General features: G+C 39.0%; 4 protein-coding genes across 4 annotated transcripts; 1 reads left to right on the top strand and 3 right to left on the bottom strand.

Moving 5' to 3' along the window:
• Positions 1-300: 300 nt before the first annotated feature.
• LOC108669270 (proton-coupled folate transporter) lies at positions 301-14,044 on the bottom strand. Its single transcript, XM_018156575.2, has 11 exons — positions 13,648-14,044; positions 10,729-10,854; positions 8,768-8,905; positions 6,544-6,640; positions 5,087-5,286; positions 4,717-4,867; positions 4,225-4,326; positions 3,531-3,677; positions 2,771-2,851; positions 2,048-2,204; positions 301-1,605 (listed from the first exon to the last, which is right to left on the bottom strand). Exons 1-11 carry the CDS (start codon positions 13,873-13,875, stop codon positions 1,563-1,565), a joined length of 1,470 nt encoding a protein of 489 aa, XP_018012064.1. The 5' UTR covers positions 13,876-14,044; the 3' UTR covers positions 301-1,562.
• A 2,682-nt stretch (positions 14,045-16,726) lies between these two features.
• LOC108669279 (aminopeptidase N) lies at positions 16,727-30,526 on the bottom strand. Its single transcript, XM_018156584.2, has 19 exons — positions 30,518-30,526; positions 28,629-28,751; positions 27,618-27,878; positions 27,172-27,383; positions 26,517-26,672; positions 26,047-26,171; positions 25,505-25,682; positions 24,647-24,827; positions 24,125-24,281; positions 23,588-23,669; positions 22,708-22,879; positions 22,164-22,305; positions 21,791-21,973; positions 20,670-20,812; positions 19,429-19,616; positions 17,795-17,965; positions 17,372-17,515; positions 17,124-17,205; positions 16,727-16,935 (listed from the first exon to the last, which is right to left on the bottom strand). The coding sequence occupies exons 2-19, from the start codon at positions 28,722-28,724 to the stop codon at positions 16,789-16,791; spliced, it is 2,820 nt and encodes a 939-aa protein (XP_018012073.1). The 5' UTR covers positions 28,725-28,751; positions 30,518-30,526; the 3' UTR covers positions 16,727-16,788.
• A 20,326-nt stretch (positions 30,527-50,852) lies between these two features.
• Positions 50,853-54,071, top strand: LOC108669273. Its single transcript, XM_018156578.2, has 5 exons — positions 50,853-51,070; positions 51,548-51,705; positions 51,896-52,116; positions 52,453-52,803; positions 53,075-54,071. The coding sequence occupies exons 1-5, from the start codon at positions 50,928-50,930 to the stop codon at positions 53,237-53,239; spliced, it is 1,038 nt and encodes a 345-aa protein (XP_018012067.1). The 5' UTR covers positions 50,853-50,927; the 3' UTR covers positions 53,240-54,071.
• Positions 53,739-60,152, bottom strand: LOC108669274 (charged multivesicular body protein 1b-2). Its single transcript, XM_018156579.2, has 4 exons — positions 60,037-60,152; positions 56,397-56,641; positions 55,869-56,089; positions 53,739-55,364 (listed from the first exon to the last, which is right to left on the bottom strand). The coding sequence occupies exons 1-4, from the start codon at positions 60,056-60,058 to the stop codon at positions 55,241-55,243; spliced, it is 612 nt and encodes a 203-aa protein (XP_018012068.1). The 5' UTR covers positions 60,059-60,152; the 3' UTR covers positions 53,739-55,240.
• Between the last annotated feature and the right edge of the window lie 796 nt (positions 60,153-60,948).

Raw genomic sequence — 60,948 nt, 5'->3', positions numbered from 1 at the left:
TGGCTGATTAGGGGATGCGGCTATTTCATATCTGATTCATCTCTAATCCGAGAGCGGCAACCAGCCCGAACGACAGCCGCGTCTAAATTTTGACAAGGTGTCGACACAGGCCTAATAAACATCTATGTAAGCTGCTGAGTATAACTTGTATATCCTCAATGACTCATAAATTGTCATATTCATGTTAATGCACTTAAATCACCGCCCAGCAAAAAAGGCAATGAAATACTTACGAAAATTTCCGTTTATTCCAAGCAGGGAACAACAATTTGTAATACACATTAATTTTTTCAGCTGGCCAAATGTTACCTAAAAATGATGATATTGAAATGTGAAAATTAAAAAATATTAACCGAATTTTGTCCCAAGAGCGTACGAAAATATTCAATCCAAAATACATAAATAAGGTGTCTACAGTAATTGATATTTAGAGCTATTTACTCCACAAAGTTGGGTCGAAATTTTAGCTTGCTCGGTAAAAGCTATCTAATCAAGTCGTACATTTCAGACTTGCAACAGTGTGTGACATGTTTTACATGAGAGCCACAAGTTCATTTGAAATTCACACAAGTCACATACCTTTAATACCAAGACTACTCCAAGACTCCTATCACAATATTGCTCTTTCTGGAGATTCTATACGAAAGTTTTTGCGACAACGGCAGTAGCAGCCGCTCTGCTGAGAAGTTGATAATATCAAGGCTGGCTGAGTGTTATCAACGGAAGTTGTTCATTCAGCAACGACTGACAGAAAAAAGTTCATAGGAAGCAGGAAAATTTCAGATAATGTCTATCAATCCATATTAAGAATTGATTGAATCTTATGTTCGGAACTACATGTCAGCAGATTCATAATTTCAAAATTTTAACGTGATTCACTCAGAATTAGAGAAAACCTTTCATTCCTAAATGAGCCTCGACCGCAGCATGACTGAATCGCAACCACCAATCGTTAAACCAAGTTTAGAGTTCCTGCTTGTCCAAAAACCTTGCTAACACCCGTTTGATTCTGATTATCCGAAAGACTTCTAAGAATGCTGATTTTCATGAAGGTTATAAAGTAGTTTGCTGTTATAACTTCATGAATAAAAAATTCCATCTTATTCTGCACCTTCAGAGGGAACAATAATTCTAAATTATATTACAAAGTTATTAAATACCAAAAAATGCATTGTCACCATATATTTAAATAACATGCAATATGTTTCGTCTTCTTAATTAAGCCCTACACTGGTTATAAGTTGAGTTTCTCGACTGCCAATCACCGACTAAAATAAAAATTATAGAGTGAGCACGTTTCAATCAATGGAATAAAGTTCCATCGTGATAATTTCAGTTTAATTGCAAAAATATTGCTCAAATCAGTCGTTAGTTTCCGTCCAATTATTAAATTTGAAGCATGTAAATCAATTCAATCCAATTGCCTTACGAATTCCGAGATCCCAATTTCTCCAGTACATTTAAAATTTTTTGGCGATGACGCAGTTCAAATTTGAAAGCGGGATTGCATGATTATTCGATTCTGCCAGCCGATATCGGTTATATGCAGCAGCGTCATCGCTCTAGGTCTCAGGCCTTGCGAGATCCACGGACTTCAACAACCACCTGTAATTATTAAAGAAATTACACCATGAAACCTCAAAGTTGATAGTGATAGATATACCAGCAAACTGTAAAATCTTATATTTTAAACGTTTATTAAATTTCGAACGCGAAGGGTGGTTGAAAACGCTCGAATAACGTAATTTCTTGAGATTTTATGCTATCTTCGAGAAATTATTGCTATCTATGAATCATGCAACTAAGAATATAAATATGAAAGATTAATTTCAAATTTATCAAAAATAAAGATAATATAGCAACAAGTGACTCAAATACTAGCAGAAATTCGATGAAAGATTTCATGAAAGATAATTCGATGAAAGATTTAATTAAACTCCTGATGAGTGAAACTAAATTCTTACACGAAAGTTCAAATATATGTACCAAGTTATTGAATGTTGCACTGACCAAGAATAAAATTCGTTCAGCTGTGAATATAACTTACCCAAAAAGCAAAATCATAACCAAATAAACTCCTGTCGAGAAGAAATTGTAGTAGCCAGGATGGAGCGTATTAGTTGCGTTGTAGAGGGCGCGGTAAATGGGCGCACTGAGGAAAGGAACTAGGGACTCGCAGGCTGCCATCACAGCGAACACTGAGCCTGCGTGGAGAACAACATGGTAAGGAAAGGAACAAGTAACCCGCAGGCTGCCATCACAGCGAACACAGCTTGTGCGGATAAAAATGTAAAGATGACGATGAAACAGACCTATTCAACATTCTGGTTTTATGTTAAATAAAACACCGTAAGTGTGAATTAGTGGAAGGTTTTTGAAAGGTTGTTCTAAGCGAAACGAATGAGCGTGGTAGTTTTTAGAATCTCATTTGTTCATCATTCACATAATGTGAACGCACAAATTTCTAATGTTAATTGATGCTTGTTCTGAATATTTGCCAGTATTCAAGCCAATTTCCATCGAACTATTTTTTTTCCTACCCATCAATTCTTGTAAAGATTTGTCTTGTTGCTTCCGTTTAAAATTTTTCATTCCCGTGTTTAACGATAATGTCAACAATCATAGTTTATGATTTTTTTTACGGTGCACCGTGCACTTCTGTCCAGACTCGGCGCACTGATGACTAACGGTGCACATGAGGTACGCACCGATGACTAACGGTGCACAAGAGGTACGCACCGATGACTAACGGTGCACAAGAGGTACGCACCGATGTCTGCAGGGGCAAGCTTGGAGAGACAGGAGCGCACAGCCACGGGAGCCAGCACAGAGAAGCATCCGACCACTGAACCTGTGCCACAGAGAGGCTCCCATTAGGCTTAGAACAAATGTTCAACATTATAATGTAAGGTTAACTGAACCAACTTAAAGATTATTAACTGCAAGATATAAAGGATATGTCCTGAGGAATTGCATTCTAAATAACACGTGCATTGCATGCATTTTTTTCATAACTTGTCTTACGTTTTACACGATACCATTTTATTCTTTTGATTTTGTTAAACATACTTTATGCTAAATTTTACGGATAACAGGTCATGAGATGAATGCAAGTCACGATATTCCTTCGAATGCATGTCACGAGTTTCTCACAAATAAAAGTTTCGAGTTTACCTCGAATAAAAGTCACGGGTGTCCCTCAAATATAAGCCACAATATTCCTCTAAAATTCCTCTGTCAAATCGAGTTTACAAATAAATTTCATATTAAAATGTGAACATATTCAAACTAAAGACATAAAAGTCGAACAACTGCTTCAATGAATGTTTTTTATCAAATAAACTTTTTTAGTTTATAAAAAAATGTTACATAAATAATTATAAAATATAAATAGTTATAATTATAAAATAAACATTTTTTAGTTTATAAAAAATTGTAATTCAAAACTGAAAACTTAGGAACATTGGCTAATTCGGCAACCGACAAAAGCTTTGTGAAGTCCACTCGACATTTTATGAGTGAGATGCTACCGAGGTAAAGAAGCCAAGCTTCACTGGCGCTGTTGATGGTAGCATAGCTGAGACTCGCGGCCATGCGAGACACAGAGCCCGCGACTCCCACGAGCTGGTCCGGCAACGTGCAAACTAGCGTCACCAGCGGCACCAGTACAAACCCACCTGAGAGACGCAATCCGTTTACATTGTAACTCTGAAACCAATCGATACATTTAATTTTATTAAAAATAAAAGTGAATTGTATAGTTTTAAAAAATGTATTTCAATTTCTTACGTCTAAATTTTGAGAATTGTAATTCATATTACAATTATAACTATAATAATGAAATTAATTATTCACAATTCATATTACATAATTGTCAATTTCTATGAAAAGTTTGCCTGTTTTAAATTTTTACTGATATCTAGAAGTCAAGCTCACTTTTGTTGAATGAGCTTGTGTTCCGTAGAATTAAATGATCAACAAGAGCGTACTAGGGCTTAAAATCTTACAGTTATTAGTGAGAATCTTAAAATTTTATATTTTCCACATCAGAGATAATGCCATATTAGTATGAAGTTACATTTTTATTGATCAGCTAGTTTTCATCGTACAAAAATTTTTCGATTCACAATTTGAATAAAATTTTGGATTCAAAATCGCAGCAACGAATCACAAGGAGGAATTGTGAACATTTTAAGTTGACGAGTGAATTTGGTATAAGCTAACCCACGACCGAGAGGAAGGAGGTGCCGGAGCTCCAGTAGCTGTACTGGGCGCTCGTCCAATCCACGGCTCGCAGCACGAACAGATACCTCACGTTCATGGCTCCTGGGGGGGGAGACCTTAGTATTATATACAATTTATACGATGTCCTAATAACTGTTAATAATAATAAGCCTTTCTTTTCAGTACTAGTAGATAGATTTAGTAGATAGATTCGATTTCCTTGAAAGGAGGATTCTTGGGATTAAATCATAACAGTAGTCCTGAAAGTGGAAATCTTTTCAAAATAACGACCGAGGATACATGCAATACTACCTACAATGGCGGGAATTGATCGGAGAACGGAGCCAAGATATACCAGGATACAAGTCAAAAATAATATAACTATTCTATACAAATGATGCGGTCGTTTCCTTATATTTCGATATGAAGTTTCATCTGCCTGAAGCCGTTATGACTCACCTCACCTGACTCATCTCACCTGACTCATCTCACCTGACGAGGCAAGCGAGTCGAGCATCATGATGAGTATCAGGACGAGGATGAGGGACCGCGCATTGTCCGGACGCTTGCGCATGACGGCCGAGACGCTCAGGCTAATGTACTCTGTTTCGCATGCAACGCAGCATTTCCCTTGGCTCCCTTGCTGAGAAATTGAGGCCCAATAAGAATGACTCGCAAAATTATTTATTATATTAATTGAGACAGAATAAGAATGACTCGCGAAATTATTTCCTCAATTTACTCACTTGCGCGAATAAAATATACCTATTAACAATGCCTTTTACGATTGAAGCGATGCTTTCCTTACGAAATATATACAGTTTGTTTCTTATTTATAGTTAATTGTTCAATCGCGTCTCACCGTTATTTCCATCTTATTGGGAGATTCATTTCGAAGCCGGAAGAAAACGTATGCAGCTGCGAGAATATAAAGGACGATGGCAGATCCGAAGACTCCAGCGTAGCCGGCGACATCTTTGACCAAAGGCGTAACTGCCAGGCCGATTGACTGGCCGAAGTACCAAAAGGTATCCAAATAACCCATGCGGAAAGTTCTTCTTTCTATAACGTGACCAAGATACGGTAAAATTAGTCGTTTTTACCAAATTTACACGGCCAATTTAAATGATAATTTATTTTTTGCTTGTACGACGGTTATCAATTATTATTATTATTTTATTATTATTCTACGAAGCAGTTATCGTGGCGTGTGGTTCAAGCGAACTTCGAAGTCACTTTACACATAAGTTTAATTAGCAACCGAAAAATAAGCAGACACGAGAAAGGATGAGAACGGGTGAAAATGACTAAGCACTTGATTCATAGGCTCTACGAAGTAGTTCCGTCTTTAGGCGTCGACGAAACGCCTTGAACAACGAAGGAGCCGATGTTACGGAAGCCGGCAGACTGTTGTTCCAGGTTCTGGCGGCGGCGACCGGGAATGCCCTGTCGTCGACGGTAGATAGACTTGTAAATGGAACGACACGGTCCGCTGTTGATGACTACGCAATCGTCTTCTAGGAAGCAGATCCGACACGCGCTGCGCACCTTCAGAGAGATGAGGAGGCGCCAGACCGTGAAGGCATCGGACTGTCAAAACAGCGACCTTGAACTGCGTGCGCTGCTGCATGCGCAATATCAGCCAATCAGGTCAGAACAAGCGCCACCACGCGGTCCTCGAGGACCGTCCTTGAAATTCAGCGGCTGACGTATTCGTCGCAGAGCACCGAAACAAGCAGTGGTGACTTTGGCAATGTTATTGTTCATAGAAATTCCGAATAATGCAGAATTCCCAGGTTGAGAACCGAGGACGCAGGCATGACGAACTTGTTGCACACGTTAACGCCAACGGAAGCTGATACTGGCGCCGAGCTAATGCAAAGCAAATAAAATCGGGTTGTTGATGTATTGACCTGGAGCCGGTTGGAGCGCCTCCAGTCTGAGACGGCGTCCATGCAGGCAGACATCCGGTCCTGCAGCGCTGCAGCATCAGCCGGTGCACAATAACCATAAATTTTGATGTCGTCGACGAACAAACGGGATTCAAACTATGTGAATCAATTCTGTGCAACACGTCGACAGTATATAACAGAAAAAAGATCGGGCCGAGAACTGATCCCTGTGGTATGCCGCAAGTGACCAAAGATGGCGTATAGGAAGAGTTCCTGCGTCGAACGTATTGGAGTCTATATTGCTGACGTAGGACTCGAACCACCGCTAAACCGTACAGCTTGAACCAGTACGTGTGCCGCCTCCAGCAATTAAAATACTGGCTCGTTAAAAAATTGTTAAATTGATATAACAATTTGAACTCCTTACTTCGGCCGGTGGTGTCGGCAGTGTGGGCGAACGCGAGCATGAGCAGACCGTAAGTGCCTCCTGAGAGCGCGTAGGGCACCGAGCACAGCAGCATCATCTGGACGATGATGGCAGTAGCGGTGAGGACACGATCGACATCAATTTACCTGAACTACAATGATGCTCGCAAAACTTGTCTGTCCTTAAAAAGGACAGTGTAGAGAAAGGAAGAATGGTATGCATGTTGTTATTCTATGTTATTTCATGATTTTTACAAACAATTTTCTATCCTACTTCTACTTCTTCAAATTAACTAGCAATTATATTAAAGGTACCTAATATCTGCGACTCAGTATTGAGAGCTGTATTAGCTGACGTTCTCGTAGAAGCGTGCTGAAGTTTTGCAGCCTTGTACTGGGATAGTTTAATTACGAAGATTAGGTTAGCAGAAGTCGGCACCTACAAAGGTACGTCCATAAATAGGAAAGTAGGATAGTGTTATAATGTAGATGAAATTCGAGACAAGTGTTCAATAATTAGTACATTGAGTGGCATCAGACCTCTACACTAAAGGCTGTGCTCTTGTGAAATAATTGAAATTCATGTTAAAATTTAATTATGTTTGCCGCTAAGGAACCCAAAAATACCAAAATGCTCTATTTATCCTCAGCACTCAAGGTGGACAATACGAGTGACCGGGTGTGCAAATCCATAATAAACAACATATCAGGCGATTACTGTTATATTTGGTTAGATTACAAGTGATGAAATCGTGAGGCAGCTCAGAATCAGAATGGAAATGAATTGTCTCTTATGTCATTAGGCTTTAATTTTCAGCACAACATAAAATTCAGATAGTTTCATATAGATATTAAAATTGGCTTTATTGTACATTGGAATTTTGAACCAGTCTTTACTTGATTTACCTGGGCCTTTGTTCAGAAGTTTCATTGTAGCATGAGAGACGATTTGGTTCATGGATTATAAGTATTCCGAAAAATTTTGCTGTTTAATTTCTTAAGGAGCCTGGAGGTAAGATTTTATATTCTACCAAAGCTTCAAATTCTGCAAATGCTAATCAGTGCTTCGTCCATGTTTGGCATGTAAGCATGCGACACATATCAGTGAATTACATAAGGCGGGTTTCCAGACTTCGAGTCCAAGTTACCTACGCCGATATTTCACTTTCAAACCGTGCAAGGCAATAATTTATTGTGGGACATTTGATCATTAGCGAATTTAATTTTACACGAGTGCCCATATTCATTAAGGTGGGTTACATGGCTTCAATAGGCAATAAGGTGGGCTACTTCAATTCAATTCAACGAATTTATCTTCAATTCAGCAAGTGAGTTGTAACTGAAGCTCGTAGTCTGTAAGAAGATCTTATCGAGGGAGTCATTTGTGTTCTCTGTTCACCTATACTGCATCTTATGTAATCACTGAAATAAATCCAATGCGCGTTGGAAATTATAGCAGGAGTAATTAAGGACAGCATGGATACGAGTTAAATCATGAGGACAAAAGATAAATTTTGGATTGCAGAATTAATGTAATGCAGTAAGAAAAAACATAATTCAATCGTATGTGTTTATAAGTTAAGGTTATTTTATAAAGTAGCAACAGACTCGAGATATTCCGTTACACGCGAGAAACCAAACTTTACGTCAAACCGCAAAACAAGTTATTCAATGGTATAAACAAATAATAAATTAATATACAATTTATAGAACAAATAATCTAATATAACAATGCAGAAATCAAAGGGGATATTGATTGAAAATTTAGGTTTATCCACTAGTCTTGCTGTTAAAAAAAATGTTGCCTTACATCTTATTTGGTCATTCAAGCTACTGAACTTTGATACGTTTATTAATATTCCTTTGATTTGACCCATTATGAAACATCCTCATATCATGACTCCAATTCCAAACAATAATTAGCCATGCTGGCAAAGGGCACGGCCCGACAGCGGTATAATTTATACAACGAAAGACTTTAATTTTACTAAAGGACTCACTTATATCTCACAGCGACAGTTTCACAAGACTCGTCTGTAATATTAGTTAACGACTTTAACTCAATTTCCCAAAGAATAAAAGTTGTTGACTTTTTAGCGCACTTTCTCATTTATGGAAAAAAGGTATTTTACATATCTCATTTATATTATATGCATTAAGGTACTATATAAATAAATGTATTCTAAAAATATTTATTATTGTGACTTGCGAGACAGAAAGAATACCTCCAGAGGCCACTGCGGGCAGAAGGAGTTGACCAGCATGAGGCCAGACTCTCCCATCAGCATCAGCAGACACAGCATCAGCGGCCCTCGTCGCCCGACTCTGTCACTCCAGGGGCCCATGAACAGCACCACTGCGAACTGGACGCAGGTGTTTTCTTTACTCCACAAACTGTCACTCCACGGACCCATGAACAGCACCACTGCGAACTGAACGCAGGTGTTCTCTTTACTCCACAAACTGTCACTCCACGGACCCATGAACAGCACCACTGCGAACTGAACGCAGGTGTTCTCTTTACTCCACAAACTGTCACTCCACGAACCCATGAACAGCACCACTGCGAACTGAACGTAGGTGTTCTCTGTACTTCACAAATGAGTTTGCTCGTCTACTACCTACTTATTGTCTATTAATGAAGTCTATCACCCGCATCATTCGCGTCTTTGGACCAAGATAAATATTAGAAAGTTTAATGAACACAATAAAGTCTAACAGATAATTTATTATTACATATACACATATATGTATATATTATTTTATGTCATTTGAATTCACAGAGCTGCTTATGTAAGTAAATTAAAAATCTACATTTGCACTAATGAATATAGTTTTTTATTGTATATAATGTTCGTTTTAAAATTTTGAGCACCAAATTTATACTATTTTGATTAAACTAGTCAGCCTAACTTGCTCGATGCCTTAACGTTTATCAAATATTGAATTGCCTCATTATTGTCACGTGCTCAGTTGCTGTATTAGTCTCTCGCACTTTTTTACTAAATTAAATTATTCATATTTACATAGTTGTAACTATTTATAACTATGCAGGATTTATAATAAGATTTTTTGCAGCAATTTTCGCGTTAAGTTGATCTCATCATGATAATTTGGTATGTCAATTATTAGTGTTAGATATAATGGATAATCAATCGTATCAAGCCAAGATTTGTTAAAAAATCTACCCAATCTTTAATCGATGACTTTAATAGAATAATAATATTTGTGATACATTTTATTATTAAATATCTCCTTGCCACACATTAATTGCATTAGAAAAATTAAACACGATCTACGTCGGTAAAAATAATGTTATGCTGTATATAAAGGAAAAATTGTGTAATCGTGATGACATGAAATGAAAATTCTCACATAGGTGTTGAGAATTATTTGAGGCGTGGAATTCTTTTACGGCCGATTTAACAAATTTAAACGGCAACAAAAAGAATTTTGCGATGAGAATATGGAATCTGTCCATTGATCTAATATGAGAAAAAAGAATTTTGCAAAAAGAGAATTGAATTGAAAAAAGAATTGAAAAAGAAGAAGAATTGGCAGTTTATTTGCCCCACTGGCATACATATTTTTGAGTAAAAATTGATTTATAAACCTACTAGCATGCAAGAAGACAATTAAGACTTCTTATATAGTTATAGCTAGATCGATAACAATCGATAAGAAACCAATTCAAGACGAAACTTAATAATGAAAGCTGTTCATCAAGACGCAATTTCACATCGGAAGCTGCTCATCAAGACGCAACTTCACAATGGAGGCTGCAAATTAATACGCAAGTTTACAATGAAGGCTGCTAATCAAGACACAAATTAACAATAAAGGCCGCTAGTCAAGACACAACGGAGGCTGCAAATCAAGACGCAACTTCACAATAGAGGATACAAACCAAGACAAAACTTAACAATGAAGGCTGCTCTTTTATTAAACAAATTTACATTAGATGCTGCTCATCAAGAAGCAAATATACAATATGGAAGCTGCTCTTTGATTAAGACACCACTGAACAAAGGAGGATTTCCATCAGGCACGTGAGAGATGGTTGCATGGGCTCTTGTATGTCAAGGTGTTCGGAACTCCTGCTATAAGTCTCGGCGCAACACGAAAACAAATATATTTCTTTAAAAAGTTCTACGAATGTTGGCCTATGAAACGTGATAATGAATACCTTGATGGCAGTCTCGAAAATGTTCCTCCACATGAGAAACTCGGAGACCTGGTCGTGGATGACTTCATCGGTGTAGTCGTAGGAGTTCAGGTCGTTGCAGACGGTGGGCGTCAGATCGTGGTTCACCTGCCACAGATATCAATCAGTTCCTACTGTTGTCTTCTCTATTTTGCCAGAAACCATAATGCAATTTCAGTTTTGTGCAACAAAGTCAATAAAAAGTCTTTCGAAAAATTAAAAATTTTGATTTCACATCTTTTACTTGTGTCTCAATCTTGCAGACCAACTAAATGCTTGTATTCTTGCTTATAGCTCGAACAATTGAAATTAAAAATATATACAGGGCGAAAAATAATCAGCTGTTGCCTTCACTTGAATAACTCCCTTAATTCCAGCCAAACTGATGGAAAACCATTTGCTTCATTGCATTGAACTTTTTCAAAACTCTTATGTACGGCATCTCCACATTATTGGTTAATTGCTTGCTTTATCAATTACAAAACTTCTTCCTGCTTTGAGATCATGTCATTCTTCCTTGCATTTTTTTTATTTTTCGAGCACCTTACTTATTAGGACAGAAGTACATTTTAGTTTAAATAAATGTGGCTACCACGTTGATGAGGCTGTGATGATGAACTAAAAAACTAAACACATGAACTAAAATGATGATGAACTAGAAAACTGCGTTTACTACATCCATGAGGCATTTCTTCTCGCTTCGAGTCACCGACATGTGGAGCAGCCTCCCTGATAGCATCGTTGACGCTCCGAGTATGAACACCTTCACGAACAGACTAGACGAAGCTATGCAGGAGCATATGTTCAGTCATGAAATGTCTAGCACCTTACGGACCAGGCAATAAGTCCAGCAGCTATCTCAATTTATCGTCAGTTATGGAAAGATCGGGTTCCAAAGGCCGGATCCCTTGTGGAATCAATTAAGTCACGAAAAGTATGAGCATATATAGGCAACAGGCCATGGACCTATTTCTTCAGTGCCGACACTTCTATTCTATTCTGCTTCTGTAGCGTTCCGAACGGCAACAATCCCAATTTCTTCAATTAATCCAGTTAATAAATTGACTATATTAGAAGCCAAATTTATCAGGTAAATTTGTTCCTACAGAGTTCACCACCTGCTCTGTATTGGCCCGCCTCTGGGAAATTTCGACATCTTATAACGATCTTTATACTTTCTATACTTAGGGATAGAGACGATGGCAATTATTTTCTTCTGGCACCGAGTTTTATTCAGAACAGTGGTTGTAAAACGTGATTTATACATTATTCGGTGTGATTCGTAAATTTTTCGTGGGAGAGAAATAGCTTTGATTTTTGAATTTATCCTCCTTAAAGGATCACGCCAACATTTTTCGTCAACACTTGTGGAAGCGAGCGTCTTTTTAGCGCATTTTTCTCTTTATAGAAAAAATGCACTATTGTGCTCGCCATGTCCGTCTGTCTATATGTCTGTCTGTCCGTCCTTGACTTCACGTTTTCGTCGATTTTAAGAAGCGGGCATGCCTGTATCAAAGATACGACATCTCTAGCGCTAATGCACTGTACTAATCGCAATGAAAACTGATTTATGCACGAGAAAATGCGCTCTCTGTCACTCACTGCCATGAGTACTGAGTTACATTTTTTTGTTATAGCGTCTTTTTTTCTCATGAATTTTGTTTTTTTCGGTCCTCACGCATGTGCAAGTAAAAAAGGAACAAGCAAAAATATATGTAAGAAATTATTATTCATAATGATTGGAATTATGAACCACACCTCTGGTCGCAAATTTAGCTTCACTTTCATTATTTTTAACTAATCTTTCAGGTTTCGTTAACGCTCTGAAATAATTGTTATTTCACGCTAAAATTCATAGAACGAAATATTGATATTACTATATGTTAGATTGTAAATTACAAAAAAATGTGAAGAACTCCAACCCCATTTCAGAATTCAATCACAAGTATGATCATTTCGTCATTAAATTACCTAACAAACGTAGCCGTATAAGTTTATTCTACCTGTAGTCATGAACTTTCCGCCAATAGTGGAGCTGGTCACTGAAAAGTCGGTATTTAAAATGATTGTGAATTTCCGTGCCATTTTCTTTGATTTAAAATTGTCTGAACACCAGTAAAAGTATGATATACGATGTTATATGCCAAAGTCAAAAGCGTTTGAATACAGCATTAATACGTGCTCTGCTATTTCCCAAGGGGTAAAAAATCTTCTAATGTAGTTAGAGCCAACAAATTTATACCTGCTTTAATTTATCATGCACTTTAAATTATAAGGCCATTTTTTTCGCGGCTATTTCGCGATTATACACATTAAATGGCCTATTATACACATTAAGCATAAGGCCATTTTTTCGCGATTTCCTCTTAATTATCGGCGTAACGAATTGGCACTATATGGTAATTTTCATCCTCCGTTAATTGTAATGAACATAAGAGAAATATTAGTGAACATTTCACCTAAGACCGTCCGCATATTAAAAAAAAAAAATATAACTCAGTACTCACTGCAGTGAGTGACAGAGAGCGCATTTTCTCGTCGACAAAAACGTGAAGTCACGGACGGACAGACGGACATGGCGAGCACAATAGTGCATTTTTTCATAAATGAGAAAATGCGCTAAAAACTGGAATTTCAAGACCAACCCCTTGTATGCAGCGGCACATCTGCAATTAATAGCATAAAAAGAACTGGATAGTATTGCAACGTTTGGCTGATAAGTTCTGAATAGTTCTTCTAAAGCTCAAAATCTGCAAGTAAATTACCCTTTACAATGTAATCGTTTAACACATCAACTACTACATGTGTTCATTTCCTGATTAATCATGACATTCAAATAATATAGTCAACATTCAATGACGAGCTGATATCAGTTCCATTCATAAATAATTATCAACTCACTCGGCACGCCTTTTCCACCATGAGATCCTGCGAGGTGACGTACACCATCTGCGAGACGAGATTCTGAATGAACAGCACGGGCTCCAGCTGCACCTGTTCATATCCGTGCTTCAGCTTAGCGCAACATCCTGTTTTGTGCGCACTCTCGCTGTGTCGGGCTGATTCCACATTGCTGCTTGAGCTTGAAGTGTTCGATGCATCGTCGCCTTTGGCGCTTTCATTCATCATACAGTCCACGGATATTCCGGTAACACCGAAGTCAAAATAATGTGATTAAAAAGTGTTTTATCCGATGTTATCAACTAAATAATCACGTATAGCTAGACATTCGCAGTGTCTTGTGCAATCTACCGTTCGTGAATTTTTCTTAAAATTTATAGTTGAATTCTAACTACTGTATTTTGAAAAGCAAATTACATTGTGGATATCTATATTTAACTTCGAAATTTTTCTGTCATCAAGTTTTACTTCGTACAATATATTACCTGTTATGTATTCTGTATTCTGGGACGGAAACCATAAGACACGCAATGCATGGTTCAATTATGCACGCATACATAGAAAATTTGAGAAATATGCATGAGTCAAAGGCGTTTTAAACTGCAGTTCAACATACTGACGGCAGCCTGATCAAATTGACAGACTAAATAAATAATTGTATCCCTCAGCAAATTTATAAAGCGCTTCGTCAAGAATTGATGCACTGATTGTTGACTAGACGCCGTATCTCGTTTTTTAGATTTCCGATTTCGAAAACAGTGTGCAGAATCAAGTTCCCATTTAGAATTTACTTATAAGCAAAATCAATAAGAGGAAGAATTCTTGAGACAGTCGATCAGGCCTCAAAGCATGGATGGTCCAGTAATTATACTTGACTGCGAATTCGGTATCACATTTACAAGCAGCGCGAGTTTCCACTGAGCACCTCACATGTGTTCACTTATTTATCATAAGCCGGCAGGCCTTCACCTGCTGCTCTGTACGCCGGGCGCAGACTGATAAAGCGGGACCAGAACGAGACAGTCCACGAGACTAGACTTTTTTCTACATGCACAATGCTGTAGTAAGTACTTAAGATAATAACTGCCTATTTCCAGTTGATAACATTTATCTTTCTGCACTAAGTTTGAAGATAACTCCTTACAGCTAATGTTTATCTGATAAAATTTGTTGGGGAAGTTCGGTGCTCAACCTAATTCCTGCCATAAGGCTGAAATTTGATGAATCGCGAGTAAATATATCCATATTTCACTTATATAGGAGCAACTGCTCCTACTAGCCTATGGTGAACGCTCTATACAGGCACGATATAAGAAATTATCAAATGAACATTGCAAGAAGTTTATAAATATTTTACAAAGCATCTCACTGATGACATATAAATTGGCACACTTAGTGTTCAGATTCTGCTTTTTAACGGCATTATAACCGACAATAACGGAACTAGCAGATACAGATATCACAAAATGAACCTAACTTTGTAAAAATGCTATAAATCTATTAAATTCTAACGACCTCATATCAGCTTTTCCGGCAGATGTGGTGGATGTTTCAGATGTGAAGACGTAGCTTGCAGGGGCTCTAGGTGAAGTACTGAACACGTGTATCATGGATGACATATACTGACTAGGTCTACCTGCATGTGCATTGTGCGTGGCAAACTGTAGCGCATCAGTGTACGGACAGAACGTGCAGCACAGGCATCTCGTTAGTGTACCCGGTAGTATTGTATATTAAATGCATGAATAAGCGCATCTGAGACACCTTATCCCACCGATGTAGTGAACGTATTTATATAGACGGACAAAATAATTATTATATCAATAAAATCAAACTTTTGACGTTAATAATAAAATTTTCAGCGCGCTAGGTTTATAAAAAGTTTACGTTGGGAAACTCATGTCCGCCGTGTTCTGATAATTTGAGAAAATATTGATCCAGAATTATAAGATAAGCCATAGGAAGATGGCCTTCGGGTTAACCATTTCAGTTAAGAATGACCCTTTTATAAAAGATCTGCAAAAATTGTGAGCTTCGGTCATATTAAACTCTCTCATATTAAACTCTCTCACATTAAACTCTCTCACATTAAACTCTCTCACATTAAACTCTTTCTCTCACATTAAAGTCTCTCACATTAAACTCGCTCACATTAAACTCGCTCACATTAAACTCGCTCACATTAAACACTCTCATATTAAACACTCTCATATTAAACACTCTCATATTAAACACTCATATTAAACATTATCGTATTAAACACTCTCATATTAAACGCCCTCATATTAAACACTCATATTAATGAGCGTGTTTGTCCATAATTTGAGACGCATTGATGGGTATTTGTTGACAAGAGTTGAAGCGCGACTGGGCGTTAACTTTTTTCGGTTCATCGACGGTAACGTCAAGTCGGTGAAATCACTGATTAAAACTGTGAGCTAAAATGCAATTTGATGTTGTTCAAATTTTGCTGTCATTTTGCGATGCCAGTATGCTCATACTAGTCTAAAAATACAAATTCTGCTGTGAATCCATTGAGGCATTCCACATTTATAAATTTATTAACAGACAACCATGCGCTAGTGCTGCCAAAAAGTAACTGAAATGCCGCAATGCAGAAGTATTTTGGGCTTCAAGAAAAACTGCCATATATATACGTAATATATGTATGCTCAGGTATAAAGGATGATGTTATTTCCTAAGTCGTATTAAATGGGAAAAGGTAACCGATTCAAAATTTCTAAATAAAGTCAATTCACTCCAAAATTTACCAACGCACAAGAATTTTTAGCATTAGCTGGTCCGGGAAAAATGCATCTGAATAGATTTCCACAACATGATTTCTGCACTGACTTTGTACATCCGCCCAACTTAGAGGGTCAACAATTTGGTTTACGCTAGATTTATTTCATCAGTATTCCAAAATAAAAGTCATCCGAGCAGAGAAAGCACGAAAGTCAATAATTTAGTATGATTATCTTAAAGTAATTATCTACTCATGGTTCAAGTCATGTCCTGAGCTTCCATATTTCTCATGGATTCTTAAATCTCTGGAGCAAAGGTAAATCAAACCACAGTAAACCACTTTTGACTTAAACTTGTTTTATTGCCACATGCGGCAAGATGACATGCGTATATATGCTACGCATGCCTCCGAATCCAATCTGTCACAGTGGGGTAGTGTGCGTTCCACCAGGCAATATTCACCCGAACTTCTTCCATCTGCTGCTCAACTGCTCGTTCGCCAGCGCCCAGATGACCAGCCTGCTCTTTCTTTAGTTGCTCCAGCTGAAGAGGTTAGAGTTATTAGGGGCAATGAATGTCATATTATCACAAAACTATTTCGAACAATTTGAATAATGCATTTACGGTCTTAGATTATGGTTCGCAGTATTGCACATTGTGATTGTGTTTGCAAATTCAAACATGTGAAGTTTGAAAAAAATCTTGGGTATGAAGACGTTTCTGCTTCTTACCTGCATGATAGTTTCGTTACTGCTGAATCTTTTTGTTGTAGACTTCAACATTGTGGCCAAATTTCTGTTGTTGGAGCCCAAGCTATTGGAATAAATACGCAAGCTCTATGTTAGACACGTACGTAAACATTTTCATTTACGTAAGGTATTACAACGTTATCATGACTTATTGATTAATTATTCACAGATGTTCAAAGTTTTTTACTATAATTTGTCCATTAAAATGAAGATAATGCCGAGTGCCTCACTAGAGCGCAATGCGCTGCCAGTTTGTCCTGAGGAAGCGCCAGGCCAGAGCGCGGCCAGCGGGTTGCCCGGCCACATCCGCGACGATGGACGGAGCCTCGTGCTTCCTGATGCCAGAGTCCGCGCTGAACGCCAGCCACAGGTACCTATTGACACAACCTGATTAACTCGTCCCGACGGTAGCATGAACGAAAAGAAACCAGGGTAGCTGTATAAGACACTCTCGTATCCTCAGAAAAGAGGATACATTGACCCTCACGTTGGCAGTATAGAAACATGAAAACCACAGTAAGGGAAAATGACAGGTTATGGAATTTGACTAGATCTCAAAGGTAAATTATTTAGGATCAAACTTTGAATAGGCTCAAAAAGCGCCAACGGCATCACCTTGTTACACACTAGATTGACTAGAAAATACAAACTACCTATCTAGGAGCCACAAGTGTCGTGTGCACGCCAGAGCGCTGAGAAGGTGCGAGCGCTGGGCTGGTGGAGATGCCAGGGCAATGCTCAGGAGGCCTGACCAAGCATCCTCCTCTGCCTCCGCCACGCCGGTGCAGAGAACCGTGTAGCGGACAAGCCCTGGGATGACAGCCCTGTGAAAATTGAAGTCGTGTGAATGCAGAAGAGCACGGTAAGTTATTTCAATGCCCAGCTCAGTGGCAAATATAGCGCAATAACAACAATAATATTCGTTAGATAGCGCTAGTCTTTTGATGGTCAATTTTGTTGATTTCTGAAGTAGATGTATTTCGTCATACGTACGCGGCGATTTTTATCTAGGAATAAATATATTTTTCTTTCTATCATCAATCCCGCTACGTCTACTAACGGCAAAATTGACGGTGATCGACCCATCAGAGGCCGCGCAATTATAAATAAAGTTTGCAACTGCGTCAGCCAATCACTGATGGCTTTTGAAGCTAAACCCACCAAACAAACGAGCTGCTACTTGCATTTAGGCCGCTGCGTGTACTTTAGCGAGTTTCTATGGCGCGACCCCTAGCTGAGCGCTGCAATGCTACGCACGAGCCCCCGCTCCATCCTCAACCGAAATGTTGTGCAAGCTTATCAAACGAAAGAGCCAATTTAAGATGAACCGGCCCACCTGGAGGATTATTGTGCAAAGACCAAAAGCAAAACTTAGTTGATTATCAAACAAGACTGAGATGTTTGCTGTTAAAGAATTATTGAAGGCGTTCAACATCAATCGATTATAGCGGACACGAGTCAATCAGGGTTAATTATTGGGTACTGCCTGAAACATTTCGAAGATGAAAATTACGATTGCATAGTATGAAATTGCTCTTCAGGTCAGCATTTTATTCGTATTATTAAGCACATCGTGTCACGAAGGCTGGCAATATAAAGCTAGTCCATTAACCTTAGATAATATGAAAATGGTCCATTGACCATTCAGATCACCATCGAGCGTCTTTTTGCTGTGTGGCAAAATTTCACGATTTGTGAATTTTCAGACATTTATGTCATTAAACATGTTCTATGAGATCTTCAGCCCTCATAAAATATTCTCGAGTCTCCCGAAATAATAAATTAGTCGTTTATTCAAATTCAGATTTTGAAGTAAAGTGTGAAGTTGGGCAAAGCTTGCTTCCGGCATGTGCCCCCATTATAGATAGACGTACGGCGACAATGGCTAGTACATCGCTGATCTGCCTTTTTACGAGGATCAGCGTAGTCTGCAGTCTAGGCTATGAAGCTGAGTGTGGCTATCTTATGCTCAGGCTGGGCATCGTCTCCAGGGTAAATTTGGAGCTGGCTAATCATGAGATAAATTTGTGACTATTTACGCCCGCACGTATGAGCAAATCTAAGAATATATTCAAACCTAAACGAAAGCCCGCATTAAATATAATACGAATATTCATCTAGATCTAATCAATATAATAAGTTTGTGAAATATTTTTGATCTCACCACGAATTAGAAGACTAGTCAAACGACAGGCCACAGAAATGTCGAAGACATCAACTCCTAACTTCTTGAAATCTTACGACAAGCATCGAGCCATCGACCAACAGTCTCTAATCGAGCACTCACTTGGTGCTGTTCTGGCTTGACCATGTCTTGTAGAGACTCCTTGCCCTTGCAAGGCAGCCTTTGTGCCCCAACAGGCATGCCCATTTAACTGCCAGAGCCCGAGCGCTGCGCTCGGTGTAGGAAGCTTCAGGGTTGTCATCAAACCCAAGGCTTTCATACCAAGGAGAAACCAAATGCAGGAAGTAAGCCTGGAAAAAAGTTTTGCCGTAGTAGTACAGGTACTATAAGAACGGGTAGTACCATACGATGACATTATTTAATTGTTGAATACATTTTGCAGAACTGGTTGTGGGCAGGGCTGAAACGATGCGGCAGGGTCATTTACGATAAACTCCATGCATATTGAACCTTTAGTCACATAAGGTTGTGTTGCAGCATAACTCAAACTTGTTATGACAAAATTCTTAATTTTTTAGTATGAGGAAAATGTAATAAGATAAATCCAAAATGATGGAAAATTGGCATCGTGCTGATGTCGGGTTCAGTTGATAGATAAATAGTTTGTATACTTATTCAAGAACAGTTTAGAATTACGATCATAACTAGGTAGACTACCTATTAAACTGTAGACTACTGAGAGACTATAGAGGAGAGGGACTTCGCTCTGTCCTGCCGAGACAAAAGTCTCAAATATATACACGTCAAATTGAACAATTCAGAAAGACAATTCAACAATCCAAAACACAATAATTCATAGACACTTATTGAAGAGCACTAATCCATATTCACTCGTACCCGAGAATAGTGTACTGCAGCCTATAATAGCTCGTCAGGCTCGCAGGGACAGCAGAGACAAAGTGCTCTGACTTGACTGGCTAGGCCTTACAACAGGTACTATTCCGACAAGTAGCTAGTGCGGATGACCTACTTACAGGCATTAAACAATAACATGGCAGCCTTTCGCTTAAAATACCTAAAACCGTCAGATAACTATTTAAATAAGCGAATTTTCTACAATGAATTCTTATGAGAAGACCTTTAAAAAATAATTTTGGTGATTGCTAAATGAACGGCAAATCATCATAACGCGCTTATAATTAGCACTTTACTCCGTCCATATGGACGGCGTGTGGTAGGAGTCTAAATCATTTTTACATTACAAAATGTTATGGCGTAAAATCTAATTAAGAACGTTAAGAATGACCTAAAAGTTTTAGCGCGCGTACCTTGTGAAAGTCCCTCGCCTAACACTGGCTGCACACGTAACCCTAAAAGTACATAAGTGACGAATGCCACCTGACCTTCAAATCGCCGAACGCTCTGTCTTGCGATAGAAGACCATAGAAATACGAGAAACCTCCCAAGGCAGCCTCCCATGGCACGATGTGAGCTTCATTCACCAGGTACCGAGTCATGTCCAGAGCGATTGAATAGTTCGTATAACCTGCAAGCAATACAGTTCACTGAATATAATAAATACGACAGTAGTTTGAAACAGTAGAAGTTAAGAGGACTGATAGCACATTGTATGAACCGACTTGATTATCGCCTGATGGTTCTTTCTCTACGCTTGAAAAAAAATGAAGAAACGTAAAGTCAACTCTCTCAATGATTCCAGTTAATATCATTGTTAGTTACCAATCTCCATTCAAGAGCCTGGAATCATGTACTTGTCTTGCGTGCCAACGGTTAAAATATTCAGCGTACGTACAGAGCATATAAGGTGAAAATGCGAAAATAGAAACAAATCACAGAACAGAGAAATGCAGAACATTAATCAAATGATAATTCGTACCAGTCCGGTGGTGACACCCTGAAGGGGGTTTTTTGGGAACGAAATGGAAATTACATAAAACCACAAACCATACAAGACAGTAAAAAGGAATCCATCAAATTTTGAAGTCAAATCAAATTTTAGCAATAAAAGAGCCTAACATATATATGAAATAGCAAGTGAAACATTTTGGTGCTGAAGATAGAGTTTTCATGAGATGCTGATACACGGGGCGAGTAGTCGCGTCGATTAGTCGAATTGAGTCGACTCCAAATATTTGTGATGATTAACGTCTTCAGACGCGACTAGCTAGTGCATTGAGCCCACAGCACTTCAAGTTGCTCTGAGCCAGTTGAGTCGAGTTACTCGAGTAAGCCCAGTACCGCCGAGGCCACTGTAGTGTGTATTACTGTGTCGCTCTCGGCCGCTGTGGTGCGCGCTGAGCACCAGTGTCGCTCTCGCTTGCTTCCACCATGCACACACCTTACTCGACAACTCTCAACGTCGCACTGGCACCGACGGACTGTACCGAAAATACTCTCTTCGTGTATAGGCTCTCAGCCGGAAAAACTAGGAATTTGAGTAGTCGACTCGACTAATCAACGCCACTACTCGCCACGTGTATAAGCACCTTATATACAAACATACCTTCCTTCGCAAGCTCGAGAGCGTCGTCCAGGAATGCAGCTCGCTGTGAGGGCGGGAACAGGTCGTGGCGTCGTTGCAGTTGTTGGTTCAGTAGCTTCCAGTCGTTAGCAGCGTAATTCACGCGGTAAAATCCACTGGCATTTAAGTTCAACGCTATCCAATCTTCCAGCCTAGTTGATCCGTCTTCGCGCAGGAAACGATCTCATAAGTAACTCTCGGATTAAAAATGTTTTTTAATTTCATTTTACAATACATCACCGTTTCCTAAAAATGAAGCTTAATAACTCGAGAATTCAACAAAATCATAGAGCGTTTGAAATAAAATTGAAGCCCAAAGAGCACGGTCGGGTTCAATGTAATATCAAGTTCTTACTGATAGTCAGTATTTGACGCGGGTCATCAGGCATCCAGGCCTGAGGAGTGGAGACGCGGAACTCTGGTGCCGCGGCGGTCGTGTAAGTGATGGGGATCCACCAGCCTGCAGATGAGTTGCGGCTGCCGAACAGGAATTGTTCCTTGGAATACGATCAATATTTTTATTAATGTCATTGAATTTGAAATCAATAATATAATTAGTAAACATTGATACAACATAACTGCAAATGAACACATAATACTGAACCGGACTTTCATTAGATATATAGTTAATAACTAGTCAGGCAAAATCAGGTTCTCATCTCAAGCGATGTATTACGATAGAGTGTGACTAGATCCTTATTTATCTTCGTAAATTCTATTCATCGGTCATTCCTGGTACACAGCTTTACATAATACAGAGGCCAACAGTTGTGAAGTATTTATACCTACAAAGTATACACCATGTACACTTTCAATTAGGTTAAAAAACCCTTAGCCACGTTTCCCATAAATTAACGCTCAATGTTAGTTGCCTATACGCGTAGTGCCTTCCTTCATACCTGAGTGAGTAGAATGGCGTCTTCGGTGCGCGTGACGTTGACGATTGGGTATCCCTTCTTGTGCGTCCACGTCACCATTATTGTCTCGACAGAAACTCCGCTGGGGAGCGAGTCGTTGCCCGAGGCGGTGAGATGGCGCCACAAGTCGTACTGATCAGCTGACGAGTACTGCCTGTGCCACACAGATTACAAATCTAATACCCAGTCAAAATTTGAAACTACAGCACAAGACTATTTGGGGCTTCCGGCTCAAAGTAAAAAATTTAATAATAACTATTTCAACCTCTGAAAAGCCATTTCCTGCGCTATCTTCTTACATAAAATATAAACGTACATAAACGCGCGTTCCTACGAGTAATATTAGCTCGAAGCTCAAAGGAATTGATGTGTCAACTGCTTCATCGATTCATCGAAATTTCCTTAGAATTTTTTTTGAGTGTTTGCCATTTAGTTGGTACTACAACTCTCGAATTTCCAAGATTAGATAAAACAAATTGCGCTATTACGTTATTCTTCTGTATACATATATTGTAAAAATATAAATGTGAATCCATCAAATCATTTTTGTAAATACGGCGCTTTGAAATCAAACTATTCGCAAAACAGTATTTCTTTAGTACAATATTCACTAATGTTATGCATCTTCCTAATGAACTAGTACCAGCTGAATTTTATCTAACAGATTAAATTCAATTGAGACTGATCGATTGCTTTCAAACTGATTGCCACTAATGTTGACATATATTTGTTTCCTTTTTGGGTTTTCCATTTCATTTGTTATTGAAGTTAGTGAAAAGTGTTATTTATTTCATCATCCACCTGCAAACTTTGCATTTTTATTTGCACGAAGTTCACACAGAAAATTGCAGGGGTCACCCACAGCTGCTGGAGGTAGTTGGACAACCCAGCTCTAAAGGCGTTCGCTCCCACGAACTTGTACACCATTCGTAGAAGTGAAGCCCCTGATCGTGAAGGCCAAAAACAAAGGATATTTCATGATCTATGCAGGGTTCATTTCTAAACTTCTAAATTATTCTCTATTCATCAATTATCCAGTTGCCCAACTTTTTTTCATCTGAGAGTTTCAGAATAGATTTGAAATACAACTTTACAGACATTTGATTTGTTGAAAGGATATCATGACAAAGTAAATTAATTACACATAAAAGACTAGGAGCATTTTATTACATATTAGAATTAACGCAGGCGTCATAAGGCTAAGGCCTGATTATTATAGTTGCTATACCGGCATCGTAGTTCTACACTCACATTTAATAAAAAATCTCATGGCAAAAGAAACATCAATCACTCAATTTCGAAGGCCTTCAAGATTGCCAACATCAAATAATATATTCAAATATTCACTAGCTACGCCAAATCCTGAAGGCTACAACTACACAACCAGCGGTACAATTACCTTTTTCATAAGAAATTTTATCGAATATTTCCCCTATTTCGTCAGGATGGTTGACAGGAACGTTGATAGGATGTGAAGACTGCAGACTGTCGAGAGGCATCACCGACTGTTGGTAGCTGGTGACGAATTTGTCCATGGCGTCCCAGCTGGGCTGCACCTGAAATCAGAGGACCCTGGATAATAATTTCAAAGTATGTCTTCATTATACAAAAGGTTATTGCGTTAGTTGCAGTAGTCGAATAAAATGAGCTGTGTGTCAAAAATTTTCCTTTAGATGTGTTTCTGCTTTAACCAGCCAAACAACTTCATTTCTTCAAAAATGTCCTTTTCTTGATAATAAAATTAGTATTAGAGTTTCCAATAGAACCTCCACAATCAGAATAACCAACAATCTGACAATCTGCAGTCAGAATACAATCACTATCTATATTGACTGCAACTCATTCATGCAAAAAATTTCAGGGAGAAAATACTGGGGCCAACGCCTGATGTGTGCTATATGCAGGAGTAAGCGAGACTTACCGACTCGACAGCCAAGTAACCCATGAACGAAGCAAAGCCTTCCTTGAGCCAGAGCTCAGACCACCACGCGGGAGTGACCAGGTTACCGAACCACTGGTGGGCCACCTCATGACCGGTGAGGTACAGAGCGTAAAACTGACTGCCGGGGGACGCTCCAGGCTCGATCACCATAGCAGATTCCCTGCAGAGAAAAATAATTTCATTTTATCGTTATTCTACTGCAATCTAAAATTAAAGTTCGTCAATTATTAAAAAGTTCGATGCAGGGTTCCTTGCACCAATTAATAATAATGGTTTCGTGTTAATTAAAAACGATAGGTAACATTGAGCACAATAAGTCCCTTGGACAAAGAGGTGGCTTTGTGTTATGACAGAAATAAAAGGCATGGAACTTTCAGTCGTGTACCTCTGGCTCTTCGGTAAACTTACACTCTTATCATACGTTATAGCAAAGCACCAGCTATTCAAGAGCTCCAAAATACTCGTACGATGTTGCGCACCTCCACCTTTATACACTAACACATGAGCATCAGCTGCCCACACGTCCTCGCCACCTTCACAAATGGTCATCTTCACCTGGAAGTCTGTTGTAATTAGTGTTCTCAGGTGCATTTAACCCAACAACTTTAATCACACACACCCTCAACAGTGACACGACGGCATGATGCCCCGGGACGTCAATTGCGGCATCCCATGTGTCCTGGTTAAAGTGGAAAAATATTTTACCTGACGTCTCTCACGACTGACCGAACTCACAGAGAATTGCTGCCAGCGGAGAAGTGACTGAAGACTTACCGTTCATCATCACTAAATATTTACTTTCTAACCAGTGCACATTTGTAACTATCAATATCTAACCTGTACGTAATTAGTCCCCAATTCTCCATGGCACTAAATTTAAAGTCCGGTACAGCAACCATGTCGAGTTTTGGCAAAGCGTAAGCGATGCCGAAGTACTCCTCCAGAAACTGCAGAATTGCCGGGGTGGCATCGTACACGTACGAAGTTTGATTCAGTACGGCGGGCCGACTCCAAACTGCAGAGTTCACAACATTACAATTCCGATTATGAATAACCTAACGCAGATTTTACTACATACCATCGAAAGTCACGCCTACTTGCCTGCAATCAAATGATAAAATCTCGAGCATTTCGCCTCGCAACAGATGGTTTCTACATGCATATCTTTGTCCTATCCAAATCCACGAAACGGCATATATGAAGTAAAAAACTTATCACTACTTCACAAGTTTAAAATGTAGGTTTTATAATGTCGAAAAATAGAGAGACATCGATTGTTAACTCATGGTAGGTATATTTTGAACATATAATGAGAGCCTATCATCATAATAAGATTTCTGGCTCTTGCATATGTTTATCGAAGATTGACACTAACAAACCTGTAAAAGAAGTGGAGTTCAATCGCTTCACAGGCATCGACTCAAAGTCGCTTATGTGAAAAGCCACGATGAAAGTCGACATGATCGGAGTCCGTTCAAAGATAGTTTCAGATTTGCCATCAGCGCTGCGTATATCAGAAACAGTCTATTGGTTAACACCACGTTTTGATCCGCGAAATCATTTAAATTTTATTATTGGGAAATGAAATTTTATATTCCTGAGATCTCTTTCATGCAAAGATAATAGTGCTCCCAGCAAACAGAGATAACGTTTGAAGCACTGACTCATAATTACTAATAAGAGAATTCTTATAGCCAACCAAAAGATAAATGATCTTGAATCCGTACGATACTTCTCCTAGAAGCTGAAAGAGTCGAATAGAGCGTCTACCTTGACAATTTTTAGAATATAATTGAATTATAGATCACCCATTAATTTTGTGTCTAATAACAAACAAGTCTCTTCTAACCGAGTTTTTGAGGATTTGGCAGGCATGTTGCTGTGAGCGGTGTAGTTGGGTGGATGCACCAGTGTTATATCAAATGTGCTCTTGTACCCTGGCTCATCGAAGCCTGGGAACGCTCGACGAGCGTCTGTGGGGGAGAACTGGGTCGACGCCAGCCACCTGCACGACGGCCAAGAGTGTTAGCTCGACGTAAGTATCTCGCAGCATTTGAGTAGCCATTGAATTATGTTCTTTAAAGATATGCTTTAACGTCAATTAGGCAATATGTGATGGCAGCCCAGAAAAGTTCAGCGGCACAAAAAACTGCATCTTTGAGATCCCGAGACAGCTTCGAAGGAACTGTCCGCGTTAAAAGACGCATAAGTTGCTTGTCCGCTTGAATACACAAGCAGGCTGGTCTTTAAATATTCTTAGTTGTCCATATAAGACGACACAAGAAAAATATTTTACAAATGTAAAGAAAAATTTTAACACTGCAGTATTTTTGAAAGATATTATAACACCGAAGTTTTATCGCATGCATCAATGTAACTAGACTTTTACACAACCAAATCGTTTCATGCTTTAAACATAAAACAGTTCCAGAACTATTTGAATGCAACGTTCGACCTCTTCCTCGGTCATCCTGTATTCAAATATATATCAAGCGTGCGTTTACCTCTCAGTGTCGTCTTCGGATTGGTACATGGAGCGATAGAAGCCGACGAGCTTATCATTCAGCAGACCGACATACCGGAGGGAGATGTTGCACAGTCCACCTATCATCAGAGGCTGCTCCAGCTCTGCTGTATACATCTGGCGGTATGCGTCATATGTCTGACGTACTACCGGCACGTCTACCGCCACTTCGCCCTCTCCCCACTTTTCCACCTGCATGAATATAAACTGCATCAATCTGTTTACTCTTGCAATATGATTTAATTAGTGGTTTAATCAATGATGTCCATTTGCGCAAGAGTTAAAATCATATATGCCTCAATCAGGAAATTTTTGACCAGAAAAATGTGGTCACTTAAACTTCAATCATTTAATTTATGCGATCCCACCTACTTCGTTCCAGCATGTTACAATTAAACCCAATTACAATGGATTCACGACTCTCACCTTGACCGTATCATTAAGTATAATCATGTCCAACATGTTTAGAGTGATGTTGTTCGTAGTCTGTTCTACTCTCATCATGAGGACCAATTCCCCCTTGAGTGTCCACGGCGACTCTAAGAAAGGCTCCAGAGTGAGTCGGTAGTTCAGGGGCCGCAAGCTGGTCGGCAGGCGAGCTGATGGGAGAGGCGATGCGATCTCACCCGAAGTATTGCTGTCCGACGGCGGCAGACACGACATGGCTCCTGGCACCGCACCCAGTGCCTGGAAATGGCAGTGAACATTGAAATCGAGAAATAATTCACGCTAATTATAATCTTAAACTCTCCACGTCTCAGTAAATTCACGTTTCTAGAAAGTAGCTCTCGAATGTTGCAGCTAAGCAAATGACAGCTCTAACAGTTTAACTGTTGATTCGAAGTAAACAATATTGAATGCAGTATAGATTGAATACATAACTAAAATTGTGTTTAGTTTAGTGGCCAAATGTTTACTAGCGCTTCAGCTATTTAGCTATCTCGCACCGAAAGTCAAGATGAATATCACCAAAGAGGCGGAAGGTCTCAATTATTCATCACCCACAAGGGGTGGTAAGTCTCAGATGTCCAGCCCGCTGAAGCTGGCTCAAAAGAAACAGCGTTAGCATCTCAAAGAGACGAAGTGACAAGGAGGGACAGGTGAAAAGCAACAGAAACGAAGACACTCGAACAAGAGGTCGCTTACACGGGACGTCGGCCGCCCGCACGAGAGAGACAGAGAAGGGAAATGTAAGGAATCCTACCTACATAATAACTTAACCCCACAACAGAGACCTACAGTCAAACACCGTGAGCTCAGCGGTGGGGCGCTCAGGAACAATCCCCCTAGGAACGCGAAATCCCATAGGACTTCTGACGCGCACAGACACCCGTCAGAAGTCCCCCCTGAGGGGTAAAATTGTTTATAACTTACATTGTAACACCAAATATTTTCGTGACAAGCCATAAGTGACACAACAAGGATAACACAACCCACCGTACGGGATAGACGTAAGAACACCACGAATATAACAAAACTCAGCGAACATCTCTTCATCTTCCACATCAACATTCCTTCACTCCAATTACGCATAGTTCTTGCAGTAGGTCGAGCCGTCGCCTGTGGGTAAACACAGTTGAAATGGAAAGCTGTAATAAGTGAGACATGTGTAAGCTGAAATGAGCTTGCGGTTCCTGATTAAATGCTTCATTTCATTCTATTTTCTCTCTTCGATATCGTATAGTAAAATTGACCTGTCCCATTCGAATACAAGTAAGCAATGCAGGAATCACAAATTCTAAAATCGCAGTTACAAGTTACGGCGGTCGGGAAAAACTTGTATTGTGTAGGCTGTAATTACGAACACGGGAGTGAAAAGTACTCGAGGAGAACAAGGTAAATCTGGATATGTTATAGAATTTTATGATAAAACTTTTGAAGAACATTTTCTTAACAATTCTTTTGTTCGGTTATATTAGCTTCTATCTCGGCATCACGAATGGAATAGTTTCAATGGACCTGGACGATCAAGCAACAGACTCGTCATCGAAAAAACGTTGTATTTAGTAAATAATGGCTAGAAGAAATGAATCGTGGTTCGGAATTTTTCAATTCTGTTCTTTATTATAAAAATATTAAATAGATAATAAATAACTCGTTAAATCTGTTTAAAAGAGCATTGATAGAAAATGTAATGTACGAGTTTATGCTTATTTTCACTTAATAACCTGAGCAACATGTCCATAGATCATATAAGTTTAATCAAAACATTTGGGAGATAAAAACGATGTTCGAACACGAGAGTGACGAGACGTGTATTAAGAGACAAGCTCTAAGTTGATAAGCTCGCGACCTCTAATCGTTTGAAAATCTTGCAAATGCAGTCGCCATAAAAAACCTACCAATCATTTTTTTTTATTTTTTGTAAGGTATTGGCGTTCGTACAATCGGGTATACGAAAATAATATATAGTCTGTGGAAACTACTCCATATGTATCCAGACATTTCCAGGAACCGCAGAGCAGACGAAACCTGTTTTAACGAAAACGAAGCGCAGAGCAGACGAAACCTGTTTTAACAAAGCGCAGAGCAGACGAAACCTGTTTAAACAAAACCAGCGGTTCTAACAAAGCATCGACACCGAGATCATCAACCTGATAAGAATCATCACTGAGGAGGGAGGCTGTATTGAATACAGAAACGATTGCACCTCCTAAAAAATCCTTAGTTATCATGATCATTTAACATTTCATTTATACGTTCAAAGGGCAACGTAAGCATCAAATAAATAAATTTCGATGCAATGTCAAATAAATGATTTTCCCTGGCCTGTAAGCTTTTTCTAGTCATTCTACATCAAACTATGCTGAATGTTAGCATATGATACATTGCACTACCCAGCTATAGATGAATAACCTTCGATACAAGCGCCAACTAAAACGCCCAACGTTCAAATTATAGAGTAACATTGAACTTATTTGGTAACATTTGATCACGTCAAGAAATACGAACACGCTTTTTCTGGATTGCTGATTTTATCCCTTTTTGAATCGTTAAATTGATGCAAGTTAAAAAATAAAAATAAAAAGTTTTCACTTGTTAAAAAATGTGAACCCGGACTCGACAACAACTCGTACTCAAACTATGTGGCAACTGGCAAATTTTTGACAATATGTACTTTCAGCTTCAAGCGAAAAATTTTCATTTTCACTTGAAGCATATCGATAGACATTGCGAGACACGCGAACAGCATAAAAAGGTTTCCGTCGTAGATGATTATTAAATTATTGCTCGTATAACAGTTGAAAGTTAAGCACAGTTCCTGTATGTAAGTTGATCCAATCTCTGCTCATGGAAATGGAGCTGATCTTCTCACACATGCTCACCTGGTGACAGAAAAACGACAACTGCCATTTACTCTTTCCGCTGGTGTCCCGACCGACACTCGCCTGATGCCTCGACGGAATCTTTTCCTGGAGCTTTTCAATGAATAGTGAAAACAATGAAGATCTTTAATTTATTTATTACCGTTTTTAAATATTCACTGCTTTTGCAAGTTATCTACACAGAAATATTGAAAAAAATTGCACTTACCCATTGACTTTTGCGAATCATGATTGACGATGTGTAAATTACTCAACTTCATGATGTTTGATATTTTTCCATATATTAAGGCCATACGGGGACGCACTGACCTCTTACTTAAGGGCAATTGCGATCATAGAAGGCGGGTACTGAAACTGAGATTAACGAAACCTTCATGAATTCAAATTCAGAGCCCAGCAGGGATTATGTTTGCATTACTTGCTTTTATTTTATCTGCATACTATAACTCTAGCTTTGTTATTACGTAGAATCCTCTATACCTGTTGATTCATAGTTAGCAAGCGTAACTGGCGATGGAAAATAATTTACAAACTCGCGCAGCGTGACGCGTTGCAACCAAATAAAATCGATGGAAACGGACTTTAAAATTTTCACATTGAATTAATATCGTTTATGTCATGACATTCATTTTGTTATTCTCTTCTTTATTATTCACACATAGCAAACAGCCACTTATAATAGAAACGTTCTTTGTGTCCAAATAAGCTCAAAAACCAATGAAATAATCTTACAGGAAATGAAAGGTTAGAAAGAATTAGAATTAAGAAGAACAGTGCTGTGAGGCTACACGGACGATGACAGTAGTTCACTAAAATATGTCTTGATTAATTAGTCCAATTAAGATCCAACTGATTCCCTCATGATAAGAAGGAAAATTAAAATAAAAAACATAAAAATGACTTGGGTTAACTCCTGGATGCTGACATCATGTCACTTTAGGAAATGACGAACAGGAACATCACAGATACGAATTAATACCGAGTATGAATAGCCCCGAGTAATACGTGATTTTGAGGAGGGATTATTGATAGTTCACATGTGACAGAATTAAAATTACTGCATATGGAATGTCGCGACTAATGCGCGAATGGACTAATTGTTATAGGCGTTTCTTCTAAAGCAATGTGTCTGTTGCTAAGATAAGCGTCAATAAAAATTACTTTTACCAATTATTAAAAGTTCCCCAAATGCTCATACTAGAAATGAAAATGGAGTGAAAAATATTTCGACTCGTAAATAAAATCATTTTCTGATCTAAAATAATTAAAATGTTTGAATTTCTTTACAGATGCTTTACATTTGTAAACGTCAGGAAAATCAGCAACCGGATCGTCTTCTCTAATGAGGAAAACACAGAGCAAAAAGACCATAAAATGTATCAGGCACCAATGGTGCAGTGCACTACGATACCAAGTATTTGTACCTCAGGTCAGATTTGCCATCAACAGTGAGATCCAGCACATACACGTCTGTGCAATGCATGTAACCTCTCGATAGGACCATAAGGTTTCATTATATGTCAGTTTGAAAAAAACAGCACGCGTTTTGGGGAAGGTATTCAACAAAAAAGTAATCTGTTTTCCGTCTCTTCACGGCCATCAGCGTTTGGTTCCTTGCATCCATCCTTGGTGTCTAAGAACAAGAATGCACGAAAATATTTTTTAGCTCTTTCGATGACGGCCACGGCCTCAATGTCCACGGCACAAAGGATTGCTGGTAAAATTCAATCACTTTTCATAAAATATAGTAGGGTATAGAGGACGATCCCAGATCGAGCTTCAGAACACATCCAGCCGTCTCTTATGTCTCAAGAGTGAACGCCTCTACCTTCTCGGACTTCCCTGCAAGGTGATGAACAATTGAAGAGCCTAACACTAAAATAAGGTTAAGCAATAAAGCTCCTCTCATTTTCAGCGGCACTTGTCATTGCAGTAAACTAGAGATGAGAGGCTCTTCGGTCTTCAGCTGCGAGGCTCAAAGTCAGATATTTACCTATAGTCTCTCTAAAAGAGAACTGAAGCATCTAAATGGGAAAACAAACACGCTTTGTGAGAAACGGAGAAGCCGTTCGAGCCAATCAGATAGAACCGTTCATTTGAACCTAAAATAATGATCATATCAACATTCTGCTGTCTATCTTGTAATTCGCCTGATGATCACCAGTATACTACGAAAAGTTTCTTGTGTTCATTCCACCTCTCTCCAACGCAAGGGAATTTAGGGCCGGACCAAAGAGCGACTCTTTAGCCATTGTGTTTAGAATCAGTACGAAAGTCTCCACCAGATCGGCACGCTGCCCGTAAATATTTCAACTTCGCGGCGGTGTTTCCGGTTACACATGGCTGGAAGGTCGTCCCCAACACACCCTACTAAGTCTGGGGCCCCTCAAGGCGCAAATCCTACCGCCAGTCCTGTTTATGTACTTCTTAGAGATATTCCGTCGATCCCAAACGTAACCACAGCAATCTACGCAGACGATATCACTATGTTCGCGGTTTCGGACACTCTGGCCGACGCAAGTGACAGACTTCAGAGAGCGATAGACGGGTTTGTGATCTGGGTTGACACTTGGTCCCTCACCCTAAATCCCACAAAGTCAGAAATTCAAATATACACCCGAAAACGTAAAATACATCCCCTGCCTTTCCTCTACATCTCTGGCACGCCAATTCTAAATATCCGCAACACCGCCTATTAGGCCTCATAATGGACTCTCCCACCTTCACTTGGAAAGCCCTCATAGACATTCTCTTTAGACGTTGTCAGAAACGACTGAACATCCTCAGGGCACTGAGTGGATCTACCTTTGGAGGAAACTGGACGGTCCTTCTCCGCTTTTACCAATCCTACGTCCGAGGGTGCACCGACTATGACCTGGCCATCTACTCATCAGCATCCCCGTCCATACTGTCAATCCACTCCACCGCCGCACATCTGATCGTGGGAACGTGGAGGTCGACACCTCTTCCAGCCTGTACTGCGCAGCGGGGCTGCTACCTCCGGACTCTCACCGCCATCAATGTACGATCTCCTAATACATTCAGCTTCTCCATCGCCCACCAGCTCACCCTGTACACTCAATTTACCGCCGAGACCGGTACTTCGCTGTTGCTTGGTTCCGCACCCGAACGTATAAGCTCCCTCTAATCTCGAAGACGCTGCACGCGCTGACCCGTCACCAGATTGTACTTCCGCCACCATCACCTGCCCCATTGACCACAGACCTTCCACCGTGGCACGCGCTGACCAATCAGATCTATCTCGACTTCCCCAGTCAAACCAGTCAGGGAGTGGAGGGGGCAGCTGCGGAGTTTTTGTCGAACTTCTGGACACACGCTTTCCAGGTTACTTCGCAATATTCACTGACGGCTCACTCTCAATAAGCCCACCGTGTAGAGTGGGCACGGGAATGGTTATCTCGTCGGTCCCCCACGGAGAGGTATGGCGACTGGACCCACGGCACTTAATTGTAAAAGCAGAACTTTATGGTGGTACGCAGCCGTGCACCAGCACCACCAAGATTGTGCACCAATCAGCCTTGAAAGGAACGCCTAGCATATTTCTGGATGACCACCAATCAGCCGCGGATTAAGCCATCAGTCGGTAACCAGCCCGTGACATCATCTTGCTTTAAATATTAGGAGCTTTACGCCACCATATTCTGAAGCGAATAGCCCAGAGAGTAATGGTTGTCCACCACTGAACGTTGCATCAAATCATCACTTTATACCCTGACTTTAGCTCGAACTGTAACTTGCTGGAAACGGACTGTGACCAACCAGACCAACCAGCCCAGGTCGAAAGTGGAACTGCATGCATCCTGCCGTGCACCACCAGACGGTCACTTTTCGCTCACATCCGGGGTTAGGTTTCAGAAAGCATAGTTCCGGTCCAAAATCTATCGTCCTTCGACGAGTGACTTCCGGAGCTTCGCTAAATTTCGCAACATTTAGCTCACAGCATCTGGGATTAGGTTTCAGATCGCATAGTTCTGTTCCAAAATTTATCGTCGTATGACGCGTGGGCGTTCGACCGTAGGCTGATTAGACACACGGGACAGATACGGACGGCTCCGGCGTGCTCCGTCCGGGTGGTGTAAAATTTTTTAGCGTATTGGCGGACGATGCTGGGCCATTCTACGTCAGGCTACTTTCTTGTGGGCTGATTGATCTAATTCAATGGATGTGATCTGTCTGGTAGCTTGCGGCTCATAATGTTACAGTCAAGAAGTGTTGTAGGCTACGTTCTTTAGGAAAGGGATCATGATAGTCCATTCGAAGCACGGCAATGGTGGTCTCCGACAGGCGTCCCCTTTATGGTAGCTTTCAAGCTATGTCCTATCTCACCGCAAATCGCACCTGGCCAAGTGTCATCTGTACAGACAGCCTGTCGTCCCTGCAGTTGTGGCTACCAATTCCAACTTGCTACACCCACCTTATTTCCTGAGTCCACAACTTCCTCACCTGAATACCAGCGAGAGCAGTTAAGTTCCAGTGGATTCCCAGCCACTCGGGCGTGCCGGGGAACGAAGCAGCAGATAAGGTCGCTAGGAGGGCAGCCGCATCGGAGAGCGTCCCGGTTGAACTCCCTCATGACGTAGCAGAACTAAAATTTATGGTCCACCAGGAGATCTGGCGGTTTTGGCAATCGAAATGGACCTCACCACATGGTCAATTTGTCTTAGGCATGACCAAACTCTCTGTCCGACCATGGCCTCTTCGCACGCTCCAGTCTCGTCGATTTGAGACTCTCTTTGCTCGCCTTCGTCTCGGAACAGCCCCACTCAATAAAGCCCTCCACCAGATCCGTCAAGCTCCGTCACCACTGCACCTCGTGTCAAGTCGCCAAAACAACCCACTACAAATCTCATCGCATGCAAAGATTACGACGAAGCACGATCGCAGCTGCGCCGCCAGTTACAATTACACGGAGTTCAGGCCCTCAGTCTGTCATTGTGTGGAGGAGACACTGCCAGTTCACCTGCCAGTCCTCAGACCTGCCGAGCTCTTGTGCAATTCATCAATGCAACACATCGTCTCGGCCCGTAATTTTGAACAAAAAGCAGCTCACTGAGTGAATCCGTCAACCCACCGAATAAAAATAATAACAATATGTGTCCTACGTGCAACACAGACGAAACGTTTAATCCTTTCATCCTGCGCTACTTGCTATACGCTAATCAGGGAAGTGAGTTTGGTTCAGAATTGGAGGATCTTTCAAAATAGAATAGAATAGAAGTGTCGGCGTTGAAGAAACAGCCTGCAGGTCCATTCACTTCCTTGAAACCCCTCCTCGACCTCATACCTGCTCATGGAGGGGGAAATATTCCTCAGAAAAGACGTAAAGCTGTATTTCGTCGATTGGAACAATGCCTGCAGCATGATGAACACCCAATGAAGATGTTGCGTAACTAATTCTTCTGTCACACAACAACCACTGGCAGGTGGGATTGCGCCAGAAATTAAACTGGAACAAGAAGTAGCAAGATAATGCAGGGACCCTGACAAAAATCAAGTGGTGCTCAGGCTGGGAGGTGTGATTTGTTCATACCTGAAGTCTAAAAATCAATAAAAAAAATGCTGGTAGAAAACAGTGGTAGAATTTCCCGCTCGTCTGTTTAATGCTTGAACAGCTGTCTCGAAAGTACAGAACCCAACAACTACATCGAAAGTACCTGTGGACAAAGTAAGTAAGTTACAATTTGGCACGATTACCCGCTCCCGCTGCTCTTTACTTTACTTCAAATTACTCAATGATAGTCATGAATTTAATTTTTATGCGTAACGTGTAGGAGTGGCATAAAATAATGGCCAGCAGAAAAGCTTTATAAAGGTACACATTTAAATTTTAACGACTCTGCGTCAGAGGTGTTTTCACATGGCGAATAAATGATCCAGCGAATGCGGCGGAGAATTGAATGCTTCCGTAGTTTTTGGAGATGCACGATATGTAAGAAATTACCAATTTCTGATGCATTGCTGCCTTCACTTGTTGCCCAGCTGCAGGTGACGAGGTAAAGCACCTCCAAATTAGCTCAGATTTGTACCGGCAGCCGACCTAGCAACATCTCTAATCTAACCTGCGATCTGACTCTTGGACTACGCATCTTCAGCGTTCACAGGCTCCTAATTCTTGCTGAGATTATTATTCTACTGTCTTATAATTTTGTGTGAATGTGCATTCTAGCAGGATTGATTTAACTATTTATTACTTGTGTATTAACTAGGTAGGATTTATCTTAGGCTCACCTTAAACATAATTTACGGTTGGGGATAACCCCTTTGGGACAAAATCAATTTTGGTCATTTGCTTAGGGTCTAGTATAGGTAGATGGAGGTTTAGGGTTTCATTCCTCCTCGAACTTTTTCCCGTGCATTTGAACCTCCTACTATCCTGCCTGTCCTTTCTGGTTAGCATTCCTCCTAATTTACACTCCTCATTCGTTAGGGTTTCATTCCTTGAGCCTATTGTAGCAGTTGTAACTACGGTTCCACACTGAATCCCGAATAGATTTAGGTGTGTGCCATTACTCTCATATGATTAATCTGATATATACTGCCTTAATCATTGCATTTGTCAAGCTTTGTGGACGCCAAATCTACACATGTTATAATCTTGTGTAATTTCGTCAACAGTATAAACTTCGCCGTTCCTGTGACGCCTGCTGCCAATCCCGACCCTTACCTGGATCTAATTATTCTGAAGATTACAATTTTGATGTATAGTTCACCTAAATTATTGAACATGGTCTTATCACTTAACTTACTCCTTGGATGAAAATTTAATTAATTAAAAATTTAATTTGATGAAATTTTATTAGTTGATGAAATTTAATATAATGAAATTTTAATTAATGTAAAAGAAAAAAAAGCATGGAAAAAAATGTGGACTGGCAAACCTCTGAGGGAGAAAGTTAGAAAGCCAGTCGAGTTAATGAGGAAACAAATCAAATAATTAAGGTTGTGAATACTTAAAAACTGAGACGTGGAATCACAAATCTACCGGTTACCTTAGAGATCGCAATTAATACACATGCTCTCACGGCGAACGCAACTGACTTTCTCGTTTGCTGGATTATCAGTTGGAACGTCCTCTTTCGAGTACGGTTCAGGCTTTTATACCCGTAATTTATAACGTATTATTATATTTCTCATGCATCTCCTAAAATTACGGAAGCATTCAATTCTCCGCCGCATTCGCTGGATCATTTATTCGCCATGTGATTGTCCTTCTGACGCAGAGTCGTTAAAATTTAAATGTGTACCTTTATAAAGCATCTCTGCTAGCCATTATTTTGTGCCACTCCTACACGTTACGCATAAAAATTAAATTCATGACTACCATTGACTAATTTGAAGTAAAGTAAAGAGCAGCGGGAGCGGTTAATCGAGCCAAATTGTATCTTACTTACGATGTCCTCAGATACTTTCTATGTTGTTTGTTGTTGGGTTCTGTATTTTCGAGACAGCTGTTCAAGCATTGAACAGACGAGCGGGAAATTCTGCCACTGTTTTTTACCAGCATTTTTTTATTAATTTTAAGACTTCAGGTATGAAGAAATCACACCTCCCAGCCTGAGCAACACTTTGAAAGTTGATTTTTGTCAGGGTCCCTGAGTCTGACTCCCTGTATTGTCTTGCTCCTCCATCAATGACTACCCCGCTTGTAGCCTTGTAGATTGTAGCAGCACTCGCCACTCTCACTCTGGAGTCTGGCCGTGGCCTGGGCATTGGTGTTTGGTGAAATAGGTTCCAGGATGGGTGGTGGGCATTTAAATGCATAGTGGCAAACCAGAGATTTTTTAGAATCAGTTCATTTTTAATTTCCTTATCTACTCAATATTTTAATCGATTTTTTAAGTATGAAAATGCTGGTATCCAAGATACTTTCCTGGTCTACTTACTATAGCCTATAGGACTCAAAAATGAACTTGATGAGGAGTCTAAAAAAATTGCTGCTTTGCCACTGTGTTTAACCCTTTCGTGACGGCAATGTGTTCAACAACTTTTTATTCGCATTTTTCTACAGAATCATCATGAACTTGGACCGAATATTGCATCTCCGTAAAAAATAATTACCTAAATATATGTTAATGGTAAAAATTATATATTTGGGAGTTTGGGACTAGAAAATCCCGGTAGTATATGGTTACAACTTCTAACTGAGGTGACATAATTTGCGACATCACTGTTTTTGATAAAAAAAATATTTTCGTAATATTTTTTGTTAGTAGGGTACATAGTGACAAACCAGAGATTTTTTGGAATCAGTTCATTTTTAATTTCCTCATTTACTTAAGATTTAAACCAATTTCTTATGTATGAATTATGATAATGCTGGTATCCATGATACTTTGCTTGTCTACTTATGGGACTCAAAAATGAACTTGAGGGAGAGTCTAAAAAACTCTCTGCTTTGCCACTATGGTAGGGTAAACGCGGTATATTCCAACATCATAGGTAATTCTGATTCCGTCACCTCTCCAGCTTTTCCTTTATATTAAGCTTTCTTTTAGTTCCATGCGTTTGTTGATGGTTGAAATGGTGACGTCATGCATTTGCGAGTCAAAATACTGCCAAAACACTAGGTCTTGGCCATCTAGTGGGAAAATATTGAGATCCAAAGAGAGACAATGCATGCCACGTGGTGAGATCATGTTGCTGACGCGTAGTGAAGTGTTTTGAGAGTCATGTGAAGGCAACAGAACTTACGTAACGCATACGTTTTTTTTAATAGTTTTTCATTTCTCGATGCGTCCTTAATGTGTCGGAATATACCGCGTTTACCCTAGTTGAATAATATTACAAACTTCCTTTGGCAAATGCGTGTAATAGCTTATATAATAAGATATCCCAAAATACCTTTATTAATATTCCTTTAGATTGGACATATGTAGGCGCAGGAGTGTTTCTAATATGTCCCTGTAGTTAGCTATGCCTTAAATTTAGCGCTACATGCAAGTTATAGAGTAAATCGTTGAGCGGGACGTCACAGTCCCGTCAGTCAATTACTTTTGAGTTGACGTGGCGCAGGAGTGTTACTCATGTGTCCCTGTAGTTAGCTATGCCTCGAATGGTACGCTGTATGCAAGTAATAGAGAAAACATTGAGCGGGACGTCACAGTCCCGTCAGTCACGAAAGGGTTAAATGGCCTGCCATAAAGCAGTCATCTGTAATTGCAATGGCAAAAGGTTGACAGTAACGTTGTCTAGGTCTGAGGATTATAAATGGGAGGCTGGGAGCAGGGTAAAATTAGTTTTCATTAATAGCAGTGAGTTGTTTGGGCCTGGGGTTGGCATCTTTATCTCAAGGTCATCTGGTCTGGTCGTTGAACAACCGCATGCCAGTCAATAGTCAATAGGATTTATGCAGTCAATTGCCAATAGGTTTCTTCAGTAGTTTGATAACTTAACAATGAAAATACTAGTCGTTAATAATGAGATAACCTTAAGAAGTTAAGTCTATGTACATTATATTCTTTATATGCAACAAACACCTAACACTAACAGTTAATGCATTAATGGTTTAATTTTTTCAAACCAGCAGTGCCTTCTTAGGTTTCTTTACTAATGAACTCACCGCTTCACCTCAGATCTGTAAATATTGTGCGTAAACAAATGCAAGTCTTCCCTAAAATACAGAGGTCACACCTTACTCTTATCCAGAACTGCTTACTCAGTTTTAAATACTCCATCACCAGAATTATCACACCTCAACTCTATTTAATATATGGCTACTTGCATTTGACAAATGCAAGTCACTAACAAATGTGATTCGTGAATTTCAAATTCTCTCAGGAATATCCAATGAATACCAGTTACCTATTAAGGGAACAAATTAAAACTTCGGATGTGCACCTCTGTTGTTCATGCGCGTACTGCAAATTTAAGCGTAACACATTCCTGAATCATTCATCACAGAGTGAACTTCAACAAATGAAATGATCTAAACGTAAAAATCAACCTTGCCTTGTGATTCAAGTCACGACAAGTACAAGAATCGGCAACAGGACATGGGCCTATTTCTTCACTGAATCGACACTTTTGCAGACCCGCCTGCAGACTCGCGCAACTGAACCAGTCATAAGTCCTTCAATACTGAACGAATTTGCTTGAATTTTAATATGTGAGTAGATATTATTGATATGCTGCCGCAGGAATTATTACAGATTCTCACAAAAATTATTTTCTAACTAAAAACAATAAACATATTTTTTCTCAACCCAGACACTCATAATTTCTTTAATAGTGAACAGATTTGATGAATTTTAGATTGTGAATATTTATTATTGATACGCTGCCGCAGGAATTATTAAAGATTTTTACATAAATTAGTTTTAATTAAACCAATAAACATATTTTTTGAGCAACCGTTGAACCGAGACACTCATAATTCCTTTGATAGCGAATTAATTTGTTTGAATTATGGAATATATGTAGTTATTATCAATACGCTGCCACAGGAATTATTACCAATTTTTACATTAATTAGTTTTTAATTAAAACAAATAAAGGTATTTTTTAAGCAAGCTAACTACTCATAACTCCTTCAATACTTAACGGATCTGCTTACAATTAAAGTATGAAGATTCAAATGCAGTAAATGAAAAATAAAATATGCACACTTCATTTATCATATTTAATTTCATGATAGGTATTTCTTCCCAAGGCACGTGGATGAGCATTCTCTCAACTAGGTAGCATATCATAATTAAATCACGAGCAAGAACTCACTAAAGCCTTCAGCACGTGTTTAGATCATAGCATTTCTTTCCAACTACTGCTGCGTTAAGTTATATGGCTGATCATTAGACTCGTGACCTGTCATCCCAGACGACCAAAAATTATATCCAAACTACAGAAGATATGATTCCAATGAAAAATTGCACTCAAATATTTTTCTCGCGTCTATGTAGTACATTTTTTGTGCATAATAATCTCGTTTGCTAATTATGGGGCCATTAGGTTTTAACCATTTTTATTCAGAAGTGTCTTAGTGATGTGAAATTAACCTCAACATCCATGATAATGGAATCTTTGGCTTATACAGTTCATTTATTTGAGTAAAAACCATTTGCCGTTGAGCTGCCCATCCAAGCCTGTAACTCGCGGAAAAAATAAATCTCGCATGTCATTTATAAGTCATTTATAAGCAAAAGAAAATTGTATAAACAAATTTCCCATTGATTCATATTAAAGTGTGTGATCTGACTTGCAACAAAATGATACTTGTATAAATTTTCCAGTAAGTTGAATATCTTCGATGGAATATGTGTGTGTGTTACAAATGTCTTGGATAAATTTTGAGACCGTAAATGCTGCCGGTCTCACTGTAATATCTAAATTCAGTGAGCAATTAATATCTCCCAAGGTAATGACCATAGCTCAATGAAACTTGTACACGTATTCATTAGGACCTAACAGTGATGTTAGCACATGAAAATATTTTTAATTTCACCTTCATTCGTGAGAAATATGGCAATAGGTGCTGAAATTTGCAGTGAACAAAACATTTTTAGCACATTTTCTCATTTATGGAAAAAATGCCCTATTGTGCTCATCATATTCATCTGTCTGTCCGTTACGTTACGTTTTTGTTGATGAGAAAAATGCGCTCTGTCACTCATTGCAGTGAGTACCGAGTTTTCTAACTACTGTATTTTTCTAACTACTGTACACGTACAGATTTGAACGAAACTTTTAATATCCAAACGAATATGCAACTTTTTCATCATGACCTAACGGTAATGTTAAGCTAGTAAAAAAATTTCCATTTCACCTTCATTCGTGAGTTATAAAGAAATTGTACTGCCAAAATTTGCACTGACTAAGAAATTAATTCTGAACTACTGAACTGATTTGGATCATGGATGAAACTTATATATCATATGAATTGTGATATATAGCATACAGGCTTTCAGATATGCATAGTAAGTTGAAGTGCCTGAATTTTATGCACACAAACAATATAATATTTTGCATGCAAATTTTTAGATGTACGTAATTGGTTAAAATGCATGAGTATCATGCATAAAAGCACCGCAATATATTGCACACCTACATGCTCTTACATGTCAAGGTTAAAATAAAAATATAACATGCAGAAAATTTCCTCAAGAAAGTTTGGTTCTAACTTCTAAGTAAAAAAAACACTGGCGTAATCTGTCCGATTATTTTTGCAAGCTTCAATACATATGATGGTTGCATTGTCCTGGCGCTGAACATTTTACATCTGCTCATATTGCGGTGTTGGATCATTAGTTTATCGTGTAGGGTCCCACTAATTGGCACTTGGTAGTCGTCATAAGTTTATCGTGGATAAGTCTCTAGTTGGCAGTTGTTGAAAAAGATAAATGACCTATTATTATAGCTAGAAAGTTGGTATAAAGTAAAAAAAATTGGTCAATAACTTCAGCAAAAGTCGTCAAGATTCTGACGACTATTGCCACTGTATGAGACCTGGGGGGTTGGATGGTGTACAAGAGGTTTTATATTTTATAAAAATTTAAGAAAAATATATTTGTTTAAGTAATTATATCAAAGTTGAATATTGGATGTCCCCACTCATTTAAGGGCACAATTATTCTTTTTATTCCAGAACATAATTGAAGCCATCAGTGTCTTTATGTTTGCCATTGTAAGGTAGGCATAAAATCACAAATGGGTCTACATAGCATATTGAAGAAATTGAAACAAAAGGAGCATGAAGTAAGGCTACTTATGTTGTATCCTTTCAGCTGTCTTTTAGCATTCAATTAGCATTATCTGTGGTTAGGATAATGACAAAGACTGATTAAATGTTACTAATCCAATGTTGTACACTAACATGAACAAAATTTTTACATTCTACCTTCCTCTATTCTCATTCTTACTAATTTCTAATTAAAATCTCTACCTATATCCAGCTTTCTCATGTTTGTATTTTTACTGCATTTGACTATTGGAGGTTATATTTTAGGTTGTAGCCTGATATTGTTCAGCTGTACATTTTCAACATTAATTTTAAACTGTGGCAATTTAGAATTTGACTCTAATTTGTCAATGTATGTTATTGTCACTCTTGAAGTCTTGATCCCTTTGTTATATATGAGGAATGAGAGGCAGTGTTGCTGGATTGTAAGCAGGTAAGGTAAGATAAAACACAATTACATGTAAAGTTTACTCTGCTCCTTTAGCATGCAGGTTACTTTGAATGGTTACTATTTATAGGTACCTTTTTTAGGAATTCAACTGCCAAGTACTCCTTTAATATGCAAAATTTGAAAAAAAATGTCTATGAGTAAATTACCGTCTAACAGAGTTATAGGGGACGGGCAGGGTAAATAGGGACAGTCGTCTCACATTTTGTAGAAATGTTGTAGCAACAAAACTAATCAAAATATTGTAAATCTAAAAATAGTGGCATAAAGTTCAATATTTTTAGTTACTATCTATGAAGCATAAAGCAAATTAAGAAATCATACATTTACTACCCCAAAAAAATCCCTGAGATACGGTACCTCTGCTAAGGTCTGTAGCAAAGAAAAAATATTTGCCTTATTAACAAATTTTACTTGCATAAAAGTTGCACACAGGTGTTAACTTATAAACATGATTAACAGAATTCAAATATCTCATTTAAAAAAAATGGCGGCCTTTTCCGCAGGACGGGGGAATAAGGGACACCCCTCCGTTGTAATGAGGGACTTTACTGTAAAACCTTGATTAGCAAAGGCTCCAGTTAATGAAAAAATCAATTTGCTACAAAAAATTTTGATTATATATACCTCACTCAGCTAAAAAAATTCACTTAACAAAAAATTAATGCATCATCAGTCATCACAAAATTGTGCAGAGAATGTCATAGATAGAATTGTGCTCCAGACAACATAAAATGAAGAGTAATTAACATAATCTATGATTTATTTCTCCAAAAAATATGATGATTGTCACTAGAATATTCCTTTCTGTTTTAGGTATGTTTTTATGATCTTTTTAGCGCATTTTCTCATTTATGGAAATAATGCACTATTGTGCTCGCCATGTCCGTCTGTCTGTCTGTCCATCTGTCTGTCCGTGACCTGTCTGTCCGTGAAGTTTTCATCAACAAGAAAATGCACTCTCTGTCACTCACTGCTGTAAGTACTGAGTTATATTTCTTTTCTCATAGTGAATTTACTTCACCCAATTAAAATGAAGTGAAATTATAAGCTGTCCTATAAGCTTACAGATTCAGAAATGTGCTATATACAGCTGTTGATATGAAGCATGCAGTGGACAAGGTTCTTGTAAATGCTCAATGGCATGTTCATGGATATGGTTATATCACATAAATAAAGGGAAAAACAAATAAAAATCACAGAAAATGTCATTTATTCTACATCTACATCATCTACAAAGGGAAAGGAAGACTTCAGATTACTGTTAGTAATAGATGAGTACACTCTGCATGCTTCAAATGTTTTAAAATCAAGCTTTATTTCAAGTGTCCCAGATTACCCCATTCCCAAGGGTAATTTGGGGTGCTTATATTTTGCATCTGGCACCTCACAAATAGCATATGGAATTTTTTTACGATGCCATGCAATAGTCCTTACAAAGAGCTATAAAATGAGCCCAAACTTGTTTATGAAATATTTCATGGTGAGAAGTTATTAACTAAAAACGCTCAAAACCAGCCCTTATTACCCTGTTTGGCGGTAAATCTTAGATCTGGGCATACTTTCTTGTGCTTAAATGCTTCAAATTTAAGCGTATTTCAAATTTTTGCGGAATTTCAACCAATAGAAGTGCTTCCCATTTGGACTAAAAATTCATTCCTTCTTAAAGAAATCATGTTATAGATCAAATGAAGTTAAAATTTTCTCACCTTTACGGTCTGGAATGGGAATTAAGAATGTGTAGACCTCAGGTCAGGCTGGTTAATCAAACAGCCACTCAGCTCATGGTCATGTTAATAAATAACCTCCAAGAAGGCAAAATATATTCAATGAAAAATATAGGTAACTATTTTCTGTAGCTTCCTTATAGCTTAGCACTATTATCTTCTATCATTGTGGAAATAAGCTAAAATAAATGCTAATCAATAAAATGAACATACTAGCTAAAACAGGAACTATGTATAGATATTGGCTATGGGTTTTTTAGTGTTTATAGGTATACCTAATCATTATATTTTTATAGAAACAAGAATATTATTGCCAAATTCTTCTTACATTTTAGCCATACTTTTCCTCTCTCATTCATACTTCAGCATCACTGTCATTAGCAGGAGTCAATTTAACTTGCAGTAATGCTGATTAGTAAGTGTGGACACAGAGGAATGCTTGATAAGTTTTAAAATGGGCTTGGTAAGTTGAAGGCCATATTGTATGAACTACAATGAGAATGTAAATTGAACTAGAATGGGAATGTGCATTTTTTCCTTGACAAGTATTGTACAGAGGTCTTGATAATGCTGGCAAAACAACTGTTGTCAAGCGCTTCTGTGGAGAAGACATTAGTACTATCTCACCAACATTCGGCTTCAACATCAAAACAGTGGAGCACACTGTGGATGATTATGAGTAAGTATTCTTAAGTCGTAACTTTCCATTTTGGCTGATGTGATTTACTTCATTCAAAGTTTAAATTCTTCTAATTTTTGATAGGCAGATTAATTACAGCAGATTAATTCTCAATTTCTTAAATTCAGCTGGCTAGTTCATGACAAGAAAAGCATCATCATTTCATTCATACTTCAGCTAAAAGGCATTTAATCTTGCTTCTTACTGGGCAGTGAGCCGAAAAATGTGCACGAGACCCGCGACGGAGCCCTCATTGTGGAATTACAAAGCAAAGCTCAGAGTGAATCCATACTAAACATAAAGTCATTAGCAGCTGTTTTTGTCACCGTCAAACCGCACGGTGCAGTGAATGAAACAAAAGGAACCATCTACTACCGAAATGGGCCTAAATATCCAGTCGAAAAACTACAAGAGCATCTTAGCCACTATAGCGTTAAATCAATCTACCAAATGAAGAAGAAGTTGCATCGAACCCTGGTGGACCTCACGTTATATGTCTTGACATTCGCAACATGCAAGCTCCCAACAGAGGTGAAGATCGGGTGGCACCGCTGTGCTGTGAGCCTGTGAGAGAGTACATCTCTCGTCCACGCCGATGCTATAAGTGCCAGCGCTTCAACCATGGAGCTAAAACATGCCGAGTGACCACTGCTATATGCCCCAGATGCTCTGAAGATGCACATGAGTTGCCGTGTCTCCGACCGGCTAGATGCCCTAATTGTGGAGATCCCCATGAAGCATCATCACCTGAATGCTATCACTACAAACTTGAACAGGAAACGCTGTCAATACCAGTAAAACAAAAACTAATGTATAGAGACGCGAAGCGTCAAGCGAGTGCCATTGTCCCACGACCGGGCACCAAACTGAACAGTATACCCATATCCTCGATACGGTTCCCTAGCGGATCCCCACGACCAGAGCCACCAGACATCCCGAGAGACAAACGCCCAAATGAAGTTCTGTCACTGCTCGCTGACCTCGGGTCGGCGTACGCGGGCCTGCAGGAGAGCATGCTGGGGCAATTCATTCCTCGTTCCCCAACTGCATATAGTGTCATCACCTACTCGCAAGCTGCTCAGGGCACTCCAGGCGATGGCCTGATGTGTTTCATTGGCAACAACCGAGCTTTTCAGCGCATAGCCATCCAAACTCCACTCCAAGCAGTCGCGATGCGCATCCAGCTGCACAGTATACAATGTAATATTTATATTCCTCCCATATTCCCCCTTCTTGTTTATGACCTAGTGCAGCTTAGCCGCCAACTTCCGCCTCTATATCTAATCATCGGAGATTTCAACGCCAGAAACCCATTATGGGGTGATACAACTTATGAACAACATGGAGAGGTCGTGGAGCAGTTCTTGATAGAGGCTGACCTTTGCCTCCTCAATACAGGAGCCGGGACGCGATTCTGCTCCCAGTCGGGGGAATCGTCGGTTTTGGACTTATCCCTCTGCTCCCTCGATATCGTGCTGGATCTAGGCTGGCGAGTTATGGATGATCTACATGGTAGTGACAATTTCCCGATCATCATTGATATACTTCCATGCCCTCCTGTGCATCGAACTCTGAGGTACCTGTACGACAAAGCTGACTGGGAGGTCTTCCGACGGCTCACACAGGTCCCCTCTGACAACAACCTAACCTGCAACCTTCCCGTTGCCCAGATGATCGAGAAGCTAACATCTCTGAATCGAGCAGCAGCTAACTGCGCGATAACCAAAACACAAGACACCAGAAACCGGCCAAACCCATGGTGGACGCCCGCATGCACGCAAGCGAATCTAGAAAGAAAACGAGCACTTAGCCGCTTTCAACGATCCGGCCTGGTTGCCGACAAAATCGCATACAGCCGAGCTCGGGCAGTGGTGCGGAGGGTAAAGAAAGACGCTCGCTCTGAGTCATGGCGGCGATATATAGTATAGTATAATATAGTATAGTATAGTATCTTCGGCATTAAAGAATAGGCCTGGATAGGCCTGTCGCCGATTCTTGTACTTTTCTTGATTAGACTGGCCTTACGGCCGGTAGATTTAAAATCGCTTCTAGATATCAGCCTGTCTCTTATACACATCTAGATGTGTATAAGAGACAGGAGCACAGGAGTTCGGGACCCCAACACCTGTGGACCAAGTCGTTGCTCCCCCCCCCCCGCACCGACAGAAAAACCAGTCTCCTCCAAACCCTCAACGACCCCAGCACCCCGCCGATCATCGTCTCGCAATGCCAGACGCCCACGAGAACGATCTTAGTCAATTGGAAGTACGGTCAAACGGCATGAGGCTTCGTCTTCTTCCGTACTTACAGACTATCCCATGCCACCAAATTTACCTACCTTTCTACCTCCACCGATATCGAAACTAAACAGTATACCCGTAGTATCCTCGGTACGGTTCCCTAGCGGATCCCCACGACCAGAGCCGCCAGACATCCCGAGGGACAAACGCCCTGCAGAGCCCCAGCGGTGAAATGTCAATATTGCAGTGGAATTGTCGCGGATACCGAGCTTACTCGAGTGAAGTTCTGTCACTGCTCGCTAACCTCCGGCCGGCATACGCGGGCCTGCAGGAGAGCATGCTGGGGCGATTCATTCCTCGTTCCCCAACTGCATATAGTATCTTCACCTACTCGCAAGTTGCTCAGGGCACTCCAGGCGATGGCCTGATGTGTTTCATTAGCAACAACCGAGCTTTTCAGCGCATAGCCATCCAAACTCCACAGACTCATTACAATCTGTAATATTTATGTTCCTCCCAGATTACCCCTTCTTGTTTATGACCTAGTGCAGCTTAGCCGCCAACTCCCGCCTCCATATCTAATCATCGGAGATTTCAACGCCAGAAACCCACTATGGGGAGACAGAAATTAGAACCAACATGGAGAGGTCGTGGAGCAGTTCTTGATAGAGGCTGACCTCTGCCTCCTCAATATAGGAGCCGGGACGCGATTCTGCTGGCAGTCGGGGGAATCGTCGGTTTTGGACTTATCCCTCTGCTCACCCGATATCGTGCTGGATCTAGGCTGGCGAGTTATGGATTATCTACATGGTAGTGACCATTTCCCGATCATCATTGATATACTTCCATGCCCTCCTGTGCATCGAACTCCGAGGTACCTGTACGACAAAGCTGACTGGGAGGTCTTCCGACGGCTCACACAGGTCCCCTCTGACAACAACCAAACTTGCAACCTTCCCATTGCCCAGATGATCGAAAAGCTAACATCCCTGATTCGAGCAGCAGCTAACTGCGCGATACCCAAAACGCAAGGTACCCGAAACCGGCCTAACCCATGGTGGACGCCCGCATGCACGCAAGCGAATCTAGAAAGAAAGCGAGCACTTCGCCGCGTTCAGCGATCCGGCCTGGTTGCCGACAAAATCGCATACAGCCGAGCTAGGGCGGTGGCGCGGAGGGTAAAGAAAGACGCCCGCTCTGAGTCATGGCGGCAATATGTGTCGGGAATTAATGCGGACACGCCCCCATCGAAAGTGTGGAACAGAATCAAGAAGATGACTGGGCGTTACCGCACACAACCATCTCCGTTTCTTATGTACCTACAATGGAGAACTCGTCGCTGAACCCCGCGCTTGTGCTGAACTCCTCGCAGACCACTTTGCTTCAGTGAGTAGCCGGGAACGTCATACGCCAGCATTTCGCCGCCATCGCGACAGAATGGAGGCCTGCCCCCTGGATTTTTCATCAAATGATCCTCAGCCTTATAACGAACCCATCACCATGACTGAAGTTAAAGGCATGCTGAAATGCTCCCGCCCAACAGCCCCTGGAGCCGACCAGGTCACCTATCACATGATTCAACACTTGCATGAAACAAGCCTTGAGTGGCTTCTCCATATCTATAATAAAATCTGGATGGGAGACTTGTTTCCTGATGCGTGGCGGCAGGCCGTGACCCTTGCATTCCTGAAACCAGGAAAACCAGCATCGGAGACGTCCAGCTATAGACCTGTCTCTTATACACATCTAGATGTGTATAAGAGACAGACCATACACAGATGGCTGATCCGACTCTCTGCACGCCAGAAGACAGTTACCTTCTGTTGGGTCCCCGGTCATGTTCGGGTGGCAGGCAACGAAGCCGCGGACGAGCTCTCACGCAATGCGGCGGCTAGAGAGACACCGCACTGGAATGAAAGTGTTCCCCATCGAGACCATTACCCAATATTTCGCAAGAAACTGCTGGACGAGTGGTAAGAAGAGTGGACACACCTTGAAAATAACAAACTCCGCAAAATTAAAGAGGACATAAGGCCTTGGCCATCATCGTCCCACCGCGTACGCCGGGTGGAGGTATGCCTCACCCGCCTCCGCATTGGACACACTAGAATCACCCATGGCCATCTCATGGAACGCACGCCTGCACCTTATTGCATGGATTGCTTAGTGCCCCAGACCATAATCCACGTTCTCTGTGAGTGCCCATCATTTGGTGTGGCCCGACGGCAATTTTTCCCCCATCTAAGCCAAAACGACCCCGACACACACCTAAAAAGTATTTTGGCCCAACCAGAACACGGTAGCTATAATGTCGACCGCCTCGTAGAGTACCTGAGAGCAATAAACATGTTCGACTGTATATGATCTGGTCAACGACTCAACGCTGAATACATGTGATGCAATATGTTCTTAGCCCATAATGTCCAACGTGACATTCGGCGCGAGATAGCTTAGCAGCTGAAGCGCTAGTAATCATAGGGTCACTAAACTAACATATTGGCAAGTTGTAAAAGCTTTGGCGAACTACTGATCTAATGAAATAACGGCTCCATAACCCTGATTATTTGGCGGCAGCTAGCATGTCGGAGTGGGCGTGAGGTGCGGGCGCTGGACGTGTGTAGCCTCATGAACGAGAGGTCACTTCAGTCAGCAATGAAATACGCTGCTAAGCTCGGCAAGTCGCTGCTCGCAGAATCAATATCTGAAATGTGTGGACAGCGTTGCAGTATTCGGCACGAAAGTCAGCCTCAAAGTTTTATTTCAAGCAGGTATAGTGAAGATTCTCGTAATTTGTTTGCATCTCTCTTTATTTTGCTGTGTAGACACGGTAATAAAACTTATAAAAAACTCAAAAATAGGAACCTATCAAAAAAAGGTGTACATTTGATTCTTTATGATTAAGATTTTTTATTAGATATCTTGAAGCCATATCGGAGCATGATCATACGATATTAGATTAGTTTTAGTTGAAATTAGGATGGAACGGTCATGGTTTCAAGTTGCCTTTGATTTTATACAAATAATATTACCTACTTAAACTGGAAAATTGAAACACGTTTAAAAATGAATGGATCTAGAAGAAAATCTCGATGAACTGGTAAATTAGCTTTGAGGGTCATCCTCAGGGTGTCCGACTTATTGCACGATTGAGTATACTGGCGAAAAACATGCAGCTTTTCTATTTAATAAATTGGTTAACGATCAAGGAAACAGCGTTTCATTTGTTTTTTTTTTTTCCTGAACAGATACTCCGAGAAGAGCATGCAAGAGACCACGCTTTTATCTCTACCGTCGCAAGGAACTCAGCCTCTGAGTTCCACTCTTACTTCTGAGTCCAGAGCTGAGGAAGACGATATCATTGAAGCAACTCCCTCAGGTCTTCTTCCTAGGGAAGCAAACTCAAGTACGTTTTATGCTTGTCGAAAAATCAAAAGTTTTTACATTATTATTGACCTTCAGAGAGATGTATACTTTTTACAAAAGCCTTACTGACGAAAATAGCCGTTGAAGTATAGACGAATGTCCAATCATAATGAGATTCAAATTTTTTTGTTTTGTTGCTAGATTTTAAAATTATTTCCATGTTACTTCAGGCAACCCACTTTTGTTTGCTGCCAGTCGTCGCTCCAGGTACGCTTTGCCCCTTGACTCGTCCATCTCGCCTTCTGAGGCAAATCCTTTCAGAAAAGCTGCTTCGAATGTATCCTCAAATATGGACCAGAGAAATGCAAAGAAAGCACTCGAAGTCCTTGATGAGTACAGACCGAAAAAAACAAACTCTGCACCGATTCTGCGACCTTTGCTCAAGAAAAAGGTAAATTGGTTTATTAATCCATGTGAATCATGGTACAAATATAGCGGCTTTTGAATAGAATATTTTTTGGAATTAATTTCTTGCATGTCTTCACTTTGAATACCGGAATCTATTTAAATTCATTTCCTAAGGCATTGTCTGTCGAGATCCGTCAAAATGAAAGCATAGCATATACCTGGTTGCTCAAGTTGTTAGGCATAGACTGACTGCCGTCATGTGTTGCCAGTGATCTCTCATCCTACACGTGTTGCTTTTCTGCTTTATTGGGCCTAACTGGCGAAGTTTGTAAGAAATGTTCAGGATTTAGTAATTACTATTTTTCTACTTTGGTTTCAGAGCAAAACGGAAAGAAAAAACGTAGGCGAGACCTCACAATCCAGTTGCCAGCCTACTCTGGAGTCAAAATTTTCGAATCTGGTTCCTCCGAGTGATGGCAAAGAAAACAGAACAGATGCAAATCATTCTTTGAAAAACAATGTAAAAATTAATGAATCAAACGTAGAAGTCAATGGATTTGGTGTTAGTGTCCGAACAAGTCCAATGTTCAAGACAACATCTGCGATGTACTTGTGGTGGGCTGACAATGAAGAACTTGTAAATGAACAGATCCCTGGAACAAATGACTTCAAGAAACTTCTTCCCAAGGCTGCAATACTCTTCAAAGATCTTGCAGATGAAGTAAAAATGGTAAGAATTTTATAGAAATTAATTTTGATAATATAAAACGTTAGATGTGCAGTTTTCATAGTTTAATCCGTCTGAAATTATTTTGTTGGTTTTCTCAAATTGTTATATATGCTAGGAAAATCATGAAGATAATTATATAGTTCAATTATCTTCATACTTTTTTCTGACATTCATTATTCGTGATCGATTAAAAACTATGTGTACATGTTTGTACAAAAGATTAATTACCGTCAAATTTTCTTATTATAATGATCTCACAATTGCACCTTAGAAATATAAGAAGTTGGCTGCCGAGAACTCCTCACAAGAACCGTCTCCCGAGGCCAAGCGCAAGAGGTCGGAGGATTGTCAAGACGATGGCGGCGAATTAAAAAAATCCAGAGCAAACTCCACGTCGGAAAAACTTGCTGCCTTTGCCTTCAAAGGGACTGCATAAATTTAATGTTATTTGTTTTAGTCTTAGACATTCGTGAAGAAACCAATTTTTAAAACAGAATTTACCTCGCGCTAACATGTGCTCATGTGGTTTTCTACAACAGTTTTAATGTGTTCAATTTTTTAGAGATTCGGCCATTGTCTTAACTTACGAGCTTTGTTCCTGCACTTCGGTTCCGCTTTATTTCGGACTTTTTAATACACTTTCTCGGTCTAAGGTCGCGTTTTTGTATAGAATAATCCTGTTTGAAGCATTTGGCTTAGAATTAGAGGAATGTTTTGCAAGGTTGTGTATCATTGCTCAAGCTGGTGTGGTAAATTGCTGGGTCATCAGCAGCATTGCGGTATTTTGTTCATAGGTTCTTCAACAGGGTACTTCAAATTTTTTTTGCTTAGGTACACATTTGAAAATATTGAAGAAGAGAAGAACTGCAAGATCTGGGGCGATTGGGCTCAATATGCAGCGCTTGAAACAGGATGCGATAAATCATGCCTAAGAATAATCCTTTCGCACATATATTTCAACAAGTAACTCCGCGTATAAATGTCTCTAACTACCATATTCTAGAATACATATACTTTATTATAGATTAAAACAAAATGCTTTCATTGAAAACGCAAGATGAGTAGTGGTGAACAGACATATTCGTAGATAGTTTTACAAACCTCGTGAACGTGTTACTTGAGGATTGCATGAATGAAAATATTGATTTTTCTTGAGTATGCTTAAACACGGTGCATAAAATGATACCTTGATCACTGAAATAGATATTTATTTCGGTTCGTTAGCATAATCGTTTCTTATAAATACTATAATTAAATTTTTGACGTACTATACTCTTTTCACCCTTGATATAGAAATACTCCTAAAATATGACTTCACACTCCATATTTCGGGTGATCGTAATTTTCACTCCATATTCGGGTGATCATAATTGTTAACATTAATTCGAGACTTCCAATTGCCACTAACGTCTGGAAAGATAATCGATTAACGAATAGAACCGAGCAAATGAAACAGTAGAATATAATTTTCAATCAAACTCTGAAAATTATACTAATTATTAGTATTATATATACGGTACCAACAATTCAAACGGTGATTAATCGTGCTCAATCCGCACGCGAGTGTGTTGTCCACGTGCGCGGGAATGTGTGCAAATTTTAATTTGGAATGAATAGTTTCTGATGACGAAGATCAGATCAGAATTCTGATCAAATATGGAACATGTCCTAAATCAATCTTGAAGCTACAACATACATAATTCAGAATTGATAAATATTTAATTACAACCTATTGATTAACAGTTCCCTGAATTAACTCTCAACTTAGATAAAGCAAAGTGGTGCAACGTAATCATTTTTTGTAAATTTGGTAGTGTAAGCAACTACTGTAAAGAGCAAAGCTGACTCTGACTATTCTCTGTAAAATGGTTAACATCGTATGCTACCAACAATAATATAATCAATAGAAGGAGAAAAAGTTGCAGCAATCACTCGATAAAATTCTGTGTTGCGTGAAAATTCAGGCTTCTTTTAGGTAGGTAGGCATTGAAAAACAGCCATGTCACTGGCAGAGAAAACAAATTAAAAATCACTAAAAATATATACTTCATCAATCTTGAACGAATCCATTATAAAGAAGACTATAGAAGGGAATCACTTGCATCTAACTACATAGACAGCCGTAAAATAACTAAGTTTTTTACTTTTCCATACTCGGAGAAAAACTAAATAAAACGAACTATTTCGGGGCTATGGTATTGTTTAGTAATAGAAATCCACATCACAAAACTCAGGTTAACAATTATTCAAGGCTATTGCCAAAAGTCATTGATGCAATTTAAACAACTACCAGTACATAATTTGATCTCAACATCTCATCTTGATTTCCAAGTCTTATTCCGGCAATGACTAATTGGTCTGCATAATGCTTTGACATGAATATTTGTTTCTGAGTAGAAATACAAACTAAATTATGCAGTTAGAATTGAGACAGAAATTACTCGGCATTGCGTAACTTGGCAAGTCGCTGAGTGAGCTCGTCTTGGTCCTGGCTGGCAACTGTGCTGGAGACCCCAACTGTGCTTGTCTGGCCTCTTGGCAGCTCCAAGTTTAGTTCCAATCTGATACATATAGAAATTGTATTACATATATATTGATTAAAACTTAGCACATATCTTAATTCAAAAATGTACAAAAATAAATATATTCCTTATATTAGTTCCTATTCTTCAAAATGTTGAAGTTAGAAAGTAAATAAAAATCCAACTAACACCAAATTAAACAACTGTAACGTACATTCTTCCACAGTCAATAAAAAATAATGAACTAAATAAAGTTGTAGGTAGTGCTATGAAGTTATGGAGTTCCTGTGGAATGGAATAAAACAATTTTTGAACAAAATTACCAACTGTTAATTTATGAATGCTAAAGAATATACCATACAATACACAACAAGATAAGAACTAAATGTTTGTTCCATTTCAACTTCAGTTTTATTAGCACTGAGTCAAATAACAACATGGCATGATATACCTATGTATTGCACCATAGTAAATGCAGTAATTTAGTATGAGTAATTTAATTTCTAGTATATCAAATTTAATTTCATTTTTAGTAAAACCCACCCAGCTTCATCAGCCACTTGGGCCATTAAACCATTGACAGCATCTTGAGGCACAGCTGTTGTGGTGGTCTGGCTCATGGTGCTCTCCATGTAACTGCTTTGAACGTCCAAGTCTTCAAATTGATGCTCAAATTTGTCCATCAATGCAGAGATTTTCTCTAAGTTCATTGACTTCATGGCAGCATCAAGGTTTTTCACAACTCCTGCCATACTTGCAGTTACCTTGGAAGGTGAAATTAATGTAGTAAGAGGCATAAGCTTATGAAAAATAAATGAATAAAAAAGCAATACTTGTCCACGTAAAACTTTTAAAATTTCATCAAACAAAAAGATTATCCCCTAAATCAATATCAGTATATCATTGCTTCAGTCAACTTGCATTGTGATATGTTTATTAAAAAGAATTATGTTTAGCTATTGTCATAGCTAGAATGCTCCAATGATTGATTGAGAATTTTCAATTGTGTTTCACATACATGGCCAAACTTAATTTTCCTTGTCTTGACATTGAAAAGATCAAGGTTTTTACCTTCCGTTGAGTTACAGCTGTCTGCACACGAGCTGCAACAGCATCAACTCGAGCAGCCATTCTTAAATAATTTAAGGCTTGACTTTTATTCCTAATTGAGTTCTCAGCATGAATTTGAGCTCCTGCAGTGTTGCCCTTCTGAATGGCTTTCTTGATTTTCAATTTTTCTTCCTTTTCCATCTTCTCACATTTTTTTGACTGCCGTTCCAAATCCTTGGCAGCAAACTTCAGTTGGAAAAGATGCTCTGAGAATAAAATTATATTGAGTTTTTGGTCCGAATCCAGTATAACGTAATAAATATTTCAGCATGGATGGAGTTAGGAGAAAAGATGTATTTATGATATGGCATTATATTTTATTGCAGTTTGACTCTGTCAATAAGATTAGCTAAAAGGGTCTTATTATTACCACGTTTTTCTTGACTTCGTTTCGTGTCTGTCTGTCTGTCATCAAAAATTCAAACCTTAATTTAGAGCACTTCTAAACATCCTAGTAAGTTGAACTTTGGCATGCATGCTTATGCTGCCTAACAATTCAAGATTTGATCATCAGAAATAATAATAAAAATTAAAAAAAAACACTAAAAATTCACGGTTTAGAATAGAATTGAGTTTTTTCTTGAACATCCACACTTGCCAACCCTAGAAATTGATTTGAATTGCTAAAATTGCTAACTAAAAAATAGAAAATAAATAAATATAAAAAATATTTTTGAAAACCATGTTTTTCTGGTTTTTACAAAACTAAAAATAGTGAAATAAAACAAATAAAAAAAACTTAAAAAAATCACATTTTCTTAACAGACAAAAAAGAAAAACATTTACTCTTACATAACATAACATACCATTTTACATAACTTATATGTTAGTATGTAAGAGTAAATGTTTTTCTTTTTTGTCCGTTGAGAAAACGTGATTTTTAAGTTTTTTTATTTGTTTTATTTTTCAATAATTTCCAAAATGATTCCAACTACATTTACTAAATGTTGTGTTATACTTTACAGTCTGGCTACATTACATAGTGGCAAATCAGAGGCTTTCTTTTCTGACTTCCTTTTTGAGTCCTGTAGGTGACCACTAACCACTGTAAGCCACTGTAAGTGACCCGCATTATTACACATGGATTTGGAATAAAAATTTCAACAAGATAAGTGAATTAATAACGAGCTGTTTTTTCAAAAGCTCATATCTGCCATCATGAGGGATAATAAAAAACTTACTGTTAATATCAAATACTTTCAACAGGCTAAAAATATTTCTCAATAGTAAATTTCAAAAATTCAACTTATTTTGCAACAACGGGGGTAAGCAATTTAGTTATGTACTGGGTTTGTGCTGGAATATCCCATTTCTCAATAACAACTGGAAAACTCACAAGCTGCTGTTTTTTTGAACAAAACTCTTAAGTGATGAAGCATATATAATTATAGATATTATATTTATGTTCTATAGCACTTGTGAAACAATATTATTACCTGCAGATATCATGCAGGATTTTCAAATATATATAGACAAAAAATATCATTTTATAGGAAATTTTTATAATTATTTGATAAAATTAGTTATTTTTATTAGGCAAAGGCTATAAAAATGGTTGAAATTGACAACAGGCATTTTTTCTTTCATTGATGGGTGGCTTCTACCCAATTTTCCAGATCAGTCTGCAGGAAGTTTTATTAATGACAATGGCAATTTTACATTTGTTAACACGTTAACCGCAACATGTACCACCTGTGGTACAAAACAAGCTTTCAATGAATGCCATATGCTGGCGGTTAACATGTTAATGATACAATTAAACTGTAATTTACACAGAAATGCTTTAAAAATAAAAATGCATTGCCAATGATAGGAGTTGACATTCACAATTCAGATCACATGTGATTGGCTGAATAACCTGACGTGATTAGTTAAGATATGTGAAGCAATGAAGCAAGCTAGAAAAAATTTGTATTGCCCTTTTTCTTAAGTTCTGAGACTCAGTCTTCTTCTGACTTCTAAATGTTATTTTATCTCAGCTGGATCTAACTGCTAACTGCATAGAGGCAAACCTAGGATTTTTTAGCTTTGTTCATGTTTGATTTTCTCATCTACTCATTGGTGGTGGTGCAGTGCTACTACAAAATAAATGAAGAAGCAAGAGGTGGCGCAGAGTGGCTAGACAGAAGGAGAAATGAAAAAGATAGGGGGCAATGAAGACAGGTGCATAGTGCAAAATTAGCTGGTTTTGATATGTGAGCCTGTGAGGTTAGGTTTCAATTGGACAGTGATTGGAGGGAACCTGTCAGGGCTTTGACTGATTTCTGTAGAGGACTGAGGAGGTAAATTTGTGGTTTGATGCAGTATCAAAAGTATGTACAATTTTGAGTAATGTTATAAAAAATATAAATGATGCATACTCTGTAATTACAAGCATTTTTTTCACTTTTCATGTTTTTTACGGTTTTTGTAATTTATATTATTTTATTGCTGTTTTAAATAATGATTTGATCATTTTGATGGAATGGGTGGTCACCCGGTGGTGACTGGTGATTATGGTTATGATGAAGTTGATGGGGATGAATTGCTTGAAATTGGAGAAAAGTCAGTTGGTTTGGTGGTACAAGGGATTCAGTCGCATTTTTATTGTGCATTACTCTTGGCAAATCAACTGAGTCTATCAGCATCATTAGGTTTCTGCACCTAGTCATTGTCATCTATTCAAGATTTGAAGCAATATTTTATTGACGATAATACTGGTATCTATGATACAGTTGATACTTGACTTTTCTACTTATAAGACTCAAAAATGAACTTTAGGAAGAGTCTAAATTCTCTGTTTTGCCACTAAGCAAATAAGTAGTAAGCACCACTATCTTGGTGATTGCCAATAAATTTGTAATATTGGGCAGATGTTAAAAAAATTTGCAGGCAAAAACAGTAGTTTGTAGTTTCAGATGACAAGTGATTTTTTGAAATTACAGGTACATTGGGCAATTTTTCTCAATTTTTACTGAAAAAATTAAGAATTTGATCATAGGAATGTTGAAATTTGTCAGATTTAGTAGCATTTTTGTCAAACTCACATGTAGCTTTTATCCAATTTTACAGTTAGGATTGGCATTTGGCATAGCATAGTGATACCAAGATCAGGTTTTTAGTCTTAAAGTGTTATCAACATTATTAAGGATTTACAACCAAAAGTGCTTAAATATTCAAGATTTCTTGCCATAGTATATACCTATATGACAATGCCTTAGAGTTAAACTTAAAAAGAATTTATTTAGAATGAAATGTGTTGGCATTTGCAAGATATTCTGAAAATACAGATTTTGATGCTAATTTTAACCAAAGATCTTCAGATATTTGCTGGCTTTTGTCTCTTATGCAGACTAAGACTTAGATAAGACTCAGCCTGTAGAGGGACATAGACCCATTATCACTCAGTCGATAGACATACCTAGACTTATAGAATAGGAGTTATAGGACAGTAGGTATACAGATCAGACATGATGATGAAGGAAAGTGCAAAGTGGGAAAAGGATTAGATAAAAATGGTGTTTTTGCCACATCCCAGTCTACTCTACATCTACAGACTAAGACTACAGATAATACCAAATTTTTTTGCAACAGCACACACACATCATAGAATGTTACTTACTCTCCATGCTGGCTATAGACATGGTGATTCAGCAAACTCGTACTGCGATGACGCACAAACCAGCGATCAGCTAATACTTGGGTGTCGATGACTGACGTCATCATTATCAGGATTCATTGTCGTATAGAAGCCATCCGCAACAGCTGGAAATTACAAACTAAAGTTTCTGATTCTAAAAATTTAAAACCTCAACAAATGTACGAGTTTGAATAAAAAATATAAAATGCAGCTTATTTATGGTTGTCATTGCATTGAATTTCTTTGCAATGTAACTAAAATGTTTTCATAAATAGAAGAATATGATTGAGGGTGAACATTGCATCAAATTCCAACAGCTTTCATTCCTCCATGATATGCCGTCAATTAGACAAACTCGGCCTCTGTTACTTACTTACTTTCGTCTAGGAGGAACAACCGTCTTAAAAACGGACGTAATTTAAACATTATATTGCATATTAAAAATAAATGAATAAATTTTCCTCAAGAAGACACCAACTACCAGCAGATGCGGCTTAGTGCCAATGATGTTTACAAACTACAAGTGCATTATTTTCACTTTTCATGCCATTTATGGAGATTTTAGAGGTGCTCTTAACAGAGAAAATTTTTTGTTTATCGTCCTTGGTCATTATAAGTCAGTATCCTAGGGCAACTTGCTCTTTAGATCTTGATATTAATTTTTGAGCACTCCCATTCAACAACGTCGCTGTCCAAAATAATGGATGCATATTCTGCAGCATGTTTTTATATATTGCAAAATATGGATCATATAATATTTAAGGTAAATTTTTTGATTAACCTGTTTCTTCGAAAATAAATTATTTAAACACTTTATTTCTCTATAAATTCCATTACATACGCAAACCAATAATATTACGCGTTCGGTCATCGCTGATTGCATAATACCTTACG

The sequence above is a fragment of the Hyalella azteca genome, unplaced genomic scaffold (genome assembly GCF_000764305.2).
Source record: "Hyalella azteca isolate HAZT.00-mixed unplaced genomic scaffold, Hazt_2.0.2 contig7231, whole genome shotgun sequence".
Lineage (NCBI taxonomy): Eukaryota > Metazoa > Arthropoda > Malacostraca > Amphipoda > Hyalellidae > Hyalella > Hyalella azteca.
Note: the sequence above shows the minus strand (reverse complement) of the source record. Positions and strands in the feature narration are given on the sequence as shown.

Excerpts from the sequence above, each read along its gene's own strand:
- LOC108669270 (XM_018156575.2), bottom strand. The coding sequence starts at position 13,875 with ATGATGAATGAAAGCGCCAAAGGCGACGATGCATCGAACACTTCAAGC. Across the intron at positions 4,327-4,716 it reads CGACTCGCTTGCCTCGTCAG|GAGCCATGAACGTGAGGTAT; the intron begins GTGAGATGAGTC and ends CTCCCCCCCCAG. Across the intron at positions 3,678-4,224 it reads CTCCTTCCTCTCGGTCGTGG|GTGGGTTTGTACTGGTGCCG; the intron begins GTTAGCTTATAC and ends TGCGTCTCTCAG.
- LOC108669279 (XM_018156584.2), bottom strand. The coding sequence starts at position 28,724 with ATGCGTAATTGGAGTGAAGGAATGTTGATGTGGAAGATGAAGAGATGT. Across the intron at positions 26,673-27,171 it reads TCCGAAGACGACACTGAGAG|GTGGCTGGCGTCGACCCAGT; the intron begins GTAAACGCACGC and ends GCCGTCGTGCAG. Across the intron at positions 16,936-17,123 it reads GTAACGAAACTATCATGCAG|CTGGAGCAACTAAAGAAAGA; the intron begins GTAAGAAGCAGA and ends TAACCTCTTCAG.
- LOC108669273 (XM_018156578.2), top strand. The coding sequence starts at position 50,928 with ATGAACGAGAGGTCACTTCAGTCAGCAATGAAATACGCTGCTAAGCTC. Across the intron at positions 51,071-51,547 it reads CAAAGTTTTATTTCAAGCAG|ATACTCCGAGAAGAGCATGC; the intron begins GTATAGTGAAGA and ends TTTCCTGAACAG. Across the intron at positions 51,706-51,895 it reads TCCTAGGGAAGCAAACTCAA|GCAACCCACTTTTGTTTGCT; the intron begins GTACGTTTTATG and ends ATGTTACTTCAG.
- LOC108669274 (XM_018156579.2), bottom strand. The coding sequence starts at position 60,058 with ATGTCTATAGCCAGCATGGAGA. Across the intron at positions 56,090-56,396 it reads CAGCTGTAACTCAACGGAAG|GTAACTGCAAGTATGGCAGG; the intron begins GTAAAAACCTTG and ends TCACCTTCCAAG. Across the intron at positions 55,365-55,868 it reads CAAGTGGCTGATGAAGCTGG|ATTGGAACTAAACTTGGAGC; the intron begins GTGGGTTTTACT and ends TATATGTATCAG.